At 33.8% G+C, this 72,089-nt stretch overlaps 5 protein-coding genes and 1 pseudogene across 7 annotated transcripts in view; 3 read left to right on the top strand and 3 right to left on the bottom strand.

Annotated features, from left to right (window-relative positions):
• LOC107623728 (tRNA (guanine(26)-N(2))-dimethyltransferase 2) overlaps positions 1 to 3,561 on the bottom strand; it is a 5,471-nt gene extending 1,910 nt beyond the window's left edge. The window contains exons 1-9 of one of the 2 annotated variants that reach the window (XM_016326081.3): positions 3,129 to 3,561; positions 2,289 to 2,636; positions 2,064 to 2,151; positions 1,740 to 1,861; positions 1,068 to 1,207; positions 911 to 983; positions 592 to 680; positions 359 to 464; positions 1 to 78 (exon numbers count right to left, since the gene is read on the bottom strand). The exon at positions 1 to 78 is cut by the window's left edge and continues 135 nt beyond it. In XM_016326081.3, coding sequence (XP_016181567.1) covers positions 1 to 78; positions 359 to 464; positions 592 to 680; positions 911 to 983; positions 1,068 to 1,207; positions 1,740 to 1,861; positions 2,064 to 2,151; positions 2,289 to 2,636; positions 3,129 to 3,416 — 1,332 coding nt within the window. In that variant the 5' untranslated portion in view covers positions 3,417 to 3,561. The remainder of the gene's footprint in view (positions 79 to 358; positions 465 to 591; positions 681 to 910; positions 984 to 1,067; positions 1,208 to 1,739; positions 1,862 to 2,063; positions 2,152 to 2,288; positions 2,637 to 3,128) is intronic. The other variant, XM_016326080.3, reaches the window with a different exon arrangement.
• A 2,449-nt stretch (positions 3,562 to 6,010) lies between these two features.
• LOC148581985 (uncharacterized) lies at positions 6,011 to 7,048 on the bottom strand. The gene is made up of 2 exons (XM_088494808.1): positions 6,500 to 7,048; positions 6,011 to 6,343 (listed from the first exon to the last, which is right to left on the bottom strand). The coding sequence occupies exons 1-2, from the start codon at positions 7,046 to 7,048 to the stop codon at positions 6,011 to 6,013; spliced, it is 882 nt and encodes a 293-aa protein (XP_088350934.1).
• Positions 7,049 to 34,564: 27,516 nt separating this feature from the next.
• LOC107624375 (COBRA-like protein 4) lies at positions 34,565 to 37,389 on the top strand. The gene is made up of 6 exons (XM_016326873.3): positions 34,565 to 34,815; positions 34,928 to 35,007; positions 35,187 to 35,643; positions 35,906 to 36,053; positions 36,130 to 36,407; positions 36,908 to 37,389. The coding sequence occupies exons 1-6, from the start codon at positions 34,764 to 34,766 to the stop codon at positions 37,183 to 37,185; spliced, it is 1,293 nt and encodes a 430-aa protein (XP_016182359.1). The 5' UTR covers positions 34,565 to 34,763; the 3' UTR covers positions 37,186 to 37,389.
• Positions 37,390 to 37,564: 175 nt separating this feature from the next.
• LOC107624222 (protein COBRA) lies at positions 37,565 to 40,948 on the bottom strand. Its single transcript, XM_016326703.3, has 6 exons — positions 40,649 to 40,948; positions 39,852 to 39,931; positions 39,291 to 39,747; positions 38,964 to 39,123; positions 38,603 to 38,874; positions 37,565 to 38,325 (listed from the first exon to the last, which is right to left on the bottom strand). Exons 1-6 carry the CDS (start codon positions 40,746 to 40,748, stop codon positions 38,036 to 38,038), a joined length of 1,359 nt encoding a protein of 452 aa, XP_016182189.1. The 5' UTR covers positions 40,749 to 40,948; the 3' UTR covers positions 37,565 to 38,035.
• Positions 40,949 to 58,787: 17,839 nt separating this feature from the next.
• Positions 58,788 to 61,481, top strand: LOC107621362 (receptor-like protein kinase FERONIA pseudogene; annotated as a pseudogene). The gene has a single exon (XR_015881001.1). The product of XR_015881001.1 is annotated as a receptor-like protein kinase FERONIA pseudogene (transcript).
• Positions 61,482 to 64,858: 3,377 nt separating this feature from the next.
• On the top strand, positions 64,859 to 67,094 carry LOC107621363 (uncharacterized). The gene is made up of 4 exons (XM_088494803.1): positions 64,859 to 64,996; positions 65,135 to 65,686; positions 65,735 to 66,880; positions 66,996 to 67,094. Exons 1-4 carry the CDS (start codon positions 64,859 to 64,861, stop codon positions 67,092 to 67,094), a joined length of 1,935 nt encoding a protein of 644 aa, XP_088350929.1.
• Positions 67,095 to 72,089: the final 4,995 nt, after the last annotated feature.

Here is a 72,089-nt window from a genome sequence, read left to right as displayed (position 1 = left end):
AGTGAATTTTTTCCCGCAATCACTGCATTCTTGAGGAACTACAGGACCAAAGCCAGGTAAATATCTGACACTAGTATTCTGAAAAATGGGAAAATGAAAATAAGTCCCCCTTCAAGATATAAAATTTATATTCAATCAAAATAAAGCAATATACTTAAATGGCCATGACAACACGCACAAACACACAACAAACAGAAATGAACATTCACCATAACCCCATATCGGTAATGCTTTGCAAAAGAAATGACATTTAAAAAAGGTTCAAAATCCCAACAAAAATTAACCATCCCAAGCACAAAAAAGAAGCCACTGGGAAAGAACTAAACAGTTTTTCCTTTCATTGCAACAGGATACATACCTTGGAAATGGTCCTCCCAATGGGCTGCAAATGGAAAGAGTCACAACCAGTGCACTGATAAACATATGAAAGCTTTAGGGGAGTGTTTTTCATTGCACTGGCAGAACTGCAACCAATTATTTCATCTTAGTTGGGATAACAGAATCAAGCAACCTTGTGGAATCATTATCCAAGATAATAACAACTTATAAACTATTTACCATAAGTAAAAAACACACACTAAGAGGACTTACGTGTATATGCGAACAAAAACACGAACGTAAAAGTCCATCTGAACAGATAGCACAGGAACAATATATCGCTTGTAACGATTAGCATGACTCTGCATTAAATGACAAACAAACATATTATACGAATTTGTATGAATAAAAATAACAGTGACGTGAGAGATTAACAGATATTCAAGTGATATAAGAAATTTAGTTGAAATTCTGGCAGGTGAGTTTTTATAAGTGAGTTGAAAATTTGTATGCCTATGTTTAAAACATCAGATGTTAGTTGAAAATAAATTTAGTTTATATTAAATTTTCTTTGTATAGAACTTCAATGTACCTCAATGGAAGCCAGAAGGATCCTCAGAGCCATTTCATGACAATATTTTCCTCTCAGTGGGTATGATCCATATCTATATGGCAATTGTAAGGTTAGTACAGTAATTAAAACTATTATTGAATTAAAAGTTTATAATTAATACCAGTATCAACATTACTTTGAATAGCAGACCTCCCCATTTGCCCCACAGAGCACTGCCATGTCTGTTGCAGTGCACATCAGGATACCTCCATCAGCAACAGATTGAACTGCTGAATCCAAAAACACAGAAGGTGAACCATATGGATCAAGATCAACCTGAAAATACAGAAACACAGAGACCATAAAAACTTATTTACTTTCAAAAAATAAAAACAAAACTTTATTAAATTGCTACAAATAGAAAATAGAATGAACTTAGTTATTATTGCAGGGTCACAAGTCAGGGAACAGTATTATATAGATGTTGAACAAGACACAACTACACAGTCCTCTCTATCTACTTCACCTCACTTTCTGCAAACTTTAGTGAAAACAAATGCTTTCTTTAATAATATATATATATATTTCCAGGATCTTGAGAACCGAAACATTAATTTCAAAAAATATATTTATTGAATTGCTTCAAATAGAAAATAGAATGAACTAAGTAACAAGTAACAAATAGAAAATAGAATGAACCTAATAACAAGTAACAAAAAATATATATTTATTAAATTGCTTCAAATATTATTGCAGGGTCACAAGTCAGGGAACAATATTATATAGATGTTGAACAAGTAACACTAAATAGAATAAGAATAATTTTCAATGGAAAATACATATATAAAACTTAGTAACATCCACTTACCACATCAAATTCTTTAGGGTGGGTTAGCATATATACACGAGCATCAACATGATGAGACTCCACTTTTGAAATTGCAACTGACCCATTAAATTTGATATTCCTTCTGCAAGCTTCCACAGAAACTGTCAGGAGCATAAGTTATGGTTAAGCACTGAGATGCACATACTTAATGATCAAACAAGACAGAGATCTCAACTCTCAAACAAAAAGTAGGTATCATAGCTACACAGAGTAGACCATTGACACAAGTACAGATTTCCAATGTTTTCTTATAAGGCATTACAGAAGATATATTTTTATATAAACTGAAAGTCCTTGAAGCACCTATATCATTGTCCAGAGCAACAACCTGACCAATCCCTTCTACTTCACGAGCATATCTTAGAGACCTTAACCCAGAAGCAGACAATGCCTGTATACAAGAACAAAAAAGAAGTCATACAGATGATACTTGTTCTACAATTGAGTTGCAGAGAATATGGTATACATATAAAATGGGGGAAAAAAGTGAATATAATGCTATGATGATAAGAACAAGTTAGGGAAAACCTCAAGAACCCTTGGTGGCTTCAGTTCCACATGTCCTTTCCCTTCTGTGAGATCAGTCTGCTCTCCTGCACTACTGCAGTCTTCTGCAATTTTGGCTGATCCCTTTACGCTACTGCATGCTTCTAATTCCTCAGGAGATGTATTTTCCTCCCCTTCACATTTTCCATTAGATTCATGATTTTCTGACGGAGTTTCTCGAGGTACATCCTCTGCTTCCTCCTTTACAGATTCATTTTCAGTTGCTTTTTGTGTCCCTTTCTTTCTCTTGGACAACGTTGCTTCATGCTCTTGCTCCCGTCTTGATATAAATTCTCTCAAAACAGTAATCGATATATCCCTGTTATTAACCTGATGATAATTTATAAACCAGAAGCATAACATATTAGCATCGCTCCAAAACCACAACATCTAACAAAGCATTAAAGCTAGGAATAAAATAAAATAAAATTTTCCGCTCAACATTTCCAGTTTCCACTCAAACAAAGGCATTAAAACTGTAAAACATAACAAAAGGAAATGATCAACGGAATTAGCTCCAAAATCAAACCATCCTTAGTAATTCAATTCAACTAATAAGCACAGAAGCATAGAAAAACATCTCAAACAACTTGAACTTTATATTCAGAAGCTAAATTTAAGGTTCTAATTGAGGTCCACATTTTCATCCCTCCCCAGTATTTTTCTACAATGAACACTACTTAGCTTCCCAAAAACCATTGAACGTCCAATCAGGGGGGAAAAAGTCTAATTGAAAACCAAAAAACTTCAAAGGTTCTCAATTCTCGTATTTTAAAGTCAAAATAACAGAAACTCAAATTAAAAAGAAAAAAACATTGGGACCTGAGTTTTATTATAGAAGACTTCGTTCTTGGCATGCATGAGAATCTCAGCTTCTCCTTCCTTAATAATTTTATAATCATTGAGATCGGTCGACATTGTTGAGCTAATATAATGCAAAATCGAATTCAGAGTATGCTCCTTCTGCTGTTCCTGGCAGTTTACTTGTTCTGTGGTTATGGCGCTGAAAGAAGAACAATATTTCAGGAGAGAGAAGTGGTTTATTGCTGTTATCGTGGAAGTGTAAAGCTTCAGTTGCAATTTCAGAAAACGACCTTCCGCAAACAGCATAAGGAGTTAATTCTATGCATTGCAATTCAAATGTGTAACTGCCAGAAAACCCTACGAAAGAATTTTTAAACGAAACGTTTCTTTTCTCTTAAACCCTAACCGGTGTGCATCGGGGACAAATAGGGAAATATCTTAATAACTATCTATCTATTTTTATTTATTAATTAATTAATTATCATATTATATATTGTTCTTGAACAACTTTAGTAAATCCTCTTGGATAGCCCAATCAGTTATAATCCAAATGGCATAATCTCTCCCTATTTATCTAAGAGGTCGTGAATTCGAATTTCTCTATCTTTAGTAAAAAAAAAAAAAAAAAATCCTCTTATATAGCTTGTTCACTTTGAAATGATTTCGAATTCTCTTAGTTAGATGAGTTATACTTAGATTGAAGAGAAATATAGTGTGTAGATACAGAAAAAAAAAAGTTTAGATATTTAAATTAGTATTTTGGTTGTAGGAGCCATTCAAATAAAAATATTTAAAATATTTTTTAAGATATTTTTTAGTAATTAAAATTTAATACATATAATCGATTAAATTATATTATTTTTATTAAAATTATATCAAATAAATTGATTTGGCCAAAAAATTGGTAAACCAAACCTTGAATCGATCTAAATTAATATTCTTTTTTATAGAAAATGACTATAATAATTCTATTATAAAAAATGACTAAAATACTCTTATAATAATAATAATAATAATAATAATAATAATAATAATAATAATATTTTTGTTATTTTTTATAATAGGAATATTGTAGTTATTTTTTATAAAAATACTAATTTAGACAAATTTAAGGTATAATTTATTAATTTTTTGATAAATCAATTTATCTAATTTAATTTTAACAAAAATAATATAATTTAATTAATTATATGTATTAAATTTAATTACTAAAAATTATTTTTAAAAATTTGAGTGATTCCTTTTTGTATCTTATGTAAGTTAATATTGGGTTTAAAAATATACTTCCTCCTTATAAGATATTACCTTTTTATAGAAGCTGCGAAAATATAATTATTAGACGGATACAGATGAGTCATAAAGATTATAAATTATATCTAAATTATAACGTTGATTTTATAATAAAAACTGAATTATAGAAAAATAACTACTAAATTATAACGGGCAAATCATAGGAATTTTTTTTATTTAAATTAAAAATATATAATATTTACCAATTTAAATAAATCGTATAAGTATTTACTAAAATATATTTTGGGTCACATCTCGAATGTAGTGGATAAATCACACTAAAAGCGTATTTCGGATGCACTGTTATCGTATTATGATATGCCACGTACCAGTCATATATCGGATGCACCCGAGATATGAATAAAATTAGATCTCGGATATAGTGCATCTGAGATATGACTTTAATAAGCCTAAACCCACTGCATCCGAGATATACACATTTTTGTTGATCAGGGACAGTGCATTCGAGGTACGATTTGGGCCATATATAAACCCACAACATCCGAGAACAGCGTAGATTGACTTCATTTTTTTCAAACTTTTGAGATGTGTGATTTTGAGAATCTTCATGAGTTATGGCCCCAAGCATATGTCCGCACGGGAGACATTAATAGACTGAATGATACTTGGCACGTAGCTGGAGCGTTAGACTTTGATGTTAGTGTTTTATGGTTTTTTTTTTTTTTAAATATTTACACGTCTATTTAGATCGGTAAATGTTATATTTTTTAATTTAAAATCTGTATTTAATAGGTTTTTGTAAATTTATATAATTATCTTATAATGCGTTTAGGGTGTTAGTTTTAGTGGCTCAGAAATATATATATATATATATATATATATATGTTACATTTAATGTAAACGCATAGGTAGGTGTATTATAAGTTGTAGTACTATTTAGGAACAGTTAATGGTTTAGATATAACTAATATGTGTTAGTTATCTGTTTTGGGAATTGCAGCGACCACAAAAAGCGTCTCTATAAGGATATTATTTTATCTGCTACTGCCTTCGGTATTTTGTACAAGCTGAGATAGTAAATACGCAGGCTATCAAGAACAGATTTAATGAGAACCAACTTATCCGCTTTATTTAGAGACTTTGCTTTCCACAGACTTAGCTTTTCTTCTACCTTGTCAATCATTGGTTTCCATGTCTTGACCAGCCTCGGATTTGTCCCAAGAAAAATGCCAAGATATCTGATGGGTAAATACGCCTCTTTACACCCTAACAGTCGACACATTTGTCGTGCCCAACTCTGCTCACAATTAACTGGGATCAAGCTGGACTTGTCAACCTGACATCATCTCAAAGCAGCACAACAACCGCTTATAGTTTCTGATCGTCTCTTCTTCAGAAGGGCAAAAAAGTATAGTATCATCCGCAAACTGCAAATATGACAACTCAATGTTATCCCTTCCAACCAACAACAGAGTAATGCGTCCATTCCGCACCGCCTCTCTAATCATCCATCCACAACAAGCACAAATAGAAAGGAAGAAAGAGGATCCCCTTTGTAGACCCCTTTCCATTCTGAAGGGCTTAGAGGGAGAGCCATTCATTAGGACTGACATAGACGCAGAACACACACACTCCTTTATCCACTCCCTTCATCTACGACCAAATCCCATCTTTTGCAAAACAATATCCACAAAACTCCACTTGACTCGATCATAAGCCTTTTGAAAGTCTAGTTTAATAATTGTCGAGTTCTTTTTCCTCAACTTCAGCCACTGCACAGTTTCACATGCAATCAAAGCCCCATCATGTATCTTCCTACCCTGCACAAAAGCACTCTGTGTTTCTCCTACCAACCCTGGCATTATCTTCCGTATCCTCCGAATTAGGATCTTTGATATAACCTTATAAACACAACCCACCATACTAATCGGCCTAAGGTCCTTGATTTCTTTAGCTTCGACAAACTTTGGTGCCAAAGCCACCTAAGTAACATTCGCATCCCTAGGTAAAACAGCTAACTGAAAGAATTCCATCATGGCTGCAGTGAACTCCCCACCAACATCCTCCCAACACTTCTTAATAAAATTCATATTATACCCATCACTACCTGGTGCCTTAGTTGACTCATAATCCTAAACTGCATCCTTAATTTTCTCATTAGACGGCATCCATTCCAACTCTGCTGCCTCCTCCTCAGTTATCCGATTAACCAACACATCACAGAACCCTATCACCGGCGAGGTATCCTGATGATATAAATTCTTATAAAAGTATCTGATAGCAACCTTAATCCTTGCTTGATTTCTCACTATCCTCCCATGAATCAGTAAGGACTCAATCCGATTGTTCCTCCTTCGAGCTGAGGCTAGATTATGAAAATAGCGGGTGTTCTTATCCATCTCCTTGGCATGCCTGGATCGCGACATCTGCTTCCAATGTAACTCTTTTCTGATATACCATTTCTTACAAGAGCTCACCGGCGCCCTCCTTCTTGCTTCCACAGTTCCATCAACAACTCCATTGCTAACCATATCATCTACTTTCTTTATCTCTTCTTCAAACTTCATAATTTTCATATCCATGTCCCTAAAATTCTCCTTATGCCATTTACTCAGCGAGACTGTCAAAGCCTTCATCTTGTCAATGAATTGTAGGTCACCCAAATTCCTCCACTCCTCCTTTACCATCCTCAAGAAACCCTCATGAGTAAACCAAGCATCTAGACTCCAAAAAGGTCTCGACCCCCCTCACAATCTTGTGAAATCCACAATCAATGAACAGTGGTTTGATAAACCTCTCGGACCTCCTCTAAGCCTTGTTTCAAGAAACTCTTCTAACCCTTCCAAACTAACCAGAGCTCTATCAATGCGGCTACACAACTGACTCTTGAACCATGTGAACATACGATCAGCAAGTGCAAGGTCCAAAAGCTCCATATCTTAAATCCAAGATTTAAACTCAGCTGCAGTCACTGTCAAAGTGGTAGCTCCTTTCCTCTCTTCCACTTGAACAACCTCGTTAAAGTCCCCCAAATAATAAAAAGGTACTTGACAAAGCCCAGATAAAAAGCTTAGCCCGTCCCACACGACAAGCTTCTCTTTCCTTTGGTGCACACCATACACTAAATTGAAAGCACACTTAAAATTATTTTTTAGCACCACGCCATCCACACACAACCATCTCTCCCCTTCATAACAGTTGCTCCTCTGAAAAATCGTTTTATCCCACATCAACAACAGCCCATTAGAAGCACCTGCCAACCCCACGTACTCTCATGCATCCTACCACATTATTTCCCCACAGTTGCACTACATCATATTTGGTTACTATCTCTTTCTTTGTCTCTATTAAACCTAACATATTCAACTAAAATTTTCTCCTAAAACTCTTTACCATACTCAATTTTCCAACTCCTCCCAAACCCCTAACATTCCAAGAACTAAAAATTATTTTAAACCAATTGTACACACTTTTTTGCGATTTTTCAGCCGACTTCTTCTTGCCTTTTCCTTCTATTTAGCTTGCTTTTTCTTCTGCGCAATTGCCTCATTTGTGCTTGGAGTATAGCCATAATATCATCTTCCTCATTATACTAAACTGCTCCAGATTCCACTGCCAACTCCCTTGCCTTCCTGTTTTCCTGCATTTCATCATCCCATTTGGTTTCAGAGGATTCAGTCTCAGCTTCGCTGCCTTCATATATTCTTACATCTTCCAAGTCCTCTACAACCCTCCCAGTCTCACCAGTCCCTCCCTCCACCATATGAAGCCGTCATTGTGTCGCATCTATCTCTTGGCCATAATCTTTTATCTCATTAGCCAATTCAATGTTTTCTTAACAACAATCTAGACAACTTTCCTTCGAATGTTCATCCCCATTATTCCTTACCCGGACTCCTACATGACACCCTTCTCCCATATGCCTTCCTTCAATAGCATCATAAGCATCGTACTCAGCTGCAAAACCTACTCTCAATTTGTCTTTTACCAAAGCTCCGGTTGCCCGCAGAGACTTTGCGTCAACAGCCCATTGTCTGCCCCTCCTACTATTGCTATTAATTTCCACCTCAGCTACCGATCCTACCATAATTCCAGAATTCAGTTCTATCCGAATTAGCATCCTCATTACTTGCTGCAACACCCAATTGATTAGCCCTCAACACACCAGAATTGATTGACCTAATTGTTGTTCTTGCTATTTTCAAATTTAAAAAATCGTTTCTCCACTCATACAAATCCTCATGTTGAATTACAACTTTACCCTGTGGTTAATCATCCTCCCTAACCGTCATCGCCATTAAATCTACTATTGCAACTCATTCCGACAGTCGCGTATTACTGCTATTATCACCCTTGTAATTTCCATGATCTCCCATAGCACATTTTCCTCCCATAGAGAGCACATCAGTGCCTCCCAATACATCCTTCATCACACAAGGCAGTAAGCCATCAACTTCAGTTTTTGCTTCCTTTACGAACACATTGAATCCAACCGTGCCTACAGTAATGTGTACCCGTTCATGAATGACCTCGAACATGCATGTATTAATCTGCACTCGTCCAACAAATCTACCTGTTCATTGATCCGTCCCTACTAAATCTACCCAACGTTATACCTCTAACTGACCACGTCCAACAAACAAGCACCTAATACCAGGTCAAAGATCTGGCCGTTTAGCTCAAAAGTAATTATTCGAGCTCTACTACAGATACGGGGCCGAGAATCTTGGATATGACAACGTGCCTCTCCAAGCATAAATAAGTGCTACGAGTTTGCCAAGGTGTTCATAAATCATTTTGCAGCATCGTAAATCTATGTGCGAGACTCGGACTACCTCAGCACAATTAAGCAAGGACAGCACGAAAGCCTAAAAGACTATATGACACGCTTCACAACAGCAGCCATGAAAATTCCTGACCTTAATCCAGAAGTACAGTTGCACGCTATCAAGAGTGGCCTCCGACCTGGAAAATTCCAAGAAGCTATCGCCGTGGCAAAACCGAAGACATTGGAGGAGTTCTGAGATAAAGTAACTGGACAAATCGAAATAGAGGAGCTACGTGAAACATGAAGGAATGAGAGAGTCAATGGCAGAATAGTCAACCATCAAAGAAAGTCATCAATTATATTTTTGGAGGGTTCACGTGCGGTGGAGAAACAAGCTCGGCCAGAAAAAGAAACTACAGAACTATGTTAACAATGCAATATGAGACGCCATTTGATGTACCTACACCCAGAATCCTTAACATAACATTCACAAGCAAGGACTTTGAGACCAAGACCCCTAACCTCGACGACCTTGTCGTCATCTCGGTAACGACCGGAGACCTCCTAATTCGGAAAGTCCTACTAGACCAGGGAAGCAGTGCCGACGTCATGTTCCTATCAACCTTTAAGAAGATACAGTTGAACGAAAAAGTGTTACAACCATCCTCTGGCGAACTAGTCGGATTCTCAGGGGAGAGAGTCCCCGTAACAGGTTATGTTTGGGTGAGGATGACCTTAGGGGAACACCCTCACTCAAAAACTTTGGACATCCAATATTTAATTGTTGACTGTTTTAGTCCTTATAATATCATTTTAGGGAGGCCATCTTTAAATGCTTTTGGAGCTATAGTCTCCACTATTCACTTGTGTGTTAAGTTCTGTTCAGAGAAAGGTGCCATAGCAACAATACATTCAGACAGGAAAGAAGCGAGACAATGCTACAACGCAGGTCTCAAAGTGCAACAGACACCAACAACAAGGATAAACTCGGTTTACAACGCCAGTGATATACCAGACCTTGCTGAGCTGGATCCTCGGATCAATCATGAACAAAGGCCCACACCAGCAGATGATTTAAACAAGGTAAGCTTGACAGAAGATAAGAACCAATACACTAACATCGGCTCTACTTTGCCTGCAGGATACACATAGTAGGTAATAGACTTGCTATGAGCCAATGCCAATCTATTCGCATGGACCCCGGCCAATATGCCGGGGATTCACTCGGAGGTCATATGCCACAGGCTGGCCCTAGACCCCAAAGCTCAACCAGTAAAACAGAAGGGAAGACAACTCGGAAAGGAAAGAACCGAAGCGGAAACAAGAGAAACACAAAAATTGATGAGTGCAGGGTTCATCCGGGAAATACAATTCACATCATGGTTGGAAAACGTAGTGATGGTCAAAAAGAGCTCGGGAAAATGGCGGATGTGCGTGGACTTCACCAACTTGAACCGAGCTTACCCAAAAGACTCGTATCCCTTGCCATGCATTGACAAACTCGTTGACAACACTTCCGGCTATCAAATACTAAGCTTCATGGATGCAAATTCAAGCTACAATCAGATACTCATGCACTCAGCCGACGAAGAGAAGACAACCTTCATAACCGATTAGGGAAACTTTTGTTACAAGGTCATGCCGTTTGGCCTCAAAAACGCAGGTGCTACCTACCAGCGTTTAATGGACAAAGTATTCCAAACGCAGATTGGGAAAAACATGGTGTATGTGGACGACATGGTCGTCAAATCAAACACTGAAAAAGAACACCTGACCGACCTAAAAGAAGTATTCGATCAATTAAGAAAATACAATATGTGGCTTAATCCAGAAAACTGCGCGTTTGGAGTACAGGGAGGAAAATTCTTAGGGTTTATGCTCACTCAAAGAGGAATAGAGGCAAACCCCGACAAGTGCAAGGCAATCTTGAACATGAAGTCACCATCAACAATCAAAGAGGTGCAACAACTCACAGGAAGGCTAGCCGCCCTGTTAAGATTCCTACCAACAATGGCAATAAGATTGGACCACTTCTTCAACACACTACGAAAATCAAAGAAGTTCGAATGGACAGAGAAATGCGAAAACGCATTTACCGAGTTTAAACAGATACTATCATCACCTCCCATACTGGCAAAACCAAAACCTAGTAACTTGTTATATTTGTATCTTTCAGTATCTGTTAATTCAATCTCTTCTGTGCTTGTAACAGAAATAGTTTGACAACAAAGCCCAATATACTTTATCAACAAGATCCTGCAGAGCGCAGAAACGCGATACCCAACCATCGAAAAGCTGGCCTATGCCCTAGTAATCACGGCGAGACGCCTAAGGCACTATTTTCAGAGCCACAAGATCATAGTACGAACAAATCAACCACTGCGATAAGTGCTAACAAGGCCCAACCTTGTAGGAAGATTGACTAAATGGTCCATCGAATCATTCGAACATGACATAGAATACCAAGTTCGGGGCCCTTTAAAATCCCAGCCACTGGCTGACTTTGTAGTAGAGTTCACCACCACCACAGACATTTACCCAGAATGGGAATTGTACGTGGACGGAGCTTCTAATGAAGACGACAAAGGAGCTGGGATCATACTCCGTGACAACAATGGACTGACAACCGAGCAATCAATAAAGTACATGTTCTCTGTCAGCAACAGCCAGTCCGAATATGAAGCACTTTTGGCGGGGTTACATTTGGCAAAAGAATGCGGAATACAAAATATCAAGGTCTATTGCGACTCTCTGCTGGTGGTCCAACAGGTAAATGACGTCTTCCAGGTACGCGAGCCTTCCTTAGAACAATATCATACACAGGTAAAACAGCTAATCACACAATTCCAGAATTTTCAAATAACACATATTAACAGAAACAAGAATCATAGGGCAGATATTTTGTCTAAATTAGCTACAAAAAGGAAACTAGAAGATAAGACTAAGCTGTCATAAATAACACTAAAATATCCTAGTACTTGCAACAACCTTGTTTTAAGCTTGTCATAAGCAAAAGACTAGAGGACCCATACTTCACCTTCTTGAAGATCGGAGAGGTACCACAGGAAGAGTCAAACTAGAAACTCTTCAGAAGAAAGGCCAGTTCCTTCACCATCATCAGTGACAACCTATATCGTAGAGGATTTTCACGACCTCTACTCAAATGCTTAGGAGAAGAAGAAGCCGACCTGGCCATGGCCGAAGCTCACGAGGGGATCTATGGCACACATGTGGGAGGCCAAAGTCTCACAGCAAAGATACTGAGAGCTGGGTACTACTGGCCGTCGTTAAAAAAAGACTGCTTGGAGAAAGTACGCAAATGTGACAACTGCCAAAAGTTCACCCCATCATGCATAACCCGGCCGAGATGTTACACACAACAGAGGTCGGATGGCCATTTCATAGATGGGAGATGGATATACTTGGTCCTTTCCCAATCTCGAAGGGTCAGGTAAAATTTCTTTTAGTAGCAGTAGACTACTTTACAAAATGGATAGAAACTCAATCCCTTGCCAGAATTACGGCAAACAAGGTAAAACACTTCATTCGGAAATTTATTATATGTCGATATGGATTACCTATAGACATTGTTACTGATAATGGTAAGCAGTTCACAGATGGGAAAATAGCCTCTTTCTTATCCAATTTGAACATAAAACACCATTTTTCCTCGGTTGAGCACCCACAAACTAATGGGCTCGCCGAAGCAACTAACAAGGTCATTTTGCAGGCGCTTAAGAAAAAGGTAACATTGGCAAAGGGAGAATGGGCCAAACTGGTACCCGAGATACTTTGGGGATACAACACTACCCCACAAAGTTCGACCAACGAAACACCTTTCACGTTGGTCTTCAGATCCGATGCTATGATCCCAGTATAAATCTCTCAGGGATCAGTAAGGACAAACCACTTTGAAGACAGCGTGAATAGCCAAACAAGGAAGGCCGAATTGAACACGCTGGAAGAAGTAAGAGACGAAGCAAGGATTAGAAGCGAAGCAATGCAACAAATAATACGGAACAAGCATAAGAAAAGGGTCAGACCACGGACACTACAATAAGGAGACCTAGTCCTTAGATGTTTAGAGGATGTTCGGAAACCACTAGAATAGGGAAAGCTCGCTACTAACTAGGAGGGCCCTTTCCGAATTACCAAAGTACATGGCCGAGGAGCATACTCGCTGCAAAACTTAGAAGTTGTTGACTTACCAAATACATGGACATTTCTTCATTACGGCTGTATCATACTTAGTTGCTTATTAAAGGTTTGAAGTTCGGACGGTACTCTTTTTCCTACCACCAAGATTTTATCCCTAAGGAGGGTTTTACTTGGGGAGGTTTTAATGAGGCCGGCCACTTCAAACATGTCAAATGTCACTCAAACATATGAATTATCATTCCAAGTTATCAAAATTATACATTCTATTTTATGCATCCTATTCGAACACACACTCAACAACAAACCAGCAAGCAAACGTCGCATTCACAATAGACAATGAAAAGAAAGCTGCATACAGCATCAGCTGAAACAAGCTTTCATACATTTCGCTCACAGAGTTTCACGAAAAACTCAAAATAAAGCCAAATACAAATCAAACAACACAACAATTGCATCAGCGGTCTCATCCTGGACTACCCCTCCAAGCTCATCATTTACTTAGTTTCTCATTTTGCGACTATCTTCGCAAGCACCGAACTGTCCCATATCAAACATTCAAGACAAGAAAACATTAATAACAAATATCCATGTCAAATTTTACTTTTCTATCTATTTGCTTGCAAAATGCAAAACGCCATACAGAGCTTAAACAAAGTTCTTAACAGTATTATAAACATAAATAGTCAACAAAAAGGGGACCAAAAATCACAAGCCCCAAAAGTCACAAATACATAAAATATCCAGCAAACATGAACACATTTTCTACTTGCTAGCCACAGTCACATTCTCTCCTTCGGCCTCATTAGGGTCATCATCAACAAGTACCCCTCCAACCACTATCTTCGTCACATCCAGCTTTAAAACATAAAAGTTTGGAGAAAACACTGGAATCTGACTCACTGCTCGGTCGAACCCGGCAGTAAACATTTCCAAACCGCCGTCCTCAAGCTCATGTACCCGAGCTGTCAGTCTTCCTTTCTCCACATCAGATTCTTTTGACTGCTCTTGGAGAGTTCAGACTTGATCCTGCAAAGTCCCTACCTCGCTCTCCAAATCCTTTGTTCTTTTAGTCAGATCCATGATCACGTTGTCCTTCTCAATGATAGACTTTTCGAGGTTCTTAACTCTTTCAGTTTCTTTCTTCCCTTCAGCACTAGATAGCTCCATGCCACGACCAATGCATAAGAGCCTGGTAGCTACAACCTACAAAAGGTTCACATATTACAAATAAGATCCTAGAAAAAAGGGAAAAATAAAGGCCATATGCTTTACCTGAACATACTGCCCGACAACCTCCATCCCGGTATTATTCAGAAGTTGAGTGTCAGGGAAACTCTGTGCAACCTTCTCTGAAAAGGCGGGATAAGGGAAACGGTTGCTCCACACCGACTCCGAGCTCCCGCTAGCAGTGAAACCGTGTAAGCACATCTGTTTCTTTAAATCTCCTCTAATCCGATTACCGCTTGTAAAGTCGAAACCATAAAGCACCTCCAAGGAGTCCTCAGGTTCAGGACTCTTCCTTTTCTCTCCTCGGTGGACTGCGCTAGACTGCGCGCTCTCCGCAGTCACCGCTTTCGCCATATCACCAGCCGCAGTTACCTTCCCTTCTCGTTTCTTCTCCAGGAAAGTCCTCATCTTTACCAAAGACAAGCTCAGAACTCTTCCACCTAAAAAATGGAGATGTCTCAATAAAGAAAGTAGATAAACAATATAGGACAAAACCTACAAAAACACTCACCAATGTATTCAACCAAACCCTTAGGGTCATTTTCATGCAAAAGGAGTTCAGCAGTAGATAACAATTTACCAGAGGAAAAACACTCAATAAGGAACTCCAAAACGAAGTCATCCTCTTCGGATCTCCCCAATGCGTCGAGAACCTGCATTGGTTCAAGACACCAAAAGAGGGGAAACCGCTTACCCAGCTCATCATCAAGAAAGAAAGGATATTCGGTTTCGAAAGAATGGATTTTTACAAACATTTCTTTGAAGCTCTTAAGAGAAGACTTAAACAATGAAAATAAAGCACGTCCTAGTAGCTACTCAAATTTATCCAGAGGCCTCTACGAACCCCTTTGGACTGGAAAAAAGAAAAGAACAGGTTCAGAGAAGAAACATGGTTCAAAAACGACATCAAAATTTCAAAACCACAAAGAAAAGCCCACGAATTAGGGTGAAGTTGAGAACAGGCATAGTTCAATTGGGTAAGGACCATACATTCAAAATTTGTAAATGGAAGCTTCACATCCAACTCAGAAAACAAGCAGGTATAAGCATAGAAATACGTCCAGTCACCCCTCTTTTCACAAACCCTATCTTCCCCACTACAAGCAACCAACTCAATACCGCAAAGACTATTCTTACGAACCCAACAAGAAGAATTAAGGGAGGCAGGCATTTTCGGATTTTGAAACAGGGATGCACGACATTTGACGTCTGCGTGAACCCATTCATGAAGGTCATCCTTGACCTCAACAATCTTGTCCTCTGTTTTCAACAGCATTACCAGAACTGAGAAAGAAAAAAAAAACAGACTAACCTTTCGACGCCATTACCCCCCGCAGAAATATAGCAAGAAAACCACACTCCGCCAAGGTTCCCAATGCAATAAACACTATCATACGATCAAATCCATACTTAACCCCCCAACCGTCGGATTGAAAAACTATTGACATGACCAACGCATCAGCGGACATGACCATCTCGATTCAAGGACCCACTAAAAGGGCGTAAATGCTAATAAATGTGACTCTTCTTTTCCTTTCCCAAACCTTTCGTTTCCAGTTATTATTCAATTTTATTTTCTTTTTTCTTTTTTTTCACCTTCTTATCTTTTAAATAAATATAATATAAACATTTTCACAAAATGTAAATTTTTAAACGACTTTAAATCTTATACAAATACCTAGTATTGGAACAAGTTAAGCTTGGGGACTCGGACATAGGTCACACAAAAGTATAACATCGGCCAAAACCTTAACTTGCTCCCGATCAAGTCAAGTCAAGGTTGGGGGCTGTGATCTGTCCCTACTAAATCTACCCGACGTTATACCTCTAACTGACCACGTCCAACAAACAAGCACCGAATACGAGGTCAAAGATCAGGCCGTTTAGCTCAAAAGTAATTATCCGAGCTCAACTGCAGATACGGGGCCGAGAATCTCGGATATGACAACGTGCCTCTCCAAGCATAAATAAGTGCTACGAGTACAATCACAACACAACAAATACACACATTCAAATCCACTTTACTTCATAAGCTATTTTTAGGTTATTATTAGCATTCCTGTTAAGAGACTGACTTAAGCATCGGAGTCCTTTTTGCAAGTGCTCCACACTGCTCGGACGAGGCTGGAACCGGTGGCACAATCCCCAGCAGAAGAGTATTGCGAGTATTCTAGTAGTTGTCACCGACCTATACCTCGGCTCCACAAACATAACATAATTATTTTGACATAAGCATATGAGTGATGTTCTTTATGTACTCTTTATATACTCTTACTATAATTAATTTCTATCAATATTAAACTAATAAAAAATAATCTAAATAATTAATAAATATATAATTAAAATATTTTTTTAGATATAACTAACATATGATTTTTTTTTTAACCAAAGATAGAAAACTCGAACCGACAATTTTTTAAATGAGTAGGGAGAGACTATGCAATTTGAGTTATAACTCATTAGCAACTAACATATAATTCTTTAACGTTACTGTTTACCTATTTTTAATTTATTTATTATAAAAGTTTATGATTTAATTATTAATTATTTATTTTTTATTTAATTTCAGGGACATGTTACTGCCTTATTCTTTGTATTAGCTTTAGGATGTCTTCTACTTTATTTTTCGATTGGGATTATAGTTTATATGACAAAGAGGTTTAACATTTTTCTACACAAAAATTTGTAGATATTTTTTTTATTTTACATCAGTTACATTAAATGTGGTAGGATACGGGAATATTGTCCCTAGTTCTTTATTAAATAAAATATGAACTATTTTTTATTTCTTTGTTGTCCTTTTGTTTATAATATTCTTAAAAGCTTGTGAGATATTTCCTTGAAAAATTAAAAACATACTTAGTTACAAAATTAGCAGGAAGCATATTAGATAGGTGGCGGTATATTTTATACTAATAAACTAATTTTAGTGGTTGATTTTAGTGTAAACATAATATAATTATTTTGTCACAAGCATATGAGTGGTGCCCATAAGAAAATTGTTGAACATCTAATTTTTAACCTTATGTACTTCCTATGTACTTTTACTATAATTAATTTCTATCAATATTAAACTAATAAAAAATAATCTAAGTAATTAATAAATATATAATTAAAATATTTTTTTAGATATGATAATTATGATTTAATTATTAATTAATTATTTTTTTATTTAGGATTAACCGCGGGACACACCGTCGGCTCTACTTGTTGAGAAAACACCACATTTACGTAGGTTTTGGTGATTATTCATTTAGTGTACAGTTGCAGGAAGATATGTTTCAGCTATTTGGATTACATTTAGCGTTGTTATATATAGTTTTAGTTTCATATCAGACTAGTTTTATTCTTTCAGTTATTTCTTATTGAATTATATTTTTTAAATTGTACGGTGACAATGAATGAATCATAATTGATTTAAATTGCATATGAGTGGTGCCCTTAGAAAATTTTTGAATATCTAATTTTAAACCTTATGTACTCTATATGTACTCCTACAATAATTAATTTTTATCAATATTAAACTAATAAAAAAATAATCTAAATAATTAATAAATATATAATTAAAATTTTTTTCTTGATATAACTATCAATATTTTTCTTTTCTCCTCAACGTAGGACTAATTTCATACACTATTCATCATACTTGTGACATCAAATAGTAAGTTTTTGTGATTATTGAAGATATATTTCAGCTATTTGGATTTCATTTAGCGTTGTTATATATAGTTTTTGTAGTTTCATATCGGACTAATTTTATTCTTACAATTATTTTTTATTGAACTATATTTTGTAAATTGTACAGTGATAATGAATGATAGAAGTTTTCTCTCTCCCACCTTTTTCTTTTTTTCTCATAATATATTTAAATTGCATATGAGTAGTGCTCTAAGAAAAATTTTTCAACATCTAATTTTTAACCTTATGTACTCTTGATGTACTCCTACTATAATTAATTTCTATCAATATTAAATTAATAAAAAATAATCTAGGTAATTAATAAATTTATAATTAAAATTTTTTCTTGATATAACTATTAATATTTTTCTTTTCTCCTCAACGTGAGACTAATTTCATATACTATTCCTTGCACTTGTGACATCAAATAGTAGCTTTTGATGATTATTCATTTAGTGTACTGTTGTAGAAATATATGTTTCAGATATTTGGATTTTATTTAGCTCTGTTATATATAGTTTTGTAGTTTTATATTTGATTAGTTTTATTTTTCCAGTTGTTTCTCATTGAATTATATTTTGTAAATTATACGATGACAATGAATGAAAGGAATTTTCTCTCCCACACATTTTTTTCTCCTCATAATATATTTAATTAGTTTCAATCAAATTAAACCTTTTTATTCTAATTATAGAAAAATTGTCAACTTATATAACGAAAAAATGTCGATTTTGATATTACTTATTAGGTCACCATCGACTCTAATATCTCTTGTTGGGCTACCTATTAAACTATTATTCAACCTTAACCTATGACAACCATAAAGAACCTAACGTAGCCTAGACTACCTAGACCTACTCCAATATGTATTTTCTCAACTCACTCTCTCTGTCGCTCTCTCATAATCAGAGTACCCAAAGAGTACCTAAAGAGTACCTAACACTAATTGAAAGTGTATCATGTTCTTTTCTTTTCAAAGTTTGGTAGAGAGAGAAAATGGTGAGAAAATAAAAAAAAGAAGTTAGAGATAATTTAAATTTTTTAGAGTAAAAAGGCGATTAACAATAAAAATATTTAACAGACAAATCAAGACGTTTAATATTTTAATTCAATCAGGATTTTGGAAACTCTAAGAGATTAATTTTGTAAATTTTAAATAATCAGAAAAGAAGAACTAATTTATTGTTCTTTTAAATATTTATTTCATTTTGTACGGGACTTTATTTACATATGTATAAGGCTTTTTAAATTTTATATAGAATATTTAGTTTCTTATGTATAATTTTATATTGTAACTTGCGTAGTCCCTCTCTTACAGCCAAAACTCTTCAGGTTGAATATATAGTCTTTTATCTATGAAATGTTAAATTTAGTTACATAAATGATTGTTTATCTATAGTTAATGAATTTTATTTTAAGAGAGGATGAAAAAACTATTTTAATTAATTTAAAAAGCTAAAAAAAATCATTTTGAATATTATCTATATTTCTTAACATGTCAATAAGATTTTTGTGTTAACGGTGTTAATTTAGTGATTGAAAGAAAGACTATATGTTTGATTCATGATTTTAAATTGATGAATAACTTCTTAAAATTTTTGGAAAGAACCACCTTTATTATCTCTATGATTTTCTATTAGTGAGCTTTTTTTTAATGAAATTGCTGAAAACATTAATTATGGATGGATCTTACTAAGGTTATGTTTTCTAAACACACTCGTCACTATTATTTAAAATAGATATTTAAAAATTTTAATAAATATATTATAAAATATTAAAAGTTTAACATTGTTTAAGTATTTAATTTAAAAAATGTATATTTAGTACTTTAACAATTACAATACAACATTTGTTAGAAAATTTTTATTTAAAAAAATTAAATAAAACAAATATATATTAAAAAATTTTAATTAATTTAACTATTTTTTAAGAAATTTTTTTTCATATTAGTAAATCTTAACAAATATTCGTGAAAATTTTGTATTATAAATCTTTTATATATTAGCAATATCAATTCTAAAATAAACTATTTTTTATTATTTTTGCTTAATATTATCTTTTAGTTTGACGTTCTTCACGTAGCAATTTTTTTATAAACCGCTGCATGCACACCATTTAACGTAAACCGCAACAGGGTGTATATAATTTTTTTTTACATGTAATCTAATTCGTGGGAGGGTGACACGGTTTATATATAATTGCAAAAGTTGCATTTGTATTTGGATATTTGAAAAGTTGTAATCTGGTAACGTATTTCTCCAAACAATTTAAATGAGTAAATTACCCTTTTTAAATCTTCATCTTCATCATTTGTTCTGATACATTCTTCTGCTCTTCTTTTCTGGTGTCCTTCTCCTCTTCGTCTTCTGTTGTTCTTTTCCTTTTTTCTGTGTGAAGCATGATGGATGGTAGTGATAAAAGTCAAGTAAATTAAAGTATAAACAACTCTAAATGTCTTAAATTCAGGTGTTGGAACAAATTTTACCAAAACTTTCAAATATTCCTATACTTACGGCTCATCCTTAAACGCTCCTTGCTAAGTATGGAGTGCTGTACACCTTGTGAATTCGTAAATCTGAACTCTTCATTTATTATATTTTATTTGAATGGTCTGGATTTAAAAAGGTAACCTGTTAATCAGGTTAATCATTTTTTGATAAGTTTTAGATTTTTTTTGTAAGTCTCAGGTATTGGGCTGAAGTTCAAAATAAAAAAATAGTATATAAATATTAAAAACAATATGTCTGTAAAAAAAATTATTGGACTTTAGAATTAAAATAAATAATACATAAAAAATAAGTTGAAAATTCATGTACTAAATCTAAAAAAAAAGATATATTAGAATCTTAAAAAAAATAATATTAAATATATATTATGTATATAATATTAAATTTTAAATAAATTTTGTTTTATGTGAAATAAAATTAAAATATTAAATATAAACACAATGATAAAAAATTTTGTGTTATATATATATAATTTTATTTTGTGAGAAACAAAATTAAAACATTAAATATGAACAAAATGATAAAAGATTTTGTATTATACTAATTTAATTAAAAAAACATATACACAACGTAAAAAGCAAACAAACGTATAATAATTTTATTTTGTGCGAAACAAAAATTCATATAAGTTTTTATTAACAATTTTTTTATTGAAATATGTCATTTTACTATATTTATAATATATTATTTGGGATAATTATATTATTTTAGTTAATATATATTATTTAAAAAATATTTAAAATTTATTATTTTGTATTAAGAATATTATTAAAAATATATTATTAGTTTTTTTTTAAAATAATACTTTTTTTTTTGGTTCAAATACTATGACAATAAATTTTTTTTACGTAATTGCGTCTACTCAATAAATATTATATTCATTTATTTCTATATTGTATGTAAAATAAATAATTAATGTTTAAAAAAGTTAATAAAAAAAAAGTATTCTTTTTTTTATCAACTCTTAGGTGAATATAGAGACTATGTCATTTGAACTATAACTCGTTGGCAAAAAAAAAATACTTTTAATTATATATTAAATAAAATAATTATTTATTAGGCTCATTCTTATACAAATAAAGATTTTTCTTAGTTTTATATATGTAATATTTTATACCAATTAGCTTCAAAATTTAATTATTTTTTGAATAAATTAATAAAAATAATACAAATAATTGTTTAAATATAATTGTATTTTAATTTTTCATTCTATTACGTACACGTTGAGGATAATTTGAAATAAAAGATAATGGACTTGTTGTAACTGTCATGTATTTTGTGCTTTGATTGCGTTGTCATCTAAGAATCATGGCGCCTTCATGGAGACCGGGTTCTTCTACAGAATCAGTTTTACGTTTGGAGTTAGCCAACCAGCAGCGGCGACAGACAGCGTCTTCCTTTTCTATGGCAGCAATTTTTCGGGCTTTGAAGGTCCATTTATGGTAGATGTGGAATGGGGTGGGTTCAAGAGCGTCAAAATCTGTGGCTAGACAGAACAATAGTGGAAGCACCTGCTAGCAAACAAAACAGTAAAAATGCTTGAAGACATCAAATCAACAATAACATAATAAAGGAGGAAGTCGATCAAATTTAGTTTTTTTTGTTAGTGCCGGTTTGTTTGTTCAGCCCATGACAAAAAAAAAATAACAATAATAAATAAATTTAATTTACCTAATTACTTTTGATAGCAGGTTAACTTTTAAAGAGTGCTGCACTCCCTACCTTATCTAGAGTGCACTAGCTTTCGCCCTGTACTTACTCCTTTGATTGTCTCTTTTAAAACCATGTTAGCAACACCAACATTTGGCAAGGGCGATTTGACATTTTGTGGTTTTGTTCAGTACTTGTTGTTGGTTAGTTGGTTGTTGATTGCCGTTGAAATTTTGAGGAGCAGTTAGTTTTTCTAATTTCAGATAAGGAGAAGCAGCTAAGGAATTGTGACAATTTTTTACTTTGTTTAATTAATTTTTTTTCAAAATAAATACTAGTGTTTATATATGTATATGTAGCACTAGTCATCATCATCATAGAATGATTAGTAGCTAGAAGAGGCTCAAACATGCTTTTTAATATTCTCTTGTAAATATTTTACTAATAAAATATAATATTTATTTTGTAGAGATGAATGTTGTATGTGAATCAGAAGAAGAGTTTGTGAGAGGAAATGTAGTAAGTGTAACAGCCCAGATCACCCGCTAGCACGATATTGTCCGCTTTGGCACACAAGGCCTCACGGTTTTGCCTTTGACGATAGGGATGATAGCCAAAGCCCCCCACACTCACTCGTCAAAACGCGTCATGCTAGGGAGAGGTATCCACACCCTTATAAGGCATGCTTCGTTACCCTCTCCAACCGATGTGGGCCTTACAATCCACCCCCCTAAGGGAGTCCAGCGCCCTCGCTGGCACATCGATCCGGGTTCTAGCTCTGATACCATCTGTAACAGCCCAGACCACCCGCTAGCACGATATTGTCCGCTTTGGCACACAAGGCCTCACGGTTTTGCCTTTGACGATAGGGATGATAGCCAAAGTCCCCCACACTCACTCGTCAAAACGCGTCATGCTAGGGAGAGGTATCCACACCCTTATAAGGCATACTTCGTTCCCCTCTCCAACCGATGTGGGCCTTACAGTAAGCTTCTATTTTTCTACGACAAACAGAAGCTCTAGTTCCTCAAGCACATACCTACCTCCATTGATTCAAAATCGAAACTTCCTCAACCGCCAACCTTCGCCACTCTTGACGCCGCATCTTCCCTCAAGAACCATTGTTGCAAGATGTGCATCCTCTCAATCAACGGCGGTAGCGCCATGCGCAAAATCTTCGCCAGTAAAATCCTGACCTACCTTGAAAATCCTCTCAAAAAGAAGTCTGGCGACGCCAATGCCACAATCGCCGATTACTTCAATGTTGCCACCGGTACTGGTGTCGGAGGCATCTTTATTGCTATGCTATTCGTCACTAAAGACCCAAACATTTTATTTTCACCGCCGAAGACACTTGGAGGCTGCTGGCCGAGCAAGGTTAATGGGGACCATTTGGGATTTGTTTATTTGAAGGAGAAACTCAGTTTGAAACTGCGTCTTTTTATTGCAATTGGACGTTAGACCTGAACGACGTCGTTTAGGCGGTTTAGCAAACCGCCAAGTTGGCACTTAATTGCACACATCAATAATGTTAAAACGGATTATGACATTTAGATTAACAAGGACTCACGTTTCTGAGAATGAGAGATATATTTGGTCATTTTAAAAAGTAAAAAACTTAATTAAAGCGAGTTAAAAATTTCAAAGACCATTTTTTTTCCAAAGTTAATTATATATTCATTTATACTTGTGAAAATGAATATACAAAAGATGAGGTCCCATTTGGACCGCCAATGAAAAGAAAAGATTACCCATTAACCCATTACAACTATTAACCCATTACAAGCATCAAAACATGACAACCTGAACCTATCTACCGTAACAACTACCTTCCATTTCTCTTCCCAAATTCTTCAAGAAGTTCCACAGCAGATGAATAGAGCACGTCAATGGAGGGATCCTTGGCTTCAAAGGTTTTAAGGTTTCGTGCTATCCAGTTCTTTCAAACGAGAATTATAGCAAGAGCAGTGTTTGTCTTCCAATTGGATCTTCTCTTCAGCTCCTCCATAAGCTTCATCCAACACCTCCAGAAATGTTCAGAGCTATTAGAGGTAAGAAAATTTTCAAATTCAACTTTCCTCCAAATTTCTCTTGCAAGCTTACAGTCCAATATGCAATGATTTACCATTTCCCCTAATTCTTGGCACATCGGGCAGGCGTCTGCGATTGTTGGCAACATACTGTGTAATCGGTGTTGGACAGGCAGACCATCGTAGAGAGCTTTCCAGAGGAGGACTTTGATCTTTGGAGGACACTGAAGTTCTCACACGCTATTCCAGACTCTCTTCTCTCTGCACACTTCCGGGAGCTGTTGGATTGGAGGGTGAGAAAGTTTGAAAGCAATACAGTACCCAGAAGCCACTGAGTAGTGTCTGTTTTGTTCCCACTTCCAGGTAATGCTATCTTTCCCATCTTCTGAAATAGATGTTTGTAGGATCTCAGTAGCAATATCGGTTCTGAATATGGTTTTGACTAATTCTTCTTACCACTGTCTGGAATTGTTGATGAGCTTATTGACCCATACCATGTTTGGATTGTGATTGTTTTGCTGGTAGTATGAAATAAGATTAAACTTCCTTAGCCATGGGTCTTCAAATATCCTAATATGATTGCCTCTTCCCACCTTCCATTCGATTCCTTCCTCCAGAATTCTCCTTCTGTGTAGTAAACTTCTCCAGGCCCATGATGGTTGCTGACCTGTTGGAGCTTGTAGAAAAGAGGAATATTTGAAATATCTACTTTTGTAGATTTTGCTTATTAGGGACTCAGGCTTGGTAAGAATCCTCCAGCTTTGCTTGGCTAGCATATATAGCTAAATTGAACGGTTTTAGATCCTTAAAACCTAGCCCCCCATACTTCTTCTCTCTACAAATTATATCCTATCTCACCCACTATAGCCTCCTTTCTGAGCCTCTCTGACCCCACCAGAAACTCATAATCTTCTTTTGTATTTCCTCAAGCAACGAATCAGGGAGCTTAAAGCAGCTTAATGTATAGATAGGCACTGCAGTAGCTACCGCCTTCACCAAACCCTCTCTGCCACTAACAGATAAGAGAGATCTCTTCCATGTTTGCAGCTTCCTTTCCACCTTTTCTTTAATAAAATTGAATGTTTGTCTCTTAAATCTATGTAAAACTGTTGGAAAATCTAGGTAGTTATTCTGTCTACCCACATGTGAAATTTGTAGATATTCAGCTAAGGCATCTCTAATTTGTATTGGAGTATTTTTGCTAAAGAATACTAAAGACTTCGAGAAATTAATGAGTTGCCCACTAACTTTTCTATAATCTTCCAAAATCTTTAGCAATCTTTGGTATTCCTGCTCATTAGCTTTGCAAAATAGGATTGAGTCATCTGCAAAGAATAAATGATTAATCGTAGGACATCTACCATTGAGTCGTAGACCTGAGATCTCTCTCCTCTGTTCTCCTCTGTGGAGCAGATGGGACAGCACTTCTGCACAAAGAATGAAAAGATAGGGAGAAAGGGGATCGCCTTACCTCAATCCCCTGCATGGTTTATAGTAACCATAAGGTTGACCATCCACAGTAACAGAGTATGACATAGTGGTAACACATTCCTTGATCCAGTCAACCCATTTAGAGCAAAAGTCCAACTTCTCCATGACTTCTCAAACAAAACACCATTCAATCCGATCGTAACCCTTGCTCATGTCAAGCGTCACTACCATCTCATGATCACCATGGTTCTTATTTTTCAAAAAATGCATAAACTCATGAGCTATTAGTATATTATCACTTATTAGGCGTCCTTTAATAAATGCACTCTAGTTAGCACTTATGATTTTATCCAAAATACCCTGCATTCTATGGACAAGAATTTTGGATATAATCTTATGGAGGACAGTGTTGAGGCTAATGGGGTGGACCTGGCTCATGGTTTCTATGCCTTGCATTTTCGGAATTATGCAAATATGAGTGTGATTGAATGCCCTCAACATTCGACCTCTCGAGAAAAAGCTCTTAATAGCACTACATAGATCACCCTTAACAATCTCCCAATAATGTTGATAAAACTTTGCAGTGAATCCATCATCTCCTGGGGCTGAGAAAGAATTAATAGAGAATGTAACTTTCTTGATCTCTTCCTCCGAAACACTTCTAGTAGGTATTCGATTAGTATCATCATCAATTTTTCTCTCCAAAAATTGCAGTTCTGCCGAGTAAGTACTGGGGTTAGAAGAAGTGAACAACTCCTTAAAGTACTCAGTGGCGATTTGGGCAATACCTCCAGGATCTGTGCTGAAATTACCCGAGATGTCTTGTAGTCTGAAAATCTTATTTTTCCGATTTCTACTTTGGAATTTAGCATGAAAGAATTTTGTGTTTTGGTCGCCCCATTTCAACCATTGAATTCTAGATTTTTCCTTCTAATACCTCTCCTCCTGTAAGTAGGCTTTAGCTAATTCTTCCTCTAGTTGTAAAATAGTTGATCTTGTTGCCTCTGTCCTTTTCATTTTTTCCAATTTCAATCGATTTTTCATATCAGAAATTAGCTTTTGCGAATTGGTAGAGCCGGACTTCTGCAATTCTTCCAAAACATGTCTGCATTTCTTCAGGTTAGAGAATAATTTGAACATTGGAGAGCCATTAAATTCAGTCATCAATATTTTTTTCATCATATTGAGAACTTCTTCACTATCACACAATCTTTTCTAAAATCAGAATCTTCTTTTTTGCCTTGTGCTCCTCCCTGCCCGCCAGTAGCATCAAAGGGCAATGATCAGAGCCTGTATCATCTAAATGAAGAATTATTGCTCGTGGGTAACTTGCTCTGAAATGATGTGAAGAGAGGCATCTATCCAGTCGTTCCATAATTAGGTTGTCACTGTGTTGTCTATTGCACCAAGTGAATTTTCTCCCTTCGAAACCCAAGTCCACCAAATCACCCTCACTAATGAAGTTGTTAAAAGCCTCTATTGATGAGTCCGACTTCATTCTTCCTCCCTTTTTCTCATGATAGGTGAAGATGGAATTGAAGTCGCCTATCACAAGAAAGTAGGGGCTAGCTATCATTTTGAGCTCAATAATTCTTCGGTATTGATTAAACCGAATGTTGTCATCACAATGTAAATGAACAGCAACTACTTCCCATTTTCTTTGATTGGTAGGATCTGTCCACTCAAAGAAAAAAAGAAATCATTACTGAAAAGAATTGAGACAACTGCATTATCCTTCCATGTCAGTACTAACCCACCAGATTGACCCCTAGGATCCACACAATATACCTGCTGAAAATCTGCTTTGTTGCATTGAGTTGTAACATTCGAGGTAATATTCTTAGTTTCACATAAAAACATTATTTTGGGGGAATGAGATCTAGAGATCCCTTGTATGTTGTGAACTGTTAGGGGATTCCTCATACCCCGACAGTTCCACATCATCATCTTCATAGGTCACTGGATGCCCATTGTAGGGTGGCACCCTCTCCCTCTTCAGCTTGCACCTTTTTCTTTGAGCATAATTTTTTTTGATTGGGTGGAACCCTTTCTCCTTGTGTACTCCTCTTAACTCCTAACACTTTGATAGGTTTTCTTGTTAGTTGCTTTAAGTTCTGTCTCTTGTTGGTGGATTGAGTAAGCTGCTACCCTTGTTCTCTAAACATAAAGCATGTTGTTACTTCAATCCCCTTCAAATATCCCATTTCGTCTCTTTCTTCAGCATTGTTTCTTTCTATTTCTGAGCCGGTATTGATTTGTGGAAAATAGTTTGCTACTTGTGCCTTCTTTTGAACGATAGCATTGCTCATACTTCTTCTTCCTCACTACTCCCCTCTCTTCCCCGATACTATATTGATAGATTGGCCAGTCCCTTAATTAAGTTTACTGGAGTTGGCTTTTTGACCCTATTGTGTGAGCTGTCTTCTCCTTTAGGCAGATTAGTATTAGGATTATCCTTCATAGCTCCCTCTCTTCATCCCGTTTGGTCAGCTTTCAACCAATTCCCCATTTTTCTTCTTCCACCTCTCCTTCAACGAATCTTCAAATTAAAAACTGCAAGCTCTTGTTTCATGTCCAATGAATCCACAATAATTGCAAAAGGTGCCGATCCGTTCATACTTGAGTGCAACTTCAAGTTGTTTATTTTTGGGACCAGCAAGCTTGACGTATCTTCTAAGTGGTTTTGTTATGTCCAAATTTACTTAGATTTTAACAATGCTATGCTCCTTGCTCCGAACATGGAAGATATCTACATCTAACACCTCTCCAAATGAGCTTCCTATCTTCCATTCTAATTCTTTAGTCTTGAATTGTTCTGGCAAATCTCAAATTTGTATCCATATTGGTACGTGGGCAAAATATATTTCTACAATACTCTCATCCTCCTTCCATCTCTGAAGGTTCAGGATGTAGTTTTTGAAGAGTCAAGAGGCACCCCTCTTAATACGAAGTATATCTTTCTCATCCCCAAAAGAGAATTGAAATATGTTTCTTCTATAATCTACCACTTTAAAATTCTCTAATTGCCTCCATCTAAAATACATAGCAGCCTCCACAGTATTGTTTGAAAATTGTTTATCCGCCAAAAATCTCCCAAGTAAATTTTTTATACAACGTTTAATTCTAATTTGTACGTCTTTCTCATCAAAACTAATTATTGTGTTTTCTTCCTCAAGTTGCAGCCTCGGTTTGCTAGAGTGATAGCAATGTTTGCTGCTATAGTGATCAAGTTGACACAATAACATTAGATTACTCGGACAAATTGATTGATAATAGGAAAATTTTAGATATTAGAATTTTTCTATTAAATTTTAACACAGCACGTTAAATTTCAAGGGTACACTTTTCTCTAAATTTCAAAGACAATTTGAGGCATTACTTCAATATATATATATATATATATAAATAATCTTAGCTATTCAATTATTTCACACGTAAGATGAATTAGTTAACAAACTTATTGATGCACTGTTAGTAACAAAGCAAATAATAATTATTTGATGCATCCTGATAATGACCCCTACTTTTTTTTGGGTTTAGCTAACTAATATCAGTTGTAACGACATATATTAAAATTATTATCAGTAAAAGTTTTAAATTTTTTTATTTTAATAAATATATAATAAATATATTGAAAATTTAAAATTTATTTAGGTGTCATTAACTTGTTTTAAAAAAATATTTTTTAACAAAAATATATTTTTTTAATTTTAAACATATTTAGTAATTTTTTAATAGTAAAAATAAAAATACTAAAAATATAAAAAATATTTTAAAAAATTATAATTTATATCTTTTTAAAAATATTTTTTGGGTTTAAAAAAATATTTTTAACATAATAAATAAATAAAAATATTTTTATATTATTATATCCAAACATAATTAATAAATAAAAAATATTTTTATATGAAATATCTAAAGTCTAAACATAAAATTATTTTTATATTTTTTTAAAAGGTCTTTTAAAAAGTAATCACTTAAACTTTTGTTTTTAAGTTTAACCAAACAAACTCTTGATCTTTGTATATTTCTATAAAACAATTTCAATTGATAACCTTGACCTGTATCTTGCTAAACCTTTTGTTATTTTTCCTTTAGTCCAACAAATTATTGCACTGATTAGCTAACTTTAACGAATGATAGACACCAAATAAAAACTTAAACCAATGATATAGGAGCCATCAGCCATCGGACTTTCTCCAGATAGAAGTGATGATTGGGCATGTCAATATATAATCAATTGTAATTATTTTTAAAAAAAAATCAATTGTAATTAACTAATTACATTAGAAGAAAGGAACTATGCAAAATGCAGAAAATTGATTGTGGATCGAGCATGTGAATTTAGGCACTAGTTTTAAGCAGGAAGGATACTGTGCCAAGGAGAATTTAAAACAATGTAAAGACTTCACAAAAATATGCTTTGTCGATAACTAAAGTCAGCATTTGATAAAGTTTTGTTTTTCCAAAAGTAATTTTTAGGTTTTAATTTTGGTGAAAATTCAGGTATAGTCAATTTCGCGTGAAATTAATAACTAAGAGCCGTTAGATGAAAATTTAGTCAAATAAATTTAGTCAAATTATTTAAATTATTTAACAATTCTCAGCTATTAACTTTATGTAAAGTTTACTGTACTTAAGTTTTCATCCTTAATTTTTTAAGATAGTTTTTAAAAAGTTACAGTGCTATGTATGTTTGATAAATCAAAATAAAAGTATTAATTTAGGTTGGTCGAATTCTTAATTGACTTAATTCACTGATACAACTAAGTAAGTGTAATAAATTTGAATTTTGTCTTGGTTGGTATACACTACAAGAAAACAGCTCTATTGTCACGCTTTTAAAGCGGCGAAAAGCTGAAAAAAGCGTGGCGATAGTTTTTTACCACGCTTTTTGAGCTATCGGCACGCTTTTGAAGGGGTCACATCTGCAAGGTGCCGGTTGCTCTATCGCCACGCTTTTGGTATTCTATCGCCGGGCTTTCTTTTTTGCCACGCTTTTTACAAATTGCCACGCTTAAAAGCGTGGCCGTATGTGAGAGATATGGCCACGCTTTATATATCGCCACGCTTTTAAAGCGTACCAATAGAGAGATATGGCCATGCTTTCAAAGCGTGGCGATAGCGAGGGATACGGCCACGCTTTTAAAGCATAGCGATAGCAAGGGATACGGCCACGCTTTTAAAGCGTGGCAATAGCCTTATCAAATAAAAAAAAAATCTTTTTTCTAATTTTACCTTCATCGCTGCACAATATAAATTTTTAGTTCTTTTTTATTACCAAACCTATAAATATAGCATGTAATTTTTATTACAAGACAAATCAAACAGTAATTAGTGACATATAATTTTTGCTATAATTGTTTTATACATTAAAAAACTAATACTCAAATACAATATAAATCTCGAATTCAAAACTCTGATTTCTCAACAAGCAAACCCATTATTTTTCAATATTTCAGCAACGGTTATCATTAAGACAACTGTCTTCAGCACTAGGAAATGGGAGAAAGGGTTAAATTCTAAAACTAAAAACCGAAAAAAAATACAGAAACAATACAACTTAACCCTAAGTCCTTCGTTATTCCTTCTTCTTCTAGCCCTTTCAAACTTCCTTCTCTTAGATCGTACATAAGGCTTGGTATGACTATGAGGAACACCGAAAGTAGGACCAAAGTGTTTCACAACTTCTTTGGAGTTTTTTAGGCTTCTAAGATGGACCTACATTCATACAACAATATATAAACCAAATTAACCATCTAAAAACTGATCATTTTAACATTTCCAAATTCATCATATCATAATGCATAGTACCATTATAATTCACAACGAATATATACTTGGTTTCATGTGATTCATTCAATCAAACAGTATAAATATTGTTTCAAATTATACTAGTATTTTTTTTAATATATAGCTAACATATATTTTTTTATTTTATTAATTAAAAAATAGTCTATGTGCATAGTTACTTAATTATAGGTGAATGCTATCATATCCTCTCTAAAGTAACATGTAAGTTATCTTCTCTGATATGTCACATTCTAATTCGATGTTTATTTTTAATACATTTGTTATATATTTATTAAAATATTAATTTAAATTTTTTCTTATATTAACTAAATTCTAAACTAAAATATTGATGTGACAAATTAAAAATAGAAATATAAATTAGTGTCACCGTGAAAATTTTTAATTTAAAAAGTTTATCGTGTCAAGTAGATCTTTAAATTTAAAAATTTATTCTATACAATTTGGTTTCGAATTATATGAAAAAAAAAGGAAGAAATTGAAATACTTTATATCTTGTTTTTTATATCTTGTTTTTTAAAAATTAATGTAGCTAGTTTGCAATTATTTTTTATAAAGGTCTGGATTTTTATTTAATTTTTGTTAGAAATAAGAGATTTTATGTAAAAAATAAAAGAGTAATATATAACATTATTTTTCAAATATTTTGTTAAATTTTTAACAAATTTTAATGACCCGAAATCAATATCTTATTTTTTATTTTATTAGATAAATTAGTAATCTAACAAATTCTACTAAAAATTTAAAATAAATAAATATCCATTAGAATATGACACATTAGAGAGGGTAATTTACATGTTATTTTAGAGAGAGTATGATAGCATTTACCATCCTTACTTCTGAAAGAGCATCAAGATTTAAGTTATGAATCCTCAAAATTCTGCACATAAATTTACCAATCGAAATCCTACCTACTATGATCTCCTCAAACTCATGGTTTGTTTAATGAGTAATGCTAGGGGGCCAGCAACTTTTGTGATTAGTAGCCATCAAATAGCCATCAATGATGATCTAATGGTGTGAGATTGGTGTGAGATTTCATCCAATGACTCACCTTTCTCGCTAGCTACATGCTGGCCAAAATTCAACAAAACTGCTGGCCCCCTAAACTTTTCCTTGTTTAATTTGAGTACTGAACAGTGAACACCAATTTACATGTGCTACTATCATTACCTTTTCCCTTGCATAGTTGCATGTCAAAATGAAGTTACAAGCTCAAAGGAACTTAAGTGATCATAATGCAAGTTAAGTAGTGGGTAATGTGTGCTTTACAAAATTTAATTTACTACCAAAGCATTAAGACATGAACTAATGCTTTATAGATAGATACATATGGAGTGGTTAGGGTGTCCCTTTTGGTAAACCGGTACATGGTGTCATTTTTTTATTAGAAAAGAACTCAAAACCTGACCCTACCTTTCTTGCTTGCTTCAAACTCATCTAATTCCAGGCAGAGACAAAAGAGACAAGCAAGGCCATCATAAAGAGGCTGATCACAAAATTAGGTGGAAAGTTCCATGAAAAGAACAAAAATTGCCTAATATGAACATTGAACAAAGTGGTCACAACACCAAGAATGTAATTTAGTACTGCCTTTTGATGAAAGTCACTTTTGAGTTTTGATATGCATAGATTAAATAATTCCTTATATTGGCTACATATTGGACAAATGCTAGAAAACTAGACTCTTTTTTATTTGATGCATATTAGTTTTGTCATTTTGATCCGCATAAAAAAGATTTTATATATAAGCTTAATTTTAATATACTATCTAAAGAGTTTTATATAATTATTCAATTAGATTCATGTATTTTTATGACTTTTTAAGTAACAAAATATAAAAATTAATTACTTAATTATATGATTAATTATTTATATAAAATTCTTTTACACTGATAATGTGTGAAAATTAAATTATTTATATATATATGATTATATTATTTAATTTATATTTATATTGTAACACTTTTCAGATAAAGATATTTTTTCCCTATTAGTATAGAGATAAGATAATTTTATTTAATTTGTATATAAATTTTTTCAAAAAAAATGCAACAGCATCCATATATATATATATACCCGACCTGAATATCCCGACCCATGTGCACTTTAGAAGATTAAAAAAGGTATATATGTTTTAAATTAATTTCAATATTATGTTATATTAATTATAAGTTTAATGTTTTGTTTTTAATCACATTTGTTGAATTAGGAAATAGATCAAAGAAGCATTAACTTAGAAATTATGGACAAATTTAAGTTCAAGTATGATTATCAACTTCTGTGTAACAAGTATTTTTTTTCTTTTTTATAAACGAGTGCATCATAATTTTTTGACATAAAATTTATCAAGATCCGGACTTCACCTGGTTGAGACCCGGTTTTAGTGTAGCCCAAAAGGCCAAAAGTAACGTAATTTAAACGGATCTAGGATCAGATAAGAGTTTCAAAAATAGACTCGATCATTATTTAAAATCGGGTCCGACTCAAAACAAATCCGATTTCACCCGCAAGAAAATAAGAAGTAATAGGATACACTTTTTATTATTCAAAGACACAAACAATGTCACATTATTCGGACGACGAAATTCTGATTGTCTAGTGGTTTTCCTTTTCTTAACACTGAGTATGATATTTAAAATCATATAGCAATTACGTTTAAATTAGACAAAAACTTCAACTATATATTTTTAACATAAAGACAAAAAAAACACCGTATCCATTTATTTGATCCTTATGGTTATGCAATTCAAATAACTTGGTGTCACGCCTTATTTGTTCCAACACTCAAAGAAATGAAAAAACTTAACAACGGTTGACATGTTATGTTCACTCTTTAACATATCCCTAATGTATGTTCTCTCTATGGTCCATGGCGGTTGCTTCAAGATATGGAAACTTCAACAGCAATCACAAATGTGTGCAGGTTTTGTAACAACCATTAGGTGAGACATCACTGCAACACCAACAGTGAATTCCATTCCCTCTAAGCCTACTCTTCCTCTACAATACTACTACTATACATCCAATACCATTAGCATTTTCCATAATTTGGTTACTTAGTTGAAGCTATGTTCCAAGTTCTAACATTGGTGAAAGTTTGCTTAGTTAATTAGTTAATTGATAACATATCACATAGGCAATGAGGCTTGTCATCTTAGTTCTTTGTGTAATTGTGTTGTTCTCCAATGCAGGTTAGAATTAGATATCATACCATGCAACGTTTATCTTTTTATTTTGTTTTGGTTTCACATACAAACATTATATTTAGCTCATTTGTCATTTTTGTTTTTTAATTTATCATAGGTGCTTATGATCCTTTGGATCCAAATGGGAATGTAACAATCAAATGGGATATAGTGTCTTGGACTCCAGATGGCTATGTTGTAAGTACAAATTGCATTTCTAATTCTTTTCATGTTTTCTTATTAGCCATATAAAATTTCAAAATAAACAAGTACAATCTTTAATAAGTTGTCTTGGTGTAAAGACAAATGGCGAAAACTGTTACATGGTTTGACATATTTGACTAAACTGTCTATGCTGCATTTTTTCCGACCATCAGGCGGACGTAACGTTGTACAACTTCCAAATGTTCCGGCACTTAATGAACCCTGGATGGACCCTGGGATGGACATGGGCAAAGAAAGAAGTGATATGGTCTATGATAGGAGCTCAAACAACAGAGCAAGGTGACTGCTCAAAGTTCAAAGGGAACATACCTCACTGCTGCAAGAAAATCCCAACAGTTGTGGACTTGCTCCCTGGTGTCCCTTACAACCAGCAATTCACAAATTGTTGTAAGGGTGGAGTTGTTGCCGCATGGGGCCAAGATCCTTCACAGGCTATCTCTTCATTCCAAATAAGTGTTGGCCAAGCCGGTACCTCCAACAAGACGGTTAAACTCCCCAAGAACTTCACTCTCTTGGCTCCCGGACCGGGATACACTTGTGGCCGGGCCAAGGTTGTTCCTTCCACCACTTTTCTTACTCCGGACAAGCGCCGCAAGACTCAAGCCCTGAGTAAGTTCTCAAACTCTGTTTTTATTTTTAGTACTTTCTATTTTCAGAACTTTCAAGACGGAAAAAGAGAAAATAGTGAAAACAATAAAATTCTGTTTTTCTGTTTCTACCTCCGGTTTTCTTATTTTTCTTTGCGAAATTATGAAAACAAAAAATACTGAAAATGAAAATACAAACCAAACGATTTCGTATTTTTTTTCACTTTCTATGAAAATTTACTTAAGCAAGAATTCTGATGTTTCATTTGTTGTCTCTTATGCAGTGACATGGAATGTTACCTGCACATACTCACAATTTCTAGCAAGAAAGAACCCTGCTTGTTGTGTATCTTTGTCATCCTTCTACAATGAAACTATTACCCCTTGTCCCTCTTGTGCATGTGGCTGCCAGAACAAAAGGAATTGTGTCAAGTAAGTCACTATTGCAAAACAGTTTATGCTATTAACATATTATGTGATTATATAACGGTTGCTATGGTGCATGCAGGAGTGACTCTAAAATTCTGAGCATGGTTGGTGTTCACACTCCAAAGAAAGACAATGAACCATTGATGCAGTGCACTCATCATATGTGTCCAATAAGGGTGCATTGGCATGTGAAGCAAAACTATAAGGACTATTGGCGAGTCAAGATTGCCATAACAAATTTCAATTACCGGATGAACTATTCCCTCTGGACTCTTGCAATTCAGCATCCAAATCTCAACAATGTCACACAAGTTTTCAGCTTTGATTACAAGCCTATACTTCCCTATGCTTCCATAAGTGAGTAGTCTCAGCTAATAAATTCTTTTTTCATTGTTTCACAATTTGATAATCTATATATGAACCACTAATATCCTCATAACATGCTTTTACATTCACAGCACATTAATATTTTTATATCTCTAAAATTCCTTCGCAGTGAATATATGATATGTTCCAAGTTTTGTTATTCAAAAAATTTAAGATAAATTTGTCTGTGTCAATTATTTCTATTTTTTAGTAAACCTTTTCTATGTAATTATAATCTTTTATTTTGTATACATTTGTACAGCCGTTTCCTAATCTTTTAAAATTATTCCTACAAAAAGAACATTTTAAAGGTTATTGTATTAGTGTATTGTATATATTATTTTTTTATCCAATATCACATCTTAATTGATAACTACTAAATTTGTGTTATTTGAAAAATGGACAACCGATTTTAATTGTTCAAATAACATTTCTCAGACTAATAATTTTGAGAATAGTTATTCACACGTGTTCTCATTTTTTGTATGTAGATGACACTGGCATGTTCTTTGGCATGAAATACTTCAATGACCTATTAATGGAAGCTGGACCAACTGGGAATGTTCAATCAGAAGTGCTTCTTCAGAAGGACAAAGACACATTCACATTCAAGCAAGGTTGGGCATTTCCAAGAAAAGTCTACTTTAATGGTGATGAATGCATGCTTCCACCACCAGATTCCTACCCATTCCTCCCTAATTCTTCCCCTCAAACACTAAATGCCTTCCCAGCACTCATTTTATCATTGATATTCTTCCTAGTTTTATGATGAATTGGTGGGGTTCATATATAGTTTTGTTTTATGAAAAGTTTTGAGACCATGTACACTTAAAAGTAACTTGATAAACATTATGTATGAAACTTAATGTTTAAGTCATTCTTTGAAAACACCAAGCCAGATTCATGGAGGTGTTTCTTGATGAGCACCAAAGGGATGCTAAATATAATAATCCAACAATGATTTTTGTCTGAATCATGAATTCATGATGCTGCTATTATAATGTCTTAACCAATAATTCATCTCCTTTTTTATTGTTTACCAGAAAATATTAATAGTCTTAGAACAAAAATATAGAAACACTGGAAAAAAACATGTTTAGAAAATGAAACACTAAACGCAGCAACATAACATATCCTAAGAATGCATAGAAAAAACCAAGATCATGTAAAATATATATATATATATATGTGTAGCAACATTTAGACAAAAAGTATATATATACAACTAAAGTATTTTAGAAGTACAATCATCATAGCTACCTTTTGTTGCCATGAAAGGTACACTAAATGCTCAACATGTCACATTAATAGAAACACAATCTCGCCATACTCGAACTCAATGAAGAGGTGAATCCATACTACCGAAGGTAGAAACTCACATGAAGATAACTGAGTCTTCACCACTATCGAAACGACACCACAGCAGCAACATTCAACCACCAATATGCTTAAAGTTGGAAACTAAATCATGAGTCCTGAACTAATCTTGAATTTTTTACTGCATGTCAATCTCTGTATCTGATCAAATTCCCAATTGATATTCCAAATTTGCATCAAAACTAGTCAGACTGATAATTTTGGTGGCGAAGTTGAGTTTCCGATGGTCATGAATATGAACATTAAGCATATGCACACAATGCCAAGGCTACAAAGGAAGCCAGCACTAAAGCTAGCAAGGAAACCTCTTGCCGGGAACTGGCATTTGGCAGCCACGGATAAGCATCAGGTGGTGGCATCACACAGTTGTCACCATTGAAATAGATCCTCCGAGGAAACGCCCAACCTTTGTCGAAAGTAAAAGTTGATTTATCCTTTCGGAAGAGTAGCTCTGATTGTACATTACCTTCCGGACCGGCTTCCATTAGCAAATCATTGTAGAACTTAATTCCCCATAGCAATGCTGTATCATCTGTTTAAAGCAATTCATATCAGTAATTCACATGCTTCTAGAAAAAGGTAAGGAGTAAAAAGGATTTGATATTCTATGATGAATAATGAGAGATATTTGTTGCTCATTCAGTGATTAGGACTAGATAATTTTGAATATAACACAAACTTTCACAATCCCTCCCTCTATAATAATTGGTGCCTCATGTCTGAAAGATTGCTTGTCCTTGAAGGTTTTCTTTTTTCTTTTTATTTAGTTTTTTAAAAGAAGAAAGCTTAGAACAAAGGATAATACTTACTTATTGTGCCATAGGGTGTCAATGACTTGTAGTTAAAACTAAAAAGCTGAGTCAAATTGTCGAAATTCGGGTGTTGAATAACCAAGTTCCAATCTGTATAGTTCATCTTGTAATTGAAATTAGTAATAGTGACCTTCACACGCCAGTACTCCTTGTAGTTAAGCTTAACATGCCAATGAACTCGGACAGGACACATATGGCGAGTACATTGAACGAAAGGGGAACTCTTTGCAGGGTTAGCAACAACCGATGCCAAATGCGGTTTATCTGGACTGTAAACATAAAGAGAAAGAACATATCTTAGTGTGAAATATTCATTTCTGTTTCGAAGGAAATCGCAATACAAGGAGTAAACACATACTCTACACAGTTCCCGGATTGAGAAGAGTTTCCCTGGCAGCCACACGAACATGTCGGGCAGGGTACAATGGTATCATTATAGAAAGATGAGAGTGAAACACAGCAACTGGGAGTTTTCTGAGCTAGAAATTGTGAATACATGCATGTCACATTCCATGTCACTGCAATACACAGAGAAATATAAGAAATAGTAAGGTCAAAAGTATTGCTAACAGTTAACTAGAAAGCAAGTTTTAGATTTAATCAAAGAACTATTACCAGATTGCATGATTTTGATAATGGTAACAATAAAACAACTAATGAACTAGAGCATATTATATTAACTTACTGAGAGCTTGAGTCCTTCTTCTTTTATCTCCTGTTAAGAATTGAGTAGGTTGAACAATTTTTCCCGGCCCACAGGTATAACCCGGTCCCGGTGCTTTCAAGGTGAAGTTCTTGGGCACCCTGACTGTTTTGTTAGAGGTTCCAGCTCTACCAACACTGATTTGAAATGATGCAATGGCATTTGCCGGATCCTGTCCCCATGAGCTGAGTACACCTCCTTTGCAACAATTTGCAATTTGTTGATTGTATGGTGTTCCAGGAAGTAAATCTACAACGGTTGGGTCCTTTTTACAGCAATGTGGTGGGGTTGTCTTGAATTTCGAGCAATCGCCTTGTTCGGTAGTCTGCCCTCCCATCATGCTCCATATTACCTCTTTCTTTGCCCATGTCCACCCTAGCGACCACCCTGGCGCCGAGATGTGACGGTATTGCTGGAAATTGTTTAATGTAACAACAGCCTGCAGTAGACTCAATTGTGTTTTAGCAAGATCAAGCTTCTACCAGAACAAAAATAAATGAAATCATTTCAAAACCATGTATAATTCTAAAAGAATATACTTACAACATAACCATCTGGTGTCCAGCTTATAATATCCCATCTGATTGTAATATTTCCGTTTGGATCAAGCACATCATATGCTTCTGAAAGACAAAATGTCGAATCGAAAATCAAACAACTTTACTAGAAGTAATCATTGAACCTTAAGTCTTCACATCACATACTAACATTGAATCAATAAAGTGAAAATAGGTACAACTTCACTTTTACACACTCAATTTCCATGGAATGGTTTCAACTTTCAACCTTCCCATGTAAGAAAGATATCTGTATTAGTAAGGGCGTTCATATATGAATAACTGAAGTTAAAGCTGAAATTAGTACCATCAGTTACTTATTCAACTGTTGACCCTACGAAAATTCAATTTAATATCGGTTAATTATCATCTTAGCACTTAATTAGTATAAGATCGATATATAGATAATCAGAATATCAGTTTCATCGTTTGATACCAAAATTTTGATAGCAAGAAAGATTGAACAGAGGAAGCAATTGGCAGTGTTTTCTATCAAAACCGTTGGCATCAACCAAATAATAATAATAATAATAATAATAATAATAATAATAATAATATTGCAAAGCAAACTTTTCACTTTTTCAACAAATTCAAAGGAGAAAATTCAGCATCAATCTCAAAAGTCGAGTAACAGAGCGTAAGGTACACGCCATCATGCACGAGGCAAAATGAGAAAAACTGGATTACCGAACAATCCGTTAAACCACAAGAACACATATCCAATGAAAAAGTTCTAAAAATTTAACGAGAAAAAAAAAAAAAGAAAAGCATGAGTGCAGGAACCTGTTGAAGTGAAGGAAGTGAAAGACAGAAGGAAGAAGAGCAAAATGCATGGAGGCGGTTTGATGAAGAATCGGAATTTGGCAACGGAAGAAGACAACATTTTGAACGGTGAAAAAGGGAATGAATGTTACGAATGTTAGGATTGTGTTGAACTGAGTTGTTGTGTCTTATATATATGTCGTATGAGCTATGATCACTTGGTTTATAAGTTCTGTGATATAAAAAAAAAAACACTATGAAAAGGGAACAGAAAAAGAACATAGGAGAGAGAAAGTGGAAGGAGAGAGAGTGTGTGTCAGTGGAAAAAAAAGACGCGGCTCATGCTGACTTGTTCTAATTTGGGGGGCCAGTTGGCATATACTATGAGAAATGGAAAAATGATACTTGTATTCTTGTAAGAATAAGACTGGTTTTATTTAACATTATTTATATTTATTTTTATTTGTTTATTAGTATTTTTTTATCAATCATATTAGTTATAATCACTTAATTAATATTTTATATGTTGATAGTATTTTTTGTTGTTTATATTTTTTAATATTAAATATTTTTTATAGTTTTTATTACTATTTTTTTAAAAACTATTTTGGTGTGTACAAGAAAAATACATATATAAAAGACAAGAGTTGTATAAGAAAGAGATTATGAGTTGTATTTTTGTAAAAAAAGTCTAAAAAATTAGTATTTTTATTATAATTTGACTAATATTTAATCAACAAAATAATAAATAATTTTATATTATTAGATATAATTTTATATTATTAAAAATATTAATAATGACTAATTATTAATTATAAATTACAAAACTTGCTTATTCCTATCACTTCTAATTGTTGTAATGTAAAGTTCCCACTGTAAAGAGAATTCGGCTTCCGAAAGTTTCTTAAAGCCTAGTGCCTAAGTTTGTGGATTTCTTGGTTTCTTAACGAAGTGATTTTTGCTTTTGGTTTCACCAACTTTCCTATGATTAGCAAAAAGGATTAGAGGCCCCTTTTTTTTTCTTTTGCTTTTTACATTAAGATTAACGGTTAAAAATGATTGAACACCGATAAAAATTCTTCAATAAAAAATCAGACATAAATGTTGCATAGTTACATGTAGCGTTGTCTATATCTTCGTCCCATTATTTCTGTTTATGCTTTGGACCCAAGTGTTCTTACCCTCATGCCTAACCACACTTGGCATCTCGGACTATGATTGTCTTGTTACTTTATGTGCAAGAGTAGTCAACCATCAATCGACAGTCAACGCATACTCTGTTTTTTCTAAACTCTGCACATATTTTCAAAATTTATGAATAGCCATGTTACAAAGCCTATGATTATTTTGAAAACTTGCTTTGTGAAGTGCCACAAACAAAATGAAAAATTGTTTTTAAGTTAAAATTTAAAAATTGAATCCTACTTTTTTTATTGCTTTATTTATTATTTCTTTAAGCCCGAGTGAGAACGACAAATATAGGAAATTAATTCTAACAACCATGATAAAATCTTAGAACTAAAATAGTATCACTAAATAATAAATGAATAAGGAAAAAAATCCTAGCCGTTTTGTGAAGTTTTACGAAAGCAAGCATACGGTGGTATATAATGGCATGGGAATAGGACAACCATATGCCAGCTAGATTTCATATTTCACTTTATTTATTTTAAACCAATTGTTGGAATAAATTAGAAAAATTTGGGTTCACTGCTGCTAAGTTCTAACTACATACATCAAAAGAGATGTTGGGACTTTCTGAGGAGGTGGGAAACTGAGGAAGGGCGTCTGTGGAAGCTTCTAAGGCTTTTTTGGACTAATTGAGTCCATTTTACATGCTACGCACACTTCTGGCTTTTATTTGTCACTCTTATGTAGTTATGTGTATTTGTTTCCTTAATTAATTTGTTTAAGAAAGAGTCATAAATACGCACAAATTGTGGATGTTAACTTATTCAATATTTTGAAATTTTATGAGTAAAGTATCAACTCGGTCCTCTCCATTTCCCAAAATGACAAGACGACTCTTAACCAAAAATACGTTTCATTACGGTTCTTGACCCTGTACTCCGTCTGCTAACCCGGTCCTTCTGTCAGTTTTCCGGTGAAAACTCGATAGAAATTGCTGACGTATCAGGTTAAAAAATGGACAGGACCTAGTTATCTCTAAATTTAAATTGGTTAGGAATTTATTTATCCGTATTATTCTTTAAATAATATTTTTTAATTATTTTTTTATTCATTATATTAATGTTCTTTTTTTAATAAATAAGCACAAACTAATTAATAAATTATTCAAATTTAAAAATATCATTTATTATGAAACCAAATAAATAATTTTTAAATATAATTTTTAAATATATAAATAATAAACATTAAAATTCAGTTAATACATTAATAATAATAACCCAATGATATACTATTAGTATTATGATCTAGCTCATTTTTACAATAAAGTGAAAACTAATGAACACATTATTTAATATATAGTAAACTTTTTTTTGACTAATAACAAATTTAATTTTTTATCTCTTTAAACTAAATTAATAATTCTATTTGATATCTTTACACTAAAATACACTATGAGTAAGCTACTAATACTAAATGAAATGAAACATAATAGAATTATTAATTTAGTTTAAAGAGATAAAAAATTAAATTTGTTACTAGTAAAAAAAAAGTTTACTATATATCAAATAATGTGTTCATTAGTTATAATACTAATAGTATATCATAGGGTTATTATTATTAATGTATTAACTGAATTTTAATGTTTATTATTTATATATTTAAAAATTATTTATTTGGTTTCATAATAAATGATATTTTTAAATTTGAATAATTTATTAATTAGTTTGTACTTCTTTATTAAAAAAAGAATATTAATATAATGAATAAAAATATAATTAAAAATATTGTTTAAAGAATAATAAGGACAAATAAACCCTAACCAATTTAAATTTAGAGACAATTAGGTTCCTGTCCATTTTTTAACCTGACACGTCAGCAATTTCCGTCAAATTTTCGCCAGAAAACTGACAGAAAGACCGGATTGAAAGACAGAATACAGGGTCAGGAACCGTAATCGAACGTATTTTTGATTAAGGATCGTCTTGTCATTTTAGGAAATGGATAGGGATCGAATTGATACTTTACTCAAATTTTATATATAAGAACTTAATTTTGATGGTTGTTTTTGTTTATGGCTTTCTAGTAATGTGCTCTACTGCTCATGGTTGTTTTGTGATGTTCTTAAACTCTGATATAGCATACAGCCATACACATATCAACATAGCAATTGTATTGAATTAAAATGTACTACTAAAATAGAATATTTAAAATATAAAATATATATTAAAAGTAAGTTAAATTATACATATATTTATATATAAATACATAGTGATTAATTTTGGCGACTGATATTTTTGTGGGTAAATTGTATTTTTTTATATTCCTACATGTATATTATAGGATAAAGTACTATTTTAATCTCTAATATTTAAGACAAATTTTAATTTGATCCTTAACGTTTCAAAATGCTCTATTTCAGTCTCAAAAGATTTTAAAGGAATTTAATGTTGTCTCACAGTTAAATTTGCACTAATAATTAGTATATTTAAAAGTCAATAATACATTCAATTTGAATAAGTAAGTAAAATCAATCTACTAATGATCATTAATTTAAAATTTTTTTCTGTTAATCATTCGAGTCAAATTTAATAGTAGGACAATGTTAAATCTATTTAAAACTTAACTTTTTGTGTTAAAATAGGACTTTTGAAACGTTAGAGATCAAATTATAATTGGAACGAGACATGCGACCATTGAAGCTACCACTGGTGAAAATCCAGGTACCATTTGGAGTTCTCAATCTGGAAGTACCAATCGTTAGTTTTTTTTTTTTGAAAAAAAAAATTGCCGAGAATGTTCTTGGAAGTAGAAATAACTTAGGATGTGAAAGCATGAGAATTGAGATTCTGTAGGAGGAGATGTAAAAAAAAATAAAATAAAATACGATGCAAACACTATCATAAGATTTTTTGGGTGGAGTTTATACATTGAAACACCACTTTGCGGCACCCTGAAGAGCTAACTATTACTAATGAAATTGATAAGCAAATGTGTGATGCTGTGGGTGGGTTGCAAATGAATTTGATAAGAAAACAAGCATGGCTGCATGAGTAAGGCTGCTGAGAAAGATGACATTCATGGTGAAAAAAATGAAAGAAAAAAAAAAACTGAAAAGCAACATATTCAAGAAATAAAAATCGCATTATGAAGTTATTTAATTTATCCCATTTCATCCTTAATATCCAAATATGCATGTAACTAAAGAATAGAAAGAAGAATAATTAACTAAAAAGTAAAGAATACTCTTCATGCACCACCACCATTAAACTAAATTTTGGAGTTTAAAAGTTTTGATTAGTGTTTTTTTATACTCTCACTATACTGAAATTTGATAAGGTCTCAATCAAGCATGGCATTAATAGTCTTCTTCACCACCCTTCCTGTACGCCAGTTTAATTTTCTAGACGTTGATATTAGTATATTACGGTTTCCTAGCTTCCAAGCAAGAACCAAAGAAACCAGATAGAGCTTTCAGTTTTAATAATCTTACTGACTTGACTAAAAATAGTGTGTTTATATGCCTCTTGAGTCTTGATATATATGTCGTCTTCTTACCCAAACCAAAGTACTAATAAGTAATAATATTCTCTCTCTGAATTAAACACTACGTACAACTACTACTCCATCAAATCAAACATGAGCTATGTTACCAATATGCTTTTATCTTGCATTTTAATATTTTACTACCAATCCACGTTTCATGAAGCTTATGAGCCAGTCGTTGCACACATTTTCAAAGTGAAATGATATTTATATTATTGTTTGTATATTTTTTTTTATGTACATTTTCTTTTATTTTTTTTGGTGACTACATTTTCTTTTATTTAAGTGATAAACATTTTTTTCTCATATTTTATTAATCTTTTTTATATAGCCAGTAAGTGTGTTTCCAAAAGTAAAACATATATGACCATTAATAATCTTTGAAAAATTGAACTAGTCAAATAACGGAATTAGGGTATCACTAGGGTCACAATCACATACATTATTTTACTACTTGCCCAGTACTTTCAAGCTTTCTTTCTTCCTAGTAACTACCGGCAATCGGAACAATATATATAATGGCCTCACCTCATGAATTCTTCATAATTTCACTGATTCGTTTTGTTCCAATTCCATCCTTCACCAGACACATTGGTCGGCGACCCTTTCTTGAACGGCCTTGAAATCTTCAAAATCAGTGACCCTGACCCTGACCCTATTCCTCATCCATTTGCCCCAACAAACTTCTCTGTCTCTGTTCAAAAATTTACAAGGAAAAAGCAAAAAGGTGGCATGACAAGAAACTGTCATCCAGAGTCTTTGAGCCAAGAGAAGGTTCTGCTGTTCAACTCTAGGCTCAGATTGTTCTCCGGGAAACTGAAATCCCGGTAGAAGGGACCATATGTGATTACAAGTGTGTCACCATATGGCTATGTGGAGCTTCAAGATATTGATTCTAATAAGAGGTTCATTATTAATGGACAGAGAGTCAAGCATTATCTTGAAGGCAATGTTGAGCAAGAATGCTCAAAGCTGAGACTAGATTAAAAGCTCAGTAAGGTACAGCTAAAGACAATAAAGAAGCGCTTGCTGGGAAGCAACCCAGCCATTAGCAAAGTTTATTTGTTATTCAAATAAGAGGTAATGACCAAATCAGTACCCGAAAAATTCAAACGCTGACATTTTGGTACCTCACTATTGTTATTGACAAAATGGTCCTTAAAAGATTTTAAAATTTGACAAGCGTACCCACGAGTTCACCGGAGCACATTTCCGGCAAGCACAGTGCTGATGTGGCCACCGTGTTTTGGTGACTTGGCAAACCACCCCCAAAGTTCCCTCCCCAACGCACACTCCCTCCCCTTCCCTCTCCCTCCCTATCGCAGCCCCCATCCCCAACGCACACTTCTCCCTAATCGCAGTCCCCGCCGCATCACAAGCCCCTCCCCAACGTACACTTTTCCTTCCTCCCTCAACACCACCATTCACAGCAACAACAACTTTAACATCAACAGCAACAACAACCTCCACCACTCTCTCTCTCTCTCCACCACTCCCCCCTCCAACACACACTTCCCTCTCCCTCCCTCAACACCACCATTCACAGCAACAACAACCTCAACATCAACAGAGTTGCCCCAAATCATGAATTGTCCCAAATTTTTAGGTTAAATTATCATTCAAAAAGATTAATCACAATAAAACTCAGAAACAAATTCATATACAATAATCAAAATAAAATAAAATAAAATAAAATAAAATAAAACTTAATACAGACACCAAGATGGAACCCAGACAGAGGAAGCATGGCAACAACTGGGGGCTAGCAACAAGCAGATACAAGCAGTGAAGGCGACAGCGGTGAAGGCGTGCAGACAACGCAATGCTACGAAGGAGACACTGGCGGACGCAGAAGACCCGACGATGAGATGGCGACAGTGCGGTGTCGATGACACTGGCTCTGTAAGACTGAGAAGGTTGAGCTCTACTGCTGTTTTGGGGGAGAGTGAGTTGAGAGTATGAGACACTGTGTTGGAAAGAGGATTAGAATTCAAAGAGGCAAGGGAAGGGGATTAGGGTTTAGAAAGGGGGATTTTGGACTGAGGAGGGGGGAAGTGCGTTGGAGATGGGGAATTAGGGTTAGAGAGGGGGAGGGAAGAATTAGGGTTGGGGAGGGGGGAGAATGTATTCAGGAAGGGGAAGGGGGGAGTGCGTTGGGGAGGGGGAAGGAGAAGGAGAAAAATTAGGGTTAGAGAGTGGGAGGGAAGGATTAGGGTTGGGGAGGGGGGAGAATGCATTCAGGAAGGGGAAGGGGGGGAGTGCGTTGGGGAGGGGGAAGGAGAAGGAGAAGAATTAGGGTTGGGGGAGGTATTTGCCATGTCATCAAAACGCAGTGGCCATGTCAGCACCGTGCTTGCCGGAAATGTGCTCCGGTGAACTCGTGGATACGCTTGTCAAATTTTAAAATCTTTTAAGGACCATTTTGTCAATAACAATAGTGAGGTACCAAAATGTCAGCGTTTGAATCTTTCGGGTACTGATTTGGTCATTACCTCTTCAAATAATAATTATAGGAGTTTGATATAAATTATCTTCAAGGTTAATTATCAATTGCAGGAGTTTACAGAGTTACAGAAGAATTCTGAGCATAAAGCAGAGAAAATGAGCTCACTGGCACAAAAACGCCAATAAGGGATATTTTGGGCGTTAAACGCCAGTAAAGATACCTTTCTGGGCGTTAAACGCCCAAAAGAAGCAACAAATGGGCGTTAAACGCCAGAATGAGTGCCATTCTGGGCGTTTAACGCCAGGAATGTGGAGGGGAGGAAGTTTTGTTTCCAACTCAAAATTTTTTCAAGTTTTCATGGTTCCATCCAAAATTTCTTGCAAAAACATGTTACAAATTATCATCTTTCAATTTCAATTTCAAAAAAATAAAACAATTTATTTTTAAGCGGCTAAGCGGCTAAACCAAGCTGTCCCTAACCATGTGCTTGTGGCGTGAAGGTGTCAAGTGAAAAACTTGAGACTGAGCGGTTAAAGTCGTGGTCCAAAGCAAAAAGAGTGTGCTTAAGAACTCTGGACACCTCTAACTGGGGACTTTAGCAAAGCTAAGTCACAATCTGGAAAGGTTCACCCAGTTATGTGTCTGTGGCATTTATGTATCCGGTGGTAATACTAAAAAACAAAGTGCTTAGGGCCACGGCCAAGACTCATAAAGTAGCTGTGTTCAAGAATCAACACACTAAACTAGGAGAATCAATAACACTATCTGAATTCTGAGTTCCTATAGATGTCAATCATTCTGAATTTCAAAGGATAAATTGAGGTGTCAAAACTGTTCAGAAGCAAAAAGCTACTAGTCCCGCTCATCTAATGAGAATTTGAGCTTCATATAAAACTCTGAGATGTTATTACCTTTTGATTTTCTTTCTATCCTATTTTAGTTGTCTAGTTGCTTGAGGACAAGCAACAGTTTAAGTTTGGTGTTATGATGAGCGGATATTTTATACGCTTTTTGGGGGTATTTTCATATAGTTTTTAGTAGGATCTAGCTACTTTTTAGTATATTTTTATTAGTTTTTATGCAAAAATTACATTTTTGGACTTTACTATGAGTTTGTGTATTTTTCTATGATTTCAGGTATTTTCTGGCTGAAATTGAGGGACCTGAGCAAAAATCAGATTCAGAGGCTGAAAAAGGACTGCAGATGCTGTTGGATTCTGACCTCCCTACACTCGAAATGAATTTTCTAGAGCTACAGAAGCCCAATTGGCGTGCTCTCAATTGCGTTGGAAAGTAGACATCCTGGGCTTTGCAGCAATATATGATAGTCCATACTTTGTCTGAGTTGAGATCATACAAACTGGCGTTTAACGCCAAGTCTCTACCCTATTCTGGAGTTAAACGCCAGAACTAGCATAAAAGTTGGAGTTAAACGCCCAAACTGGCACAAAAGCTGGAGTTAAACGCCAGGAGCAGCCTATGCACGTGAAAGCTTCAATGCTCAGCCCAAACACACACCAAGTGGGCCCCGGAAGTGGATTTCTGCACTATCTATCTTAGTTTACTCATTTTCTGTAAACCTAGGTCACTAGTTTAGTATAAAAACTACTTTTAGAGACTTACTATGTACCTCGTGACATTTCACATCTGAATTTTGTATCTTCTACGGCATGAGTCTCTAAACTCCATGGTTGGGGGTGAGGAGCTCTGCTGTGTCTCGATGGATTAATGCAATTACTACTATTTCTCATTCAATCACGCTTGTTTCTATTCTAAGATATTCATTCGTACTTCAACATGACGAATGTGATGATCCGTGACACTCATCACCATTCTCAACCTACGAACGCGTGCCTGACAACCACTTCCGTTCTACCTTAGATTGAATGTATATCTCTTGGGTTCCTGGTTCACGAGTTTGACTGCCTCTCCTGACAACAGAGCATTCAAATCAGTGAGATCAGAGTCTTCGTGGTATAAGCTAGAATCAATTGGCAGCATTTCTGAGATCCGAAAAGTCTAAACCTTGTCTGTGGTATTCTGAGTAGGATCCGGGAAGGGATGACTGTGACGAACTTCAAACTCATGAATGCTGGGCGCAGTGATAGTGTGCAAAAGGATCAATGGATCCTATTCCAACATTAGTGAGAACCGACAGATGATTAGCCATGTACATGGACCCTTTTCACTGAGAGGACGGCTGGTAGCCATTGACAACGGTGATCCACCAACATACAGCTTGCCATGAAAGGAGACCTGCGTTCGTGAAGAAGAAGACAATAGGTAAGCAGAAATTCAGAAGACAGAACATCTCCAAAACCTCAACCTGTTCTCCATTACTGCATAACAAGTATTATTTAATCCATGTTCTTTTACTCATTCCAATTAAAACTGAGAATTATTATTGATATCCTGACTAAGAGTTACAAGATAACCATAGCTTGCTTCAAGCCGACAATCTCCGTGGGATCGACCCTTACTCACGTAAGGTATTACTTGGACGACCTAGTGCACTTGCTGGTTAGTTGTGCGGAATTGCAAAAGTGTGATTGTGATTTCGTGCACCAGTCCCCAAGAATCACTTGTGACCATAGATATACAGCAGTGAAGAACAGAAAACAGCTTTCCTTTGTATCCCATTTCGGACTGAGCAGAGAGTTGAGAAGAGGAGAAGAAGATCTGATGCATGTAAAAGGAAATGGGTTACCTTTAATATTTTCTTAAGCTTGATTTGGTTTGAACTCACTGATTTGACATCTGCCTTTCAAGCTTAATCTCTCTCTTTCTTTCTTCTTCTGTGAATGGCGTGTGGAAGAAGCTCTCTCTCTTTCTTCTGTGTTTTCTGACCAAGAGGAAAAAGTGTACGTTGAGTTATGAGAGTAGGTGAGAGGGATTTGCTGAAATCAAATCGGGTTTGGATCGGATATCCATTAGGCAACCCGTTTGATTTCTTTGGCTTTGTTTCTTTTGGGATCCACTTGATTAACCAGCCCATTAGCCTTGATGTTTTTATTTTTTATTTCAATTTGGGATCCTAGACTTGGTTTTGGCCTGCAACATTTAATAAATAATTAGCAACATATAATTATTAACACTCAACACTAATTATTTATTTTGTCCAAAAATAATGTTTGTCATCACTAATTAATTTAGTTAATTTTTTAACTCAACAGAATCTGTTTGCAGAGTGTTAATAAGAGGTGGTGTGGGTTGTTTGTTTGGGTTAATGAATTCCATAAAAAAAAGATTGAAAAATGAAAATAGTGAAGAATGGAGGATGAACTTTGCTTGAAAGATTAGAAGTTTGGAATCTGATGTTAGGGTTTTAAAATTGGGAGTGATTTTGTTAGTTGTAATAAATTTGCTTGTAGTTGCTATGTTATTATGGAAATGGTGAAGATTGGCCTGATGTGTTTTGGTAAAAAGCCAAATTTGATGGTTTAGATTAAAATTGTAGGAATATTTTGAAAAAAAATAATTTATATTGTTGTATGTATTTTTGTATTAAGTCTCAGTGAATGAAAATTGCACCTGTGTTAATATGAATCAAATAACAAAATAAAATATAATAATTTCAAACAAGAAATATCATCTAATTCCTTTATAATTCATTAATAGAACATTCACATTGATACTGAATTCAAACACAATTAAAAGGTTTTGTGTGATGTAACACACAAACAAAATAAGTAAGTTATCCAAAAGGAATCATTCCAAGTATAACTAACCAAAAGCCATTATTTCAGAGGTATGCAAACTTAGAAAAACAAGATAACTAATCCAAAAAGTAACTAATCCAAAAGTATAATGCCTTATTACATATAAAGCTTCCAAACACAGAATGATCAACAATTCAATTCTTTTTTCTTTGTGGTTTGAATCCAGGAGTATGGACAAATTTCATGAAACTAGCTAATCGTGTGGCTGTCCCTGAAGATGCACCTTGCATTGGATCAACTAGTACATTAGTTGCTGGTGGGGTACTAGATGGTCGAGATACCATTTTTTTGGTTGCAAGCTTTGGGGCATTGCATTATGTTGCACTACACTAGTCTCCATCTATAAAAAGTGTGAAGTTAGTGAAATTTGAACAAAAAATAAATTGGCATAGTAGTTAATTTAAGGAATAATTTAAAATATACCATTATCTGTAGAGAGTCTTCATTATGAGACATAATTGGTTGACTCATGCCAAGCTCAACCTTAGCCTAGCCTTCATGCTGAATTTCTTGGTGTTGAATTAGAGGTGGATTGTTATTAGGTGCACCAACTTGAGATGGTATATCAGCAGGTGAAATAGCATGGACAAGGTTCACAACTAGAGCAACAATGGTAGAAACAGCAGGGTTGGAATTACTACCTTTAGCAGTAGCAACCATAGCTGCTGCCACTTCTTGAACCTTCCTCTTTCGGCAGTTTTTTTTATGTAAGCTTTTTTTCCCACAATAACAACAAGAACCTTTTTTATAAATCCTCTTCATCTTGGTCTTTTGCTTCTTGCTTCCATAAAGGCCCTCATCAGCATCCTTTATACATTTTTTCTTGGATGCTCATGGCATCTTTTTAAATTTCGGAGCTTGTGGTTTATTGTGTGGAGACTTCTCCCACATTGCTTGACTAGGAATAGGATCTAAATAGAATGTATATGTGTCATTATATACATCCGTTGTCAATCACTTGTGACAAAATTTATCAAAATGTTTTCTAGTCCTAGCCAATGTAGCACAAGCATGGATATAAGGCATCCTTGCACATAGAATTACAATAGATACAACCGGCAATAAATCAATATATTTATATCAGAAAACCAAAACATGGTATCATATAAGATGAATCTTGATCATGTAACAAAAAAAATTCATTAACTATTACTTAGTTGCCAAAAACTACATGAACATAGCCTCTCTCCCAAATCAACTACCATATTGGTTGGGTGGCCAATGACTTCAAACTTTTCATACTTTTCGTCACTAGACCATACAGGGTTTCAACTCTTTGATTCATTCTTTATCTTCTCCAACCTACTACGCTGTATTGGGGGTAAAATTTTAATGTGGCTCCTAAGTTTTACCTTATTCCTAGCAATTGTCCTCATAGCATACATTCTAACCTCTTCCAATAGTGTGATGATGGGTTTGGCTCTGACCTCCTTAATTCGTGATTTGAAAATCTCATAGGCATTGTTGCAAATACTGTCCATCTTGGGTACATTGCTGAAGAAAGCTCTACTCCATGCATCTTTTAGCCACTTGCTCAAGTATGACCATGCCTTTTCATTGAGTCTCTTAATTCTTCTCATTCCCTCAATCCACCCTTCTTGTGTTGTTGACCTTGCACATTTTCACAATAATCCTCTAAACTCATTGTCCTTTCATTGCTTGTTAAAAATTTTACATATGCCATACACAAAATCTGTGATGGGCATTTGGAATGACTTCTTGAAGTGCTGAAATCAGCCCCTATACAAATTTAAACATAAAAACCACAAAATGTAGTTACTCTCGAGCCTCAAAAAGGTCCTTGAACTAGTTTTAATGAACTCAAACTGGTCCCTGAACTAATTTTAATGAACTCAAAATTAGTCAATAACCTCAAACTAGTTGTCAAGGGCATGTTGGGAACCAACCACCTACATTTCTCAACCTTATCATAGCCAAGGAATTTGTAGTAGTCTCTGACTGAAAAAATATCCAATGTGTTTGTATCTAATTCAGGTAACTCTGACAAGCTTCCATCTTCATTTCTGACAAATGATCCTCCATGGTAATATATAATTTTAATGAATTGATCTTCTATTTACATACAGAAAATTTAAAAAAATAATTAACAATAACAATAACAACTAGAACTAGTGTGCTTGATATAAATATAAGTTGTTATGAGACAACAACAGACCAAATTAATGCACAAAAACTAAATTTAGAACATCCACAGATAAAATGAGAATAAAAAAAGGAACGATGTATATGAATAAATATTAATATCTTCCCCACAAAAGTAAAAAACTAGGAGGGTAGTTCTATGATGTGCTGTATTATCTCTTACAAGAAAAATATAATTATTCTAGGTTCTCAAAAAATAAGATCAAACTAAAAAGTGATGTTTTCAATAAATTTAGTAAAACATAAAAACACAATTTAAAATTAAGCAACAGATCCAATCATTATTGGCATAAAAAACGAATTTTATAATTTCATACAAAGTAAGCAACAGCTCAAAACAAGATTTTCATTTAAATTTAGAATATGAAAAGTGTCTCATTCTTGGAAGTTCAAATTTTGAATTTAAGTTTCCATCATTTTTATCTATGTCAGCTTTACTCTAGTCTTGCATATAGGTTGTCATAAGAATCCAAACACAGATACCCTGATGCTTTATTATATTATATGAGGTGCAGAAAATAATGAGTCGTCTTGTGCATTATCAAACAATTTCTGAGTATAAAGTAGGGATGCTAAGTATGAAGAACCACCAAAGGAATTTGATCAGATAAATGGTACATACTTCCAGAGAATGGGAATGAGTGTCTTGAAATATTTGTATCCAATGAAAAATAAACAAACAACACGCATATACGATCAATAATTAAATCTTCTAGATCAATCACTCTATGTTACAAGATGCAATAAGTAATTGATTTAATTAACTTGGCTACATATAGAGATTAATACTTTGATGAAATTGCACCTGTCTTCTAAATAAAACAAAGGAAAAATCAAATGTAACATATTGTATATGACAATCTGATTCCATCCTTTTATTTCTTAATCCTTTGATTATCAGACAAACACACTAATGTCAAAATCCTAACCCAAAAAAACTCTCCTAAAATACTCACAATCAAATTAATGGTATATAAAAATGAAATGATCGAACATCTAACTAATAAGCCAAAAAATTAAATGATAGTCACTGAAAACATAAACCCTAACAAAGAATAAGCACAAAAATTAACATATACTAACATACAAAGCAAAATGCAAGAATGCATAAAAAAAGAAAAGAAGGGAACCAAAAGTGAAGCAAAAAAACAAAGTATCATTATGGGTATATAAATTTTTTTTTTTCATTATTTTCCTTACCTAAAACTTAGTCAACGTAGGTGAAGAGAAGACAGTTGATGCAATGTGAAGTGGGTGAAGAGAAGAGAATCGCGACTTCAACGAATCAGCTAAGTCAGACTCGCAATAACGCCATTGAAGAGATGAGAAAGAAGCAGAACAGTCCTATTATGAGGAGAATATGGTGTAGTGGTTGTTTAACTAAAACGTTGCTATGTCTTTAGCTTATACGACGTCGTTTTGGGCTGTTTGAGCGCCATACCAAAACGACGTCGTTTTAGTGGAGTCCAGCGTGGCATTCTGTCGTACACGTCATCTCTCCGGTAATGACTCTGTGACGGAAATCATTGTATGGACTAACATGATTAAAATTTAAAAAGTTTAGGGACTAAATAGAGTCAATTAAAACTTCAAGGACTAAATTGAAGATCGAGTGTAACTTCAGAGACTAAACTGAGTATTTTCTCAATGTGTAACTGTGTAAGATGGAAATTATGGGGATAATGCCATATCTAAAATAAGGCAACGACTCAAAGTGTGGCCATTATATGTAGTTCACTACAAGAAAAACGTTGAGTACCATCGGATTTACTGTCAGCAAAATGAAAAAAATGGAATTTACTGTCGAAAAGAATCAGACGGTATAAACCTCGCTGGTAAATATTTACCGTCGAATTTTTTTCGCCCGACAGTAATTATCGTCTGATTCTGCGACGAATTACCTGTTCAAAAAACTATTTGGTTATTGGCGAATTTTTCCGACAGTAATGTTGGCACTAAGATATGTTGTTTTCTGTATTATTACCGTCAGATTATTCCTTCGGTAAATCCGACGGTAATGTCAAATTTTTTTTTAAATTGAAATAAATGATCAATTTTAATTTTTTATTCAAATTTATTTTTTACACAATTAATGGTCCATTCATAAATAATGAAAACCTATTATTTAAAATAAATAATACAATGTTTAAATAAATTAAAATTCAAGTATATCAAATAAATACAATGAAACAATAAAATGAAAACACTAATAACTACAGATCCAAGTAGTCGTCGTCATCATCGGTCCCGTAGCCCTAAGTTGACGGTGTAAAAGGCGGTAATGTCCATGTGCCACCAGTAGCGATGCTGCCACCAGCAAGGTTGATGCCAGCGGTATACATCTTGGCCTGGTACACCTCCATCTTAGCCTCCATACGCTGAAGCCGCTCTAGCGACTATCTTAACTCCAGCCTGAACTAATCTGTAGACGTCATGCAGGTGAGGATCTCCTGATACCTCTCCTAGTAATCATTCAGCTCCTGAGCCGGCTGGTGAAGACTGCGCTTTAGCTTCTACACCTGCAGCCTCAAATCTACGTCTTTCTCGAGTTCGATGGCTTGACTAGTGGCAGAGCCTGACAATGGACTCAACGTGGAGGTGCGAAGTCTGCTGGCAAAGAACGACCCCAACCCGTATACGCAGTTTTGTATGGCGCTGAGGCGGTCTTGCACCAAACTGCATCGGGATCGACAACTGAAGTTGCTGAGCAGTAGGAGGCGGCATCAACACCTTAGACAGAGGCACGTAGTTGGGGTTAGGGACCATGATGAACAGCTGGTCTGCTAAACTCACAACCTATGATGTCACTGGGGTGGTCAGAGTAGAGGGAGAGGATCCAAAAGTCCCCGGGGTACCGGAAGAAACCCTCCCTCTACCCCAACCACGGTTACGACTTACCAGCAGCCTAATCCGGCAGACATCTACCTATCGTCATGTCTAAAAATAGCATACTAATTGACAGAAATTCAGAACAACAAATCAATGCTATTCAATAGTAAGTTCAACACTAAGTCAATACTATTCAAACCAATTTCAGCAAATTCAACACAAATTCAGCATATTTATTCAACACAAAATCAGTAGCATTATTCATCAATTCAGTCAATTTCTAATACTTTCAGCAATATAATACAAACTAATAATCCTAAAATCAACCTATCTTAACCACCTAAAATCAATATACTTGACAAAAATTCTGCGTGTATAAATTACAAAAATATTAGCAAACAACAACTAACAAATAGCTAGAAAAGACAAACTACTAAAATCTTATTGCATGACCAGCCAAAGGCATAAGCATGCACATGCTTATCAAAGTATCAATATCATCATCACATAAACTATACACCCATCCTAAATTTTCAATTCAATGATAGATTCAATATACTTGCCAAAAGAATAAAAAATTTACAACAATAAAAGATTTAACTAACAATTGTTTAATAAAATAAATAGTCTTTTAACATCAATTCACACAAATTTAACATATTCAACACAAAAATCAACAGTATTATTCATCAATTCAATCAATTTCTAACACTTTTAATAATATAACACAAATTAATAATCCTAAAACTAACCTATCTTAATCACTTAAAATCTACTAAAATAAAAAATTAACTAACTAAAATTAGAATATTAAAACAACCTAATCAAAACATAATTTTAAAAAAAGAGTTTAAAGAAAACCTGGAAAGCAAAACTACGAATTGGTTTAATTAATTTGTATAAGAAAGAGCCATAAATACGCACAAATTGTGAATGTTAATTTATTCAATATTTTGAATTTTTGAGTATAAGATAAGAATTTAATATTGATGGTTGTTTTTGTTAATGGCTTTCTACTGTGCTCTACTGCTCATAAATGTTTTGTGATGTTTTAAGACTCTGACATAGCATACACAACATAGCAATGGTATTGAATGATTGAACGTATTAAGTATACACAAAAATTAGCAAAATAGAATATATATCAAAATACAAAATATATATAGAATTATAGAAATAATTAAATTATACATATATTTATATACAAATGATTAATTTTGACTATTGATATTTTAGTGTGTAAATTACATTTTTAATTTTCCTATATATAAATTATAATTGGAATGAGGCATGCCACGAATTGAAGCTAAGGCTGGTGAAAATCTAGGTACCAATTAGAGTTCTCAATCTGGAAGTACCACTGGAATCGTTAGTGTTTTTGAAAAAAAATTGCCAGGAATGCTCTTGGGAGTAGAAATAACTTAGGATGCTGAGAGCATGAGATTTCTGTAGAAGGAGATGCGAAAAAAATACGATGCAAACACTATCATAAGATTTTTTAGGTGGAGTTTATACATTCAAACACCACTTTGCGGGACCTTGTTCCTTGTAGAGCTAACTTTTGTGTTTTGTGGTCAGCACTTAACCATAAAAAAAAAAGTGAGTGATCTCCCAGATATAATCTCACACCACTAAAAATACTATTGATAGCCAATTGATAGTTACAAAACACAAAAGTTGTTAGTTCCTAACACTCCTCTTAAACTAAATTTTGGAGTTGAATTAAATTTACTCAGTTTTAAAAATTTTGATTAGTTTTTTTACTCTCTTCCTTGCTGAAATTTCCTGACTAAAACATCGACCGCGTAAGGTCTCAATCAAGCATAGCATTCATAGTGTTCTTCACCATCCTTCCCTATACGCCAGTTTAATTTTCTAGACGTTGATATTACGGTTCCTAGCTTCCAAGCAAGAACCAAACGAACCAGACAGAGCTTTCAGTTTCAATAATCTTACTTGACTAAAAATAGTGTGTTTAATGCCTCTTGAATCTTCATATGTGTCTTCTTCTTACCCAAAACAAAGTACTAAGAATATTCTTTCTCTGAATTACACACTACTACAGTACTACTACTCCTCCATCAAATCAAACATGAACTGCGTTCCCACCATGCTTTATCTTGCATTTTAATATTTTACTACTAATCCACGTCCCATGAAGCTTATGAGCCAGTCGTTGCACATACACATTTTCAAAGTGTTTGTATATATTTTTTATTTATATTTTCTTTTTTTTTAAGTGATTTTAATATAACCAATAAGAGTGTATCTAAAAGCAAAACATGTACCAACATTAATCTTTCAAAAGTTGAACAAGTCAAATAACGGAACTAGGGGGTCACTAGGGTCACAATCACATACATTTTACTCCTTGCCCAGTACTTTCTAGCTTTCTTTCTTCCTAGTAATATAACTACCGGCAATCGGAACAATGGCCTCACCTCATGAATTCTTCATAATTTCACTGATTCCTTTTGTTCCTAACCACATCTGCAATTAAACACTCGACCCTCCTTTTTCAACCATGAACTTGAAGAGATATAGCATAACCTCTACTATATCCACTATCATTTACCTTTCTTTCTTGTTCCTCTCGGACTTATTAGCAATATCCATTGAAGCTTATGTTCCAGTTGATAGCTTCACCGTCGACTGTGGCTCAGCTGGCAAATCCTCCGATGGAGAAAGGTCATGGAACGGAGACATAGACTCAAATCTCTTAACTCTTCAAGACACAAAAACCATCATTGCTCAACCAACCACACAATTTCCTCTTTACCAAGTTCCCTATAACAGTGCTCGCTTGTCTAACTCTGAATTCAGTTACTCCTTCCCGGTCACAGTTGGCCGGAAATTTGTTCGTCTCTTCTTCTACCCTGCTTCTTACGCTGCCTTTGACCGTAATAAAGCCTTCTTCACGGTCAAATCCGAGGGCTTCACACTCCTTAAGGATTTCAACGCTTCGCTTAACGCCGATGCTGCAAACAGCGACACCATCTTTAAAGAATACATCATCAACGTGGATGATGGGCAGAGGATCAACCTAACCTTCACTCCAAACACATCCCATCCAAATTCTTATGCGTTTGTGAATGGAATTGAGGTGGTTTCCATGCCCAGTGATCTCTACTTCTCTGAACCCAGCGGACAACAAATTATATTTGTGGGTCATCCAGGCGTCCTATACGAAATGCTAAACAGTAGTGCCCTGCAGACATATTACAGGATCAAAGTTGGCGGCGGTGGAATCACACCTAAAGGTGATACTGGCATGCTCCGGAGGTGGGAAGGAAATGATGACAATTATTTAAGAGCGCCAAGTGCTCAGTATATGCAATCCGGTGATATGACCGGAAGGATGAACATCACTGTGAGTCCTGATTATGAAGCACCCACTGAACTCTACAGAACATCACGTGATATGGGCATGAAGGGAACTCTCAACCAAATGATAAATTTGACCTGGGAGTTTCCTGTTGATTCTGGCTTCACCTACATGCTCAGGCTTCACTTTTGCGAGCTAGACCCAAACATTATCAAAACCAATGACAGAATGTTCAACATCTACATAGCAGGCCAGTTAGCTGAGGACCATGCCACTGTTCTAAAATGGAGCAAGAAAAAGGGAATTGCTGTACAGAGAGACTACGCAGTTATGATCCAAGGCCAAGGGATTACTGAGGACAAGTTTAACCTTTCACTCCAAATGCATCCTTCATCAGACACATGGTACAGCGACCCTTTCTTGAACGGCCTGGAAATCTTCAAAATTAGTGACCCTGCGTCTAATAACCTGGCAGGACCCAACCCTGACCCTATTCCTCATCCATTTGCCCCACCACACCTCTCTGTCTCTCTTCAAATCTCAATCAAGAGGATCATAATAATCATAATAATCTCTGTTGTCCCTGCTGGATTCATTTTTCATTTCATTCTAGTGTTCTTCATCCGTAGAAAACAGAAGACAAAGAGCATAGCCAACACTCAAACCTTATCATTGCCATCCGCTCTTTGTCGTCGATTTTCCTTGGTTGAGATGAAAACATGCACCAATAACTTCGATGAGCTCCTCCTTATCGGAGTGGGAGGGTTTGGCAACGTGTACAAAGGCTACATCGACCAAGGTTCAACACCAGTCGCGATCAAACGGTTAAAACCGGGTTCACAGCAAGGGGTTCACGAATTCAGGACCGAAATTCAGATGCTCTCTCAACTGCGCCATCTCCACCTTGTGTCCCTTATTGGTTACTGCTGTGAGAGCAACGAGATGCTCTTGGTCTATGATTTCATGGATCGAGGAACCTTACAAGATCATCTCTACAACAATAATAATAACCCTTCCCTCTCGTGGAAGCAACGGTTGCATATCTGCATAGGAGCAGCGAAGGGGTTGCATTATCTCCATGCAGGTGCGGTCCACAATATCATTCACCGCGATGTAAAGAGCACCAACATCTTATTGGATGAGAAATGGGTGGCCAAGGTTTCCGATTTCGGCTTGTCCAAAATAGGACCCTCTGGCATTTCAAGAACCCACATTAGCACTGTGGTGAAGGGCAGTCTTGGGTATTTAGATCCAGAATATTATAAACGACAGCGTTTAACTGTGAAATCTGACGTGTACTCCTTCGGAGTAGTGCTGTTTGAGGTGTTGTGTGGGAGGCCGCCTTTGATGAGGACAGTGGAAAAACAACAGATGTCACTTGCTCATTGGGTTGTATGTTGCCATGAAGATGGCACGTTGGATCAGATTGTGGACAAAGCATTAGAGGGTCAGATTGAACCGGAGTGCTTAACGAAGTTTGGTGACATTGCTGTGAGATGTTTGCATGAAGATGGTTCCCAACGACCTTCCATGGATGAAATTGTTTGGTGTTTGGAGTTTGCATTGAAACTGCAAGAGACTGGTGAGACGCATCAAGAGCATCTTGTTACTGCACCTGAAATTCTTGAAATTAGCAATGTGTAACTCTGTAAGTTGGAAATCATGGGGGATAATGCCACATCTAAAATAAGGCTACCAGTGGCATCCATGCATCCATAGTAAATTGATAATTAAAAATTATTAAATAGTAATTTAATTAAATATATAAATTATTTAATAATTTTGTAATTAATTTTAATATATGATAATATTTTTAAGAAAAAGTCTATGAGACCAATATTTTTATTAAAATTTAGCTAGTACTTAACTAGTAAAAAAATGAGTAATTTTATATTATTAAATAAAATCTTAAATTATTAAATAGTAATTTAATTAAATATATAAATTATTTAATAATTTTGTGATTAATTTTAATATATGATAATATTTTTAAGAAAAAGTCTAGGAGACCAATATTTTTATTAAAATTTAACTAGTAAAAAAAATAAGTAATTTTATACTATTGGATAAAATCTCACACTATCTATCTACTTAATATACTAAAACTGGGTTTTTCTCCAACTAATGAAAGTGAGGTGTCACTTTCTTGTGAACTCATTTTTCCTCCAAAATGAATGCATTTAATGAATAATGCATAATTATACTAATTTAGAAAAATATCTTTATTATAATTATATAAAATTAATATTTAATGCATTATTAAAATACTTACCAATTATTAATAAAAAATATTTTTAATTATTTTAATGAATAATGCATAATTATACTAATTTAGAAAAATATCTTTATTATAATTATATAAAATTAATATTTAATACATTATTAAACTAATTATCAATCAAAAATATTTTTAAATATTTTAATTATATTCATTTTAATTATATTGATATCCTTCTAATTCTTATTCATTATCCAATGATTTTATTAGTGGCAAGTTGTTAACCGATTTATATTGATAATAATAATAATTTTATTAGGATAAATATCAAATTCTATTCCTAATATAGAAATATAAAATTTAATTCCTTCCATTTTTATTTTATCACTATAAAAGACCATGTATGCTAGAAGAAAATACCATTCGTTTACTAATTACTCTTTCATTTGATAACTTTTACAACAATTTTTTTTTCTTCCTATGAGGCGTCGTTGCAAGAAGGCAACTATCGTGGACACAAACTACCACACTCTCCAACTTTCGTGCTCATCATTCGGAGCTATATAAGATATGTTATCTATGAAGTATTTATAGACCATGGTGTTATCATGTATGCATAAATAAAAAATGTTTCGTATTTAAATTTAAGTCATTTACCTGTTTGTGGTATATTGTAGTGTGAAATTACTTTCAATATGTGTTGTGTAATGATATTATGTTCTAATTTAAGCTTTTACTTTAGAACTGTATTATGATTTTATCTCATCATTTGTTCTTAGATATCAAGTTGACGTATTTTTATTTATTTATTATTATTGAAACGGATATGATATGAAATGTACCAAAAAAAAACTCTCACCTTCAATTTATTTTATTGTAGTCTTCTATTTTCTTCTTAGTCATTTTATTTTCTTTTTAAATGTTATATAATTTATTATAATTTATACCAATCTCCTTAGTATACTAAAATTGGGTTTTCTCCCAACTTATGATGGTGAGGTGTCATTTTTTCATGAATCCATTTTTCCTCCAAAATGATTGCACTATTTCTCTCTTTTAAATTTATTTTTAAAAATTATCTTTAATTGATATAATTATATTATAATTAGTATTTAATGAATGATACATAATTATACCAATTTAAGATAATCTCTTTATTATAATTATACATATCTCTTTTAAATTTATTTCAGAAAATTATCTTAATTATAATTATATAACAATATTATACTTAGCATTTAATGAATAATTCATAATTATAATAATTTAAAAAATATCTCTATTATAATTATATAAAATCAATAATTAATGCATTATTAACCTAATTATCAATCAAAAATATTTTTAACTATTTTAATTATTTTGATACAATTCTATTTTTTATTCATTATCCTAAAATTTTATTAGTGATAAGTTATTATCTTAATGGTGACCTATATATTAATAAAATAATAATAATAATAATAATAATAATAATAATAATAATAATAATAATAATAATAATAATAATAATAATAAAAAGATAGAAAATTATATTTTAGAGAAATATAAATTGATTATTAATAATTGGTTATTAATAATGATAATTATATGATTAATTTTTAGTAATCATTAAATATATTTAATATAAATAACCAAGTTTAATTAGTTAACAAATGAAAGGAAATATTATTGCACGATTGTAGAAGCAACAAAATATATATATATATATATATATATATAACCAATTTAATAATAATAATAATAATAATAATAATAATAATAATAATAATAATAATAATAATAATAATAATAATAATAATAATAATAATAATCCTTTCTTTTATTAAAACACTCATCTAATTGAATTAATATAAAAATTTAATAAAAAAAAGATGGATTTTTTGACTTGAAGGATAATACAATCAACTATTTTTGAAGATTTTAAAGCTGTGAGTATATATTATTCTTATATTAATATACGCATGCATGTTACCTCATTTTTTTCATAAATGGAAAATAACATTTACCCGTTAAATTTATTAGTTGCTCAACTGATTCATCTTATTTATTGTGATTAAAATTGATATGTAATCATAAAGATTTTTTTTTCCTCCATTAATTTTAGTAAAGAAATCCATGACGTAAAATAAAATAAAATAAAGTCAGTATCTACTTTTTTCTCAATATTTTTTATATTTACGGTAAATATTAAATGTAAAAAAGAAAAAATAATATTAATTATTATCACTTTTATTTATTTACATTCATAATTAAATTTAATATAATTATAGTAAGTCTCTATAATTATAACAATTTATATCTGTTACATATATAGCAATTATGTTATATATAATTAGGGCAAAAAACGCAAATGAGCCAAGGATAGCTCAATTTTACGCAAATCCGCCAAATGAAACTTTGCTACGACAATCCACCAGATCAGATATTTATATAATTCGAATCAATAGGATTCGAATTAGCCTCACACATAATTCGAATTGAAACAATTCGAATTAATGTTTGTCAATCTAAGCACGTAGTTCGAATTAACTTGTCACGAATTATGCATGCAGACTCACACGTAATTCGAATTGAGTTGTCTCGAATTATGCATGAAAAATCACAAGTAATTCGAATCAATATGATTCGAACTACCAAAGCATAAATCGTAGTATCTTAATTCGAATTAGTATGTTTCGGGTTAGAAGTTCATATTTCGAAACATATAGATTCGAATTTCTCATACTGGGTAATTCGAATTTAATTGATTCGAATTATATATATATATGGTGCGAATGAAGTTGATTCGAATTAGTTTGGAGCCGTTTTCTATATATATGTTGTGAAATCAGGTTGCTGTGAACAAAGAGGTGAGATGGCTAGTGAGGATAGTTTTCTAGTGCTAGTACACCACAGAGGATCGATTAAGAGAAAAACTCAGTCTGGGGTGAAGTTCACGGATAAGGATCTTCTATGTATTATCGTGAGCCCCGCGACCAGTTACGATGGTCTCGTGAGCTCCGTGCTTGGCAAACTTGGTCTGGAAGGAGTGAAGAGAGTTAAGAAGTTTTTCTATCGCATTCCAATCACGGTGCTCCACGATACGGTGAAGTATGATTGTTTCACGATCGGGAGTGATGAGGACTTGCAGGTCATGTTTCTTTCTCGTAGGCAGTTTCCGGAGGTGAGGACACCGGAGCTGTTGGCTAAGTTCGTCGACGTGGTATCTAGCTCTGGTGGGTCGAACCGGAATGCCAACACTATAGCCACGGCGGCCGGTTCGAGCTCGAGACCTGCGGTTGCTTCTTCCTCCGTTCCAGTGTATGAGGCAGCGGTCCAGCCTGCCGCCTCCCCATCGTTTGCTGTTGATCTCGCCGGCAATGTTGGAGACGAGGTTGGATATGAGGAACATCATCCGACTGAAGTACAGTGTCCTCCACCGGCTGGTGTTGGCGAGGGATTGTGTGATGATCCAGATGATGATGAAGTCGAGCCGGATATTATCGCTGATGAAAGCGGCGATGATGTTGGAGCGAGTGATCCGATAAGGCCTACTGGTGGTTCTAGTTCTGGCACAAATCAGTACCCACCCCATTTTTCATCTTTGGATCTGGATGCCATGAGGCAGGACGAACATCTTGGGCAGCTAGCTGGATTTGGCGCTAGAGATACCGAAGGGTCTGCCGGTATGACAGAGTTCCAGGTTGGTCAACAATTCCAGGATAAAGATGAGGCGCTGTTGAGTGTCAAGACGTACAGCATCCGCCGAGGGGTACAGTACAAGGTAGTTGAGTCTGACTATCGCCGGTACGTGGGAAAGTGTTCTGAGTTTGGAAATGGGTGCACATGGTTGATTAGGCTGAGCCTCCGACAACGCAAGGGCATCTGGGAAGTCAAGCGGTACAACGGGCCGCATACCTGTCTCGCCACCTCCATCTCCAGCGACCATAGGAGCTTGGACTACCACGTGATAGCGACATTCATCATGCCAATGGTTAGGACTGACGCATCCGTCAACATCAAGGTGCTTCTAAATGCAACGGCAGCACACTTTGGTTTCAGGCCTACATACCGGAGGGTGTGGATGGCGAAGCAGAAGGCGGTCGCAATCATCTACGGGGACTGGGATGAGTCGTACAACGAGCTCCCTCGGTGGGTCTTAGGAGTTCAGTTGACTATGCCTGGCACTGTAGCAGTCCTCAGGACCTGCCCTGTTCGAGTTGGTGGACAGGTGGACGAGTCTCAGGCTTATTTTCATAGGATGTTCTGGACTTTTCCCCCTTGCATCGAAGCATTTCGTCATTGCAAGCCGTTGGTGAGTATTGATGGCACCCATCTATATGGCAAGTATGGGGGAACATTGCTTGTGGCGATTGCACAGGACGGGAATTCCAACATACTCCCTGTGGCATTCGCACTAGTTGAGGGTGAGAATGCTGAGTCATGGTCCTTCTTTCTCTCCCACCTCCGTCAGCACGTGACACCTCAGCCAGGTCTGTTAGTTATTTCAGATAGGCATAACGGCATCAAGGCAGCACTTGAGTCACCTGATGGGGGATGGCTACCTCCGTCTGTATACCGGGCATTCTGCATTCGACACGTTGCTGCGAATTTCGCCCTCACCTTCAAGAGCAAAGATGCCCGGAGGCTTCTTGTGAACGCCGCATATGCGAAGACCGAGGTGGAGTTTGACTACTGGTTTGACATCCTGCGCTCTGAGAATCCGGCAATGTGTGACTGGGCGAACCGAATTGAGTACTCGTTGTGGACACAGTACTATGATGAGGGTCGAAGATTCGGGCACATGACGACCAATATATCAGAGTGTGTCAATTCAATCCTTAAGGGGGTAAGGAACCTCCCCGTGTGCTCGCTAGTGAAAGCCACACATCGGGAGGTAAAACACCAAGTAACTCATGGAACCACTGCCAGGCAGGCCTCCCACCCTCAATGTAAAGGTGGAAGTCCGTCAGGAAACCACTAACGTAATGTCCGTCAACTGGCAACCCCAGCTGGTATGCGACGTCCTGAAGCGTGATGGTGCACTCTCCGAACGGCATGTGGAAGGTGTGCGTCTCAGGCCGCCACCTCTCGACGACTGCACTGACTAGGGGCTCGTCTAGTCGAAACCATCTGTCGTTCAGTCTAGCAAGATGGTACAAGCCGGCCATCTGCAAGTACGGAACGTACCTCTCATCAAGACGCATCCCCTGCTGCCGCCTAACGCTGGATATGCAACGCCGAGGCTGGGCAATAGATAAAACGCATAACTAGAACATATCCAAAAACCAATAACATATACAGTTTACTTCATAAAGAACCGAAACAAAAATCGTAAAACTCAACGCATAGTAAATGAATTATCAACATTGTCTTCAGAAACAGCTAACACAAACCACGTGAAAAAACCATTAACAAATACAACAATCACTAACAAGTAAAATCGTTAACAAAAACAGCTACCACATACCCCTAACAGAAACCAATAACAAAACCCACTAACACAAAAACCATTTAAAAAAACCACCTCCCTACACCACTATCATAAACCGCTAACACTGACGTAAACCGCTATAAAAAACCATTAAAAAAACCACTTGCCCACACCACTATCCAGTAAACCGCTAACACTAACATAAACCGCTATAAAAAACCATTAACAAAAACCACTTGCCTAAACCACTATCCTAAATCCCTATCCTAAACCGCTATCTCAAACCACTTTCCTAAACCATTATCCTAAACCACTAACAATAACATAAACCATTATCAAAAACCGATAACAAATACCACTATCACTAAACCACTATCATAAGACACGGAGAAATGGCAATATCATAAACCGCTTTCATCAACCACTACCTTGAACCACTAACAGAAAACACTATCAACAGCGCAACATCATAAACCACTAACCTCGTCGTTGATCACCCCGGCGATATGAGCAACTCCATCCAAACGATGAAGCCTCCCAGGATCGTCCCCCATCGCCTGAATATGCCGCTCCGGTCTTACTCGGCCCAAATGTTGGTCGTTTTCTCTGGGATTTGGTGGGGTATGGGAATGAGAGAGTGATTCGAATGAACTTGGTTCGAACTCCTTATATAGCCGAAACCATTGTAATTCGAATCAACTCCATTCGAATTACTCAAAACCACCAACTACACCTAATTCGAATCAATTTTATTCGAAAATCCCTCGAGTGCAACTCTCCCACTAATTCCAATTTATATAATTCGAACTACACTATCCTAATTCGAAGCTTATCGTTTCGAATTACTTAGAAATATTGCGTGCATAATTCGAGTCTTATTGTTTCGAATTACGTTGATAAAGTTCTTGCAAGTAATTCGAATGGAATCAATTCGAATTACGTGGAAAAATGATTCGAATCCAATTGATTCGAATTACATAAACATGAGTTCTGGTGGATTGAGGTATCAAAGTTTGAATTAGCTGATTTGGGTTAAAATGAGCTGCCCTTGGCTCATTTGGGTTTTTTGCCCATATAATTATATATCTCCTCTTTTATATATACTTAGCAAGTATTTCTATTTATATAATCTACTTAATATATTAAAATTAGGTTTTTTCTCAACTAATGAGAGTGAGGTGTGAATTCCTCATGAATTCATTTTTTCTCAAAAATAAATACATTTAATGAATAATGCATAATTATACTAATTTAGAAAAATATCTTTATTATAATTATATAAAATCTATATTTAATACATTATTAAACTACTTATCAATTATCAATCGGAAATATTTTTAATCATTTTAATAATAATAATAATAATAATAATAATAATAATAATAATACTTAATATACTAAAATTATATTTTTTCCTAACTAATTGAAGTGTGTGTCAATTTTTCATAAATTGTATTTTTTATATTACAGTTAACATTTAATGAATAATGTATGATTATACTAATTTAGGAAAATATATTTATTATAATTATATAAAATTAATATGTAATGCATTATCAACTAATGAAAGCGAGGTGTCAATTTTTCATGAATTTATTTTCTCTCCAAAATGAAAGTATTATTCTCTCTTTTAAATTTATTTTAGAAAAATTAAAATTCCATGCTGAATATAGGTGGTAAGTTAAAAAAAATAAGCAAGTTAATGGAATGAAATCATATTTCTATAACATATATAAGAATAAGAATGTATATTTTTATTATATAAAAATTAAATTTCTGCACTTCATGATGGACGTGTCATACTTCTTAGCATGTTTCTTAATTTATTTTTTATAACTCATTGAATATAATTTATTATAGTAAATTAATTATATCAACTAATTGATTTGATTAGGTATTTAAATATCACACGATTTATTATATTTATATCAATCAAATAATTGTAATTTATTATATCAATTATTTTAATTCATTAATTTATAAGGTACATAATAACATAGATGATTTGTTACTTATACTAATTAAATACAATAAATGCATATTAATTTAGTTAAAAAAATCATTGTCTTTTATGTTTTCCTATTTATTTTTTTAATTCATTAAATCCAATCAATTATAATAAATTAATTATATCAACTAATTAATTCAATCAATTATTTTTTAATTTATTTTTTGAATTCAATAAATCAAATAAAATTAATTATACTAATTATTTGTATTGACTAATTGATTTGATTAATTCTTAAAAATATTTTTATTTAATTTATTTTATTTATTTAAATATAACTAATTAGTTATTTAATTTTATTAGGATAAATATCAAATTCTATTTCTAATATAAAAATACAAAATTTTATTTCTTCTATTTTTATTTTACCACTATAAAAGATCAATTACTCTTTCATTGGGTAGCTTTTACAACAATTCTTTTTCTTCCTATGAGGTATCGTCACAAGGCAACTATCATGGACACAAATAAGCACACACTCTTCAACTCCTGTGCTCATCATTCAGAGCAATATATGATATGTTATCCATTAAGCATTTATAGACCATTGTGTTATCTTGTATGCATAAATAAAAAAAAAACCATAATTAAGCTTAAGTCATTTACCAATTTGTGTGGTATATTATAATGTGAAATTACTTTCAATTTGTGTTTGCAATGATATTATGGTTTAATTTAAACTTTTATTTTAGAATTGTGTTATGATTTTATCTCATCATTTTCTCTTAGATATCAAGTTGATGTATTTTTATTTATTATTATTGAAGCGGATGTGATATAAAATTTGTAAAAAAAAAAAAACTCACATTCAATTTATTTTATTGTAGTATTCTATTCTTCTATTTCTTTTTATTTTTTTATTCATTTTATTTTATTTTTAAATATCATATAATTGATTATATCAGTTAGTTTAATTCATTAATTTATAATATACATGATAAAATAGATCATTTGTTACTTATACGTTTATTTTTCTAAAATCTAAATCTGAATAATTATATTTTCAATTTTTTTTATGAACAAAATATTATTAATAATGAATAATAATTAACCACTCATACTTTTAATCAAAGTATTTGGATGATTTTTATATTTATTAATATTAATTATTGATTATTTTTTCATAAATAAATTATATTATAATTTTATGTTAGTTCATAATTAATTAATGATTAATGTTCATGAAGCTATGTTACTCTAAATTTTATATTTATAAATATTTTATTTAAATATAATTTTTTAACATAAAAATGTATTATTTTTAATAATATCATAATTTTATATTTTTAATTATTCTAAATGAATATTTTATCAAATACTAATTAAAGTCATTCTTCCCTTTGCTTTTACTAATCTATTATCTAACTATTATATAAAATTAAAATCGTATTAATGAATTTAATATTAAAGTTAATTTGGCTTTTTATTATTTAGAGTGTTTTTCAATCAATAATTTTATACTCCTTACTTTTTTTTTCAGTTTTATTTTGAATTTTAATTTAGTACTCAAAGGTAGTGAAATTCCATTGATACTGAAATAAAATTACAAAAGGGTCCATAGGGTAGAATAAGTAAAATAATATGATATCCACATTGCAACATCCAAATAAAATAACTTAGGATCTAAAATATTTATCTTTCTCTTTCTCGCCGTCTATTATATTATCTATTCTATCTATTCTATTATATAAAAATCAAATTTTTACCTTTAATGATAGAATCAACGTAGTATGCTTCTGCTTTATTTTGTTTAACTCATTAAAGACAATTCATTATGATGAATTAATTATATCAACTAATTGATGTGAATAGATATTTAAGTATCACACAATTTAAAATTATGTATATTAATTATTTGATTTAATTTTTATGATATATAAATTTAAGGAATAAATTAAAATAAGATAATTTATTACTTATTTAAATTGAATACAACAAATATAAATTAATTTAGTTAAAAATTTACTATTTTCTAATCTTTTATACATAAAAATGACAAAATAAAATTATAAAAATAATCTTTTTATTACTTTTGCTATTTTAATTTTATTTTCTTTGCTTTTTTTATGTATAATTTTATTTTATATTAACTTTGTTTATTTAATAATAAAATATACTCATAATAATTCTATCATATAATAATATATTTTTCTCCTATATTAATCGAAGAATTTCAATAGTTATCAACTACATCTAATAGAATGACTGAGAAGTGAGAACTACGAGAAGTTAAACCCAGGTTCAAAATGCTGAAACAAAGAAAAGAAAACAATGGATGTATGATTAGAGAAAAATGTATAATAATGACAAAATATACTAAAATTGGATTTTTTCTCCAACTAATAAAAGTGAGGTGTTAATTCCTCATGAATTCATTTTTTCTCTAAAATGAAATCACTATTTTTTTTCTAAATTTATTTTAGAAAAATATATTTATTATAATTATATTACAATTAACATTTAACGAATAATGTATAATTATACTAATTTAGAGAAATATTTTTATTATAATTATATGAAATTAATATTTAATACATTATCAACTAATAAAAGTGAGGTGTCTATTCCTCATGAATTTATTTTTTCTCCAAAATAAAAGCACTATTCTCTCTTCTAAATTTATTTTAGAAAAATATCTTTATTAATAATTATATTACAATATTA

Source organism: Arachis ipaensis, chromosome B10, assembly GCF_059453495.1.
Source record: "Arachis ipaensis isolate K30076 ecotype BB chromosome B10, ASM5945349v1, whole genome shotgun sequence".
Lineage (NCBI taxonomy): Eukaryota > Viridiplantae > Streptophyta > Magnoliopsida > Fabales > Fabaceae > Arachis > Arachis ipaensis.
Note: the sequence above shows the minus strand (reverse complement) of the source record. Positions and strands in the feature narration are given on the sequence as shown.

Excerpts from the sequence above, each read along its gene's own strand:
- LOC107621363 (XM_088494803.1), top strand. The coding sequence starts at position 64,859 with ATGGCTAGTGAGGATAGTTTTCTAGTGCTAGTACACCACAGAGGATCG. Across the intron at positions 64,997-65,134 it reads CGACCAGTTACGATGGTCTC|GTCATGTTTCTTTCTCGTAG; the intron begins GTGAGCTCCGTG and ends GAGGACTTGCAG. Across the intron at positions 65,687-65,734 it reads CCGGTATGACAGAGTTCCAG|ACGTACAGCATCCGCCGAGG; the intron begins GTTGGTCAACAA and ends TTGAGTGTCAAG.
- LOC107624222 (XM_016326703.3), bottom strand. The coding sequence starts at position 40,748 with ATGTTGTCTTCTTCCGTTGCCAAATTCCGATTCTTCATCAAACCGCCT. Across the intron at positions 39,748-39,851 it reads GGACACCAGATGGTTATGTT|GCTGTTGTTACATTAAACAA; the intron begins GTAAGTATATTC and ends AGTCTACTGCAG. Across the intron at positions 39,124-39,290 it reads AAGAAGGACTCAAGCTCTCA|TGACATGGAATGTGACATGC; the intron begins GTAAGTTAATAT and ends TGTGTATTGCAG.
- LOC148581985 (XM_088494808.1), bottom strand. The coding sequence starts at position 7,048 with ATGGTAAAGGAGGAGTGGAGGAATTTGGGTGACCTACAATTCATTGAC. Across the intron at positions 6,344-6,499 it reads ATGAGAAAATTAAGGATGCA|GTGGCTTTGGCACCAAAGTT; the intron begins GTTTAGGATTAT and ends AATGTTACTTAG.
- LOC107624375 (XM_016326873.3), top strand. The coding sequence starts at position 34,764 with ATGAGGCTTGTCATCTTAGTTCTTTGTGTAATTGTGTTGTTCTCCAAT. Across the intron at positions 35,644-35,905 it reads CCGCAAGACTCAAGCCCTGA|TGACATGGAATGTTACCTGC; the intron begins GTAAGTTCTCAA and ends TCTCTTATGCAG. Across the intron at positions 36,408-36,907 it reads ACTTCCCTATGCTTCCATAA|ATGACACTGGCATGTTCTTT; the intron begins GTGAGTAGTCTC and ends TTTTGTATGTAG.